The sequence below is a fragment of the Molossus molossus genome, unplaced genomic scaffold (genome assembly GCF_014108415.1).
Source record: "Molossus molossus isolate mMolMol1 unplaced genomic scaffold, mMolMol1.p scaffold_m16_p_1, whole genome shotgun sequence".
NCBI lineage: Eukaryota > Metazoa > Chordata > Mammalia > Chiroptera > Molossidae > Molossus > Molossus molossus.
In genome coordinates, this window is record NW_023425344.1 from 30,606,053 (window position 1) to 30,667,158 (window position 61,106).

Genomic DNA, 61,106 nt, shown 5'->3' on the forward strand with positions numbered 1-61,106 from the left:
CTCTTTATTCCCAAAGTGGGAATGCCATGCACATCTTTTTGTTTTTAAAGATTTCTGGGGCAATTCTATGCAGGGCAGCATTCTACATAAAAGGCAGTGGTTAACTCAGGACAGAGAAGCTTACAGATTCCAGAAGCCACACTGGAGCTGGACACCAACCAGAAAAAGGGCCCAGGCATTTGAGGTCTGGCAAGAGTCAAGAAACACATCCATGAGTTTATAGAGTGGCGTTTTCTTGTTGGGGATTTGCAAAGAGAGAAATAAATGTATTCCAACAAGAATGGAACTTGTATTTTACCCACTAGAGACAAATTTTGAGAACTTGCTACCAAATCTGGAGGAATTACATTGGGGAAGGAGGTTCTACCTCCGATGTAAGCCCTGAGGGGAGGCACTAACCCTGCCAGCATCAGTGGCCAGGATCTCTGGAAGATTTTCCTCTTAATGGCCACCATTGCCGTGCGGTTGACCTGGGCTTCCAGGGACTCTCTAGGCAGTGGTCTGACCCCACTGCCCATGAGCCACAGGCATGAGGAATAAGGAGAGGGCTTGGTGAATTGTCACTGGAAGATAATAAAAAGGGACCTCCATATTTTATGATTATCTAGAGAATCTGATCTCCACTTCTCAGGATTACGTGACATTAGGGACATGTCATTTTCTTGTAGGTGAATTTGGAGCTAAGGGGATATCCATTAACTTGACTAGTAAAATGTTTGGTTAATGGATTCTACCAGACATTCTAATTTAGATTGATTCTCTTCCATATTACACTCTTATTAAGTACAAAAAAATTGCCAAATCATTCTCAGTCTCAGAGGCCCACATCTCTGCCCAACAGTCATGATCATCGAGGAAGTGTCATCTGAGAGCTGCCTGCCAGGCCAATTCATTCCATGCTCCCGCCTGCACAGAGATAGTGTCGTCAAGTAGTGCTCTGTGGACCCGTTGTTTTCCTGTGTCTAGTCCAGGGGGGGCTTCATGCTGGTATATTTCCCCATGTCTACAAAAATGAGCCACGAGGTGCACTTGGATTCATTCTCTCCAGTTGGACTCCCCCTCAAGGAGCTTGTCTCTTAGACTCTGCATTTGCCATCAGTCCACCTCTTTGACCATCTTCCATCTTTCCTCTTTTTTTTAAGTTGGTGCCCTCACTTCGGTAGACCGTGAGGGCTTGCACGTGGCAGCAGAAAGAGCACTGCCTTTGGAGTTGCAGGAACTGGCTTTGAGTTCCAGCTTTGCACATTCTCATTGTGCACAGGGTAGAAGAGGAATACATCTCTTACAGAGCATTCTGATTTCATAAGACTGATTTGGAATCTGAGCCTCAGTACTTCTTCCAACCCACCAGAGCATTCTTCTTCTTCTTCTTCTTCTTTTAATTTATCTTTATTGTTGAAGGTATTACAGATACCCATCCCTTTCTCCCCCATTGAGCTCCTCCACCCCACACCTGCCCCTTCTTCACCACACTGTTGTCTGTGTCCATTATGTAAAGTGAAGGTTAAGAACCTCTGCTCACACCTTAAACTTACACATTATATGTTAATGATATCTCAATAAAGCTGGAGAAGAAGGAAAAAAAAAACAACCACCTCCGTACTGTTGAACAGAGATGTGTGCCTCTGAGGCTGAGAACGGTTTGGTAAATTTTTTTGAACTTAATAAGAGTACAACATGCAACAGAGAATCAATCTAAATTAGAATGCCTAGGAGAATCCATTAACTAAAACATTTTACTAGTCAAGTTCATGGATATCCCCTTAGCTCAAATGCATTGACACAGGGCTTGGGGTCCATAAATTACAAAGCCAGATGGTAGGAAAGCCAATGATGGGGCATCTGACTTGGATTCTCACTCTGTTATATTCTTTAATGGGGGGGGGGGAGACTCTATGATATTGTTCGTGTTTATTGTGAATAGTGTCTAGGAACATGCACTGAAAGAGGAGAAAACATGCATGAACTCAAGTTCAGGCTCTGTGACCTTGGACATGTCACTTATTTCTTTTGGAGCCCAGTTTTTCAAGTCTGGCCATGTGGAGATGGCAATCTCTAGCGCACAGGATTGTCAAATTATAGCAATAGCTGCCACTCATTTCCTGCTTGCTCTGATGCTCAGGTACCCCCCAAAGGCTTCTTATGAATTATCTCATTGCATTCTTGCAAAGTCCCATCTGAGGAAGGTCTTATGGGGAGACAGTGCATTGAAAAGTGCTTTGTAATTGGGAAAGCTTTATGAATATATGACATGAGCATGCCCCAGTGGTAAAAAAGCAAAAACACACAGACCTGACTTGACTATATTTCTTTTGTATGCCTTCAATGATTAACCCTTCATAGTTTTCCAAAACTCTCTTACCTATCTATGCCCAAGTCTAACGGAAACATAAAGACATTAGGATTTACATTTGGCTCTTTAACAGTGAGGTCATTGCTGTTTCTAGTATACCTGACTGGTTCCTGGTTACTTGCAAATTGCACATCTTTGAACTGAACTGTCCCTTCGTTCCTTGCTATGCGAAGTATGATCTTTGGAGTTGCAGCATTGGCTTCACCAAAATTCAGAGAAGGTTCAGAGTTTTAAATATATTTTTTCATTCTGGCATTAAGTATGGCTTCTATATTCTTGCAGTGGGGAATGTTTGTTTCAGGCCTAAATGTCAATCCTTGGCAAACAGAATATTGTCATTTATTTGTATATGAAGTCCTTCAGATTTGCCAAAATGTGTACTAGTAATCCTAAACTTAAGGATAGATTTCTTAACTGAGATGCTCATCATTGTTCTGCTTTTACAGATATTGTTTCTCTCACCACATTTTTGAGGAGGTAAGAGACATAAAACACCCCCCTGATGAACATGTATGTACTATGTACCTAAAGCCTTCATTGTACCACTAATTATCATTAGTCCTCTTGCATTTAAATCCTGTCCCATACAGTGAATTCAGCCTTGGTCCACTTCACTTTCTAGAGTACACCCTGGCCCCTCATTCATCTGCCTGGCTTTGAGACTGAGCTGTAGATCAATACTACCTCTTGCTTTCTCCTGACTCTTGATCGTCTATCTACCAGGGGATAGGAACAGAGACCAGTTCTGCTATGTGGTTGTAGCTCTAGTAGGTTTATTGAAATAGACAGTAATTTAAAATGTGATTTGAAAAAAAATTATAGATTTTATTTATTGTCATTTCTGTCCTTGGTTTTCATGAGTGGACTGCCCCCTGGTGGACAAGAACTGCCAGCTTGCATGAAAACCAGTGCTTTTGCTACTTGAGTTAATAATCTGAATTATTTTCTTTCAGTTAATATGGGTTATATTCATCTGAACAGTAAGAATTGAATCCATAATATGTCAAAGTCAATAAAATACAGAACTCTAAGATTTCTTCAGATAATCTTGGAACATCCTCAAGCACAAAAACAGGGTATTTCTTAATCTTTATAAGTAAATTTCCAGTTTTCTGGAATGGCTGGGGAGTTGTGAGTTCCAATTAGTAGGTTATCCCACAGTTACTGATATGGCTTACATAAAATCATCATTTACAAAAAAACTGGTACACAATTTGTAGTGGAATACATGGACTGCTGAATATCAATTTCAGTAGTATGTGATAATAACGAATACTTATATAACTCGCACTGTTTGAGGTACTAAGCTCCCCTTTCCTATGAGATTGGTAGGTGTGGCTGCTATCCTTATGCAAGTGAGAAAACTGAGACCTGCTACACAGCTAGGAAGTGCGTGGAACTTAAAACCCTGGTAATTGGGCTCCAGAGAGCGCCTTCTTCTTCCTTTAAAAATAATAATAATAATAATAATATCTGATATTTATTGGTGACTTATCATGTGCCAGGCATTGTGCTATTGCTTTCTGTATTGGAAGAGGGAACAGTTGCTGCCCTGTGTTACAGAGGAGGAAACTAAAGCACAGAGAGGTGAAGTTTCTTGCCAAGGTCACACAGCCATTTCAGATGGAACAGGACCTAGGCTGAGTCTGATTCCAGAGCCAGCCCTTAATCACACACTCTGATGTGTGCGTCATAGTTCCCCTGCACCCAAGAGAGAATTTCAGTGGTACCTACAGAGATCAGCCCTGTAGAAAGCGAATGTGCTAATAAAACAACGCAGAGTATTAAAAGAGACAAGGCTGATGCTGCTGGCTAGTCCTCCTGGCATTGCCATGGCCCCCGCATGTACTGGGGAAAGATTGCGCAGTCCGGGACGGAGAGTACCTCCTTAACCCTCTTTGCCCACAGCACACTGCAGGATGCCACAGGCCTCTCTTCTGAGCATTGCTGCGAATCGTGCTGTGCTATCAACGTGGACATCGCAGAAGGTTAGAGCGAACCTACGGCAGATCCATGCCCTTTGCCTTCTTGCACCTTCCACTACCCTCACCGCCGTGACGCCCACCAGAGGCACATATAAGAGGCGCAATGAATATCTGTTGTCAATGAGCTTACGTTATTCAAAGTCTTTTTTCTAGTATTTCACCTCTCAGTGTGTCATTCATTTCTGCTTCACAAACCCACAGTGGGTCCTAAAGAACCCAAATCTGGTCATTTGACTGTTTGGTTCAAGATAACAGATGAGGCCCTGGCTGGTTTGGCTCAGCGGTTAGAGTGTTGGCGGAGGACCAGAGAGTCCCAGGTTCAGTTCCCGCTAAGGGCACGTACCTCGGTTACAGTTTGTCCCCGGCCCCGGTTGGGGTCGTGTGGATGGCAACCACTCGATGTGACTCTCTCACATCGATGTTTCCCTCTCTCTTCTTCCCTTTCTCCCTCTTGCAAAAATTAAAAAATAAATAAATAAAATAATTTAAAAAAAGATAACAGATGAGGTTCTTCACACGTGCTGGAATCCCATGTAGCACACCCAGACTAAAACAGGCCACCCCATTTGGTAAGGGAGGTTTCATCCTTTCAAGGCGATTTTTCTTGTTCAAGTCAGATAAACCAGGTCCCCATTTCTACAGATAACAACTTAAAGGGGATCTTTGACACCAGACTTCATAAGGGTCATAAAAGAATTTATTGAAAATCACCGAACTCCAGAATGAGATCTGTACAACAAACTCGAACATCCTGTGACTCATTCTCCCAAGGATAGCTGGGGAGCATGCGCAGTCCTGAATGCTATTCTGGGTGGCCGTTTCTGGGTCAGCTATGTTATTTTTGTTGGAATATTTGCTTCCGGTTTCAGGTGCCTGTGGACTTGCTTACCCACCCAGCGCATGGCAGGCTGGAGCAGCTCTCTGTCTTTCCCACCTGACCGCTGCATGGTCTTTATCTTCAAGGAGATTTGATCTCCCTTTTGGTAGCAAGAGCCATGTCCTATTCAGAAAACCAGAGACATCTCCCATTACACAGAAATATGGACTGTTGGCATTTCCCAAGCCACACGGTTTAATCACTTTGTGTCTAACACTGTGGGGGTCCCTGCAGACCACTCAGCATGCAATAGCAGTCATAAGTGATGTTGGCTGTCATCCATGTCTGGGAGCACTCCACCAACCAATTTTGGTTTTATACAACCATTTTCCTAGGAATCAATGAGGTTCTTGGAAACTGCTTCAGGACTCTATACAATCATATACTTCAAAGATATTTTTGAAGACATTAAGCGGAAGATGCTCTCTCAGTGGCTTAAGAAGAATAACATGGTTTCAGAATACAATCTAGTATTTCTAGCACACGGATGTGTTACTTTGTCTTTAAATTAAATAGGAAGGGACCAGAAATCCTCCTGTTTGTCCCTGCTTCTAATAAAGCTTATTATGGTATGTTGGGTTTTAGTAAACCTAGAAAGAAATACACTTCAGTCTTGGCCGGTTTGGCTCAGTGATTAGAGCATCATCCCGCCCACCAAAGAGTTGCTGTTTGGTTCCGGGTCAAGGGCATGTACCTTGGTTGCAGGTTCAGTTCCCAGCCCAGTCATGCAGCAGGCAACCAATCAATGTGTTTCTCTTGCATCTCTCTCTCTCTCTCTCTCTCTCTCTCTCTCTCTCTCTCTCTTTCTCTCTCTGTCTCTGTCTCTCTCTCTGTCTCCTCCCCTCCCACTGTATCAAAAAATCAATGGAAAAATAACCTTGGGTGAGGATTAAAAAAACAGAAGAAAAAAAAAAACTTCAGTTGACAATACAACTTTAAGATATTACATTTTCACAAATACAAAAATGAAAGTCTAATGCTTCTCAAGCCTGAAGTATTGACATAATATGGGCTTTAATTAAGTTTTCTTTTTTCCTACTTTAAAGGAAAAAAAAATACTTACCATCTGCATTCACCCAGAAGCACATTCATGGTTCAAATCGGACAGTCTGGGTGTTTTGGACACAAAAGAAACCTTTGAAAACTCTGATTTGAGCATATGAGTGTCAAGAACCCCCACAACAGAGCCAATCCAAAATGTGCTACAGTGTTTCCATTCAGAGAGCGTCAATGTGCCTCTTTAATGCGTTTTCAGAATCCCAGGAAATTGTGATTACATGGCATTAGCTTTCATTTTCTAAAGAATGGATGGAAAGCATGAAAGTCCTCTTAACAATGTGAAGAAAAGTATTTTTGGTTCTGGTAAACTTCTGCTGTTCTCAGATAAAACTACGCAGAAAATGCCTTTACGATATCACGCAATTATACATACAATTGTAGCTCAGTATTGTGAAAGCTGGAGAGACTACAACCTTGTCTAGCCTGAAAAAGACCCCTAAATGGCTATTGTTCTCCCTCAACAGTCACTTAGTCAAGGATGGTATTCATTCTAGTGCTGTCACAAATTTAACTTTCCTTTCTCAGTTAGATGCACTTGAGTAAATCACTTGTAAGTTTTGGTGGAAATTTACTTCATCTAGTGGACTGTACATTTACTTTATAGAGTAGGAGAGTACTCAATACTCTATATGTGTACAAACTGTGAAAATAGCATTGGCTTGGCTATATTATGTATGTACCAGTATTAACTGAATATCAACAAAAAGCCCCAAGACTAGGACCAGATCATCACTGACTTTTAAAGACACTTACATGAATCCAAAGATGCCCTCAAGGTTTAGGTGAGAACCCCAGGTCTAAATCACAGAGCATTTTAGGGCAAGATAAGGATTGGGGCTACCACCAGTCACACCATTATCAATTCAATGTATTTGTGATCATCAAATGATACAAAGTCTTTTTTTTTTAATTTATTTTATTTTTTAGAGAGAGATGAAGGAAGAGGGAGAGATAGAAACATTGATGAGAACATCAAATGGCCGCCTCCTGCATGCCCCCCACTTGGGATTTGGCCCACAACTTGGGCATGTACCCTGACCAGGAATCAAACCAGCCACCTCTTGGTGCATGGGTCAATGCTCAACCACAGAGCCACACCGGCCGGGCTGATACAAAGTCTTATCAAAGACTTTAAAGTCTCTAAACTCATGCTTCTTGAATTTCAATTCACGAAATGATTACTTGGATAGCTTGGATAGGCATTTCCTTATTAAAGATGCAGATTCTTGGGCCCCCCGGTAAATGTACTGACTCATTATATCTGGGGTAGAACCCAGGAGCCAGATCTGAACAAACATACCAGGAGATTTTGACACAGTGATTGATGGCGGACTCTTAAAGAAATAAAGAAGTTACCTGAACTCTTTTTATCCACTTTTCATATTCACCTAATCTGAACCCCACCCGTCGAGGCGCTTTTAGTCATCTTGTTGAGATTAATCTGTCTCAAGGTTTGGATAGAAAATGTTTATTTCCTTTCTACAGTCATATAGTCATAGATGGCCACTCCATTGTCACCTGGAAGGGGAGGCAAAGGGTTAGATCCTTTGGGGAGAAATCCTACCACAGCCATACATACATATCTTGAAACAATTCAGTCAGAATGAGCTTTTCTAGGCCTGAAACTCTATTTTACAAAGACCTAGGAAAAAGGTGTATGCATTTTTCCCCCATGTTGTATATCCTTGCTACTCAGAGTGTGGCCCATGGACCAGCAGCAGCAGCTGGACGTTTATTAGAAATTCAGAATCTCATGAGCCATCCAGACCCACAATCGGAATCTGCATCTGACCACAACCCCAGGTGAGCCCGGTGCTCGGGAAAGACACATAGGGTGAACAACAGCCGTTTTTGAAAAAGAAGAAACGGGTGAGAATGGATTTCTTGGCAGCAAGATCAAGCATGCCCTATGTGATATGTCATCAAAATGACCAAATAAGCCCTGGCCGGTTTTGCTCAGTGGTTAGAGCATTGGCCTGCGGTCCTGAGAGACCCGGGTTCGGTTCCCGCTAAGGGCACGTACCTCGGATGCAGTTTGTCCCCAGCCGTGGTCGGTTGTGGGGGTGGCAGCCACTCGATGTGTCCCTTTCACATCGATGTTTCTCTCTCTCTCTCTCTCTCTCTCTCTCTCTCTCTCTCTCTGTCTTCCTCTCTCTCTCTCCCTCCCACTCTACCTGAACAAAAAAATGGAAAAATGTCCTCGGGTGAGGATAAAAAAACTAAAAAAAACAAATAAGTTCTATGAACTGAGGTGGGCACTTTTTTTCCTTCCATATTGCAAATGGTCAGTCTGAGCTCCAACCCCCAACTGTTTTGCCCCTGAAGCCCGAGAAGTCCTGACATGGAGGACCTCCAGTTTCCGGTGGCCAGGACAGGATTTCACCAGGCGTGCTGACCGGCCTCCCCGCCCCGGCCCAGATCCCTCCAGAAGTCAGCTGTCACTCCAGCACACTTGACCAGCCCCTCCAATGAGCAGGGCCCCGGGAGAGGGGCTGGGCAGAGTGAGTGAGGAAACAGCCAAGAAGGCCTCCGCCCCCTAAAATACCACAATAATAATATCTAACCTGGGGCTAAGGCGTGCCAGGCCCTGTTGTTAGCTCCTTACGAGTATTCACACAGTTGGTCTCCACAGCAACCTGCGGAGCCTGTGAGAAGTCACTGGCCAAAGACTGCACAACCAGGAGTGTCACAGCCCTGGGCAGGGACAGAGGGTCTGCGGCACCACGTGGGCTTCAGCCCCACACCAGAAGGCAGCAGAGCTGAAGGGGACTGCTGGAGAAAGGGGGCCCCACTGCACTCCCACAAAACCTCCCTCCTGATGACATTCTCCACACCTAGTCTCATGTGAGGTGTGAAGCACACACAGCTCCAGCCTCCGCGCTCCCACCGCTACCTGGACTCCAGCAGTAACTCCTCCTCCGGGAGGTTCTGGAATTGCACTGACCTTGGGTGAGTCTACAAAACACAGCACTGCGAGCTGGCAAGTGCCCTGGAAGATGAAAGCAGAACGCTGTGCAAGCCCTGAGGGCCAAGAGAGAGTAGTTCCCATGAGGGACCAGGCTGTCAGGACGCTCCTTCGCAAACAACGTCCAGGCTTCCTGGGGGAAGTGGCATTTGAGTCAGGCCACGTGGGTCATGCAGGTAGCTAAGAGGCAGAAGGCCTTCCAGGCAGTGGGAACAGACACGGGACTGGACATCTCTAAGTTCCATCTGATGCACCAATTTAGCTGCTCGGAGGGGCAGGTGAGGGGGCGGCAGGAAGCACAGCCGCCCTCTCCTCAGAGCCAGTTCGGTTTGTCCTGTTACATAGCAAAGAGAGCAAGTCTCAAGCCCACGTGCTTGTTCATCAAGCCCAGTGATTCAATACTCAGGTTAGCAACCGGGAGGTAGTCAGCACTGCATGGGAACTCCCTGCCTTGGTCAGAAGCACCTTCTGCCTTTTGGGAGGAAGCTCACCTTGAAATCTGAAAATGTCAAGTCCTCAGTTTCCCCAGCCTCCCCTGCAGCTCTGGCCAGGCATGCGATGGCATCACGGTCAGAAGGAAATGCTGGAGGAAGCGGAATCTGGGGAGAATCCATGCGGAAGAGGGTGGCGGTAGAGAGGGCAGTGCTCACGGGGTGCAGAGCTGTCACTGCGGTGGTTTCGGCACAGGGGTGTCTTGTTCTGTGTGGGCGGCGGAGGTGGTGCAAGTGTTGTCTGAGCCCAGGAGGGCGGCAGCGGTGGCTTCATGGAACCAATTCCAGAGCATGACCTGGGTGTTGCTGTAGCTGTACTCTTCAGGTGAGCTGTTCAGTATCCTTTAATACATGTCTTTTCTCCTTAAAACAGCCAGATGTGACTTCTCCTGATTGCAACGAACAATCCTGACACTATCGGGATGTTGGAGATCGGAGGGCATTCCTACAAGAAGTTCAGAGTTGAGCCTTTTGCTTTCTATGAAGACCAAGTGATCTTGCACAGATCATTGAAAATGCAGTCATTGTGCTGATTTCCCAAATCATTTGACAACAATGTTTGTGGAGAGCTAGGGCCGAAGTTTGGGTGCCTACCAGACAGCTGTCAGAAGAAATGTAAAGAAAATGAGGAGATCTTTGCATGAAATGACTCAAATCCAAGGTGTTCTCTCCTGTGGGCCTGTCATGGAACTGTAAGAGGTAGAAGAAGGGCTCAGACTCTTCTGTTGTCTAGTGAGAAATTGATTGCTCAACTTGTATCCATTTAGTATTTTTGTGGACTCCAAAATGTATCTACTCTGCACCAGCAGAATGGTACAGAGTGGTGTAAACAAGAGACGCACCAAGCAAACAGCAGGTGTTTATATTTGCTGTAGGTGGTGGCACTTCAGTGTGACAAAAAGAATTCTCAAGAACATCCATGGTGAGTTTTTTTTTATGTTAAACTGCCAACTGAACTGCCCTAGCAGTACATGCACCCAGTACTGCCAAAATCGGCCCAGGAGAGACAGACTTTAAAATATGGCTCCGAATTTACAAATTGGATGAAACCATCACATTCACTTTCTCATTTTTCATAATTTTCACTTTTTGCAATTCATAATTTTAGTGGCAAAGGTTAAGTCCTTAAACAACTTGATAGAACAATATACTTTTTTTTTTTTTTTTATCTCTTCTAGCACAATGCAAGCTCGGTGAAAACGGCCTTAGGTTGGTTGTTTCGATGCACACGTGTCCCCAGCACATACAAGGTGCTAGATCAAACTTGTTTAGCAAGAAGAGATCACAGATAATCCCATAGAATGTGTGAAGAAGAGAGCATATGTATCTCTTCTATATCACTTATTATCCTGACCATATCTTTGCAGCAAACTCTTATCAATGAGTATTTTTAGGGGATAAAACATGCTACTGTATCGCCTCCCTTCCCCTCCATTTCCAGGAAAAGGAGTGCTAACCACAAGTCCTGCCACAGTTAGGTCTTGCTTATTCTACACATTGCTTCTCCCTTTAGCATTTTCTGCTTTCAGCATTGAACACACAGGTTATTTATACACAAAGGAACCTGAGTTGGACATTCTTGGATTTTTCCATATATGTCAACATGTTCTGTTTTATGATGTGACAAGATGTAAAGAATTATTTTAACTTCAACAATGATTCTGGTCAAGTGTAAGGCTGTAGAAATCTCTATGAATCTCCAAAATATTCTTCCTGTATTTGAAGCAAGCAGTACTTCAAAGATACCGCTTAGACTTTTCAGCGTGAGTAGTTCCTATCTAAATTGGCAATGTATTTGTGAATCTGATATCCTCCCTCTACTTTGCATAATAAATATTGTAAATAATATTAAGGATGTTCTTTGGTATCGGGGTTGGAGATGAAGATTTCATTTTAAATGTAATCCCACAAATAATTTGATGGTTGATTCTGTAAATGTCATTTTTAATGTACTTACGACTGTTTTCCCAACAGTTGCTCTGGCAAGAAGCCACACTATGCAGCAAATGCTGTTTATTTTCTTGGATTAAGAAATACACATAGTTACCTTTATCTTGGTTTGGTTTCTACTTGCTGGAACTCATTTTGCCAGCTCTGAACACTAAAGATAAAGAGTAAATTCTGATCACCTTTTGTTTTCTCACCGTATTTGGAAAAGAGAAAAATGATATGTACAAATTCAAAATAAGAATATAAAATGCCTCAAGCCCTGGTCAGTTTTGCTCAGTGGTTAGAGCATCGGCCCGTGGACCAGAGAGTCTCGGGTTTGGTTCCCACTAAGTGCACGTACCTTGGTTGTGGTTTGTCCCTGGCTCTGGTTGGGGTCGTGTGGGTGGCAGCCACTCGATGAGTCTCTCTCACATCGATGTCTCTCTCTCTTTTCCTCCCCCTCTCCCTTCCGCTCTATCTGAAGATAAATGAAAAAAAAAAAAAGTCCTCAGGTGAGGGTAGAAAAAAAAAATTAGTTTTAAAAATAAATAAATGAAATGCCTCAAACTATTCTATTACAATCCAACTGCAGAAGACAGACGACTGAATTCATTTTGTAGGGCTTCCATAACAAAGACTGCCCACTTGGTGACTTAAAACGACAGACATGTATTGTCTCACAGTCCTGGAAGCTAGTGGTCTGACTCCAACACCAGGCCATCCTCCCTCTGAAACTGCAGGAAAACCTTCTCTGCCTCCTCCTAGCTTCTAGTGTTTGTCAGAATCTTGGGCGTTCTTTGGTTATAGATGCATCGCTCCAATCTTCTGTGTTCACAGGCTCCTCTTGGCACTGTCCCTGTGTTTCTGTGTTCATGTGGTCATCTTATAAGGACACCAGTCATATTAGATTAGCCCTTTACCCCACACAGGTTGACCTTACTTAACTAAGTACATCTGCACCAATACTACTTCCAAGTAAGGTCACATTCTGAAACACTAGGGGTTAGGAATTCACCATATCAGTGTGTGTGGGGTGGGGGGCACAATTCAACCTATAACAACTATTTTGTTATTATAAATGAACAACTATTTGTATAGTTCTGTTAACACCAAGTATATTGTTAAAAGTATTTCTGAATCAGAAGAAAATTTTGGTCTAGCAAATTGAAAGGAAACCTTGAGTATGGTTCGGCAAAATCCCAAAAAGAGGCAGTGTCATGTTAGTCAAGATCTATCGAGAAGAGCTGAGGTTTAGGGAGCAGGGGAATACACTTCTCTCTCTTCATGACCATGTCATCATCTACAACTATTTGAAAGAAAGTAAAATCTGGTACATGTGGGTTTATTGGTTGTTGTGGACTGAATTGTGTTCCCCCAAAATTCATGTAGAAACCATACCCCCCATGTGATAATATTTGGAGATGGGGCCTTTTGGGGAGGTGATTAGGTTCAGATGAGATCCTGAGACCTCTTTTTAAAAAAATATATTTTTTAATTGATATTTTTAGAGAGAAAGAATGATGTGAGAGAGGAGGATGGGTTGCCTCCAGTACGTGCTTAACAGGGATTAAACCCACAACTGGGGCGTGTGCTTCGACCTAGAACTCAACTGGCAACCTTTCAAGTTCCCGGGATTGACTCTTAACCGACTAAGCTCACCAGCCAGGACCTGAGGCCTCTTAATCACTCTGCTGTGCTGCCACATGGTAAATTTCCATATTCAAGAATCAGACTACTAATCTCTAGGCAATAATAAGAATGCTTTTCCTTAGTAATATGCTTCTTTTGGGTAATAATACAAGTACACACAATCTTTTAGCTAATACATATCAGAATATTTGTATTATTACCCAAAAGAAGCATATTACTGAGAAAAGTATTATTGCCCCCAAAGGCAAACACACACACACACACACACACACACACACCCCACCACCACCACCACCACCAGAAATCATCATAATTCAAACAAATTCTTTGAAACAGATTCAATTTATTTCTAATTAATTTCCGGAGAGTTTCCTTACATTATTGCCTGAACTTTGATGTATTGCACAGAGTAATGAATATACTCACTTTCCTTTAAAAAAAAGGGGGGGGGGGTTAGGGTTAGAAGAATAATTAAGTTAGAGCTATGTCACTAACACTTGACAGAAGATGACTACAGCAAACATTGGTGTTCTTTCACAACAGTCTTGGATTATTTACATTAAATGCACATTCCAGGTTGGATCATTTTTCATTAGTATAGTTGCCCTAAGGCTTAGTACTAAATGGTATAGAGTCTAAGAATTGACCACTAAATCTAACAGAAGCACAGAGTAGTACATTTTTAACAAATACCTTAAAATACTGATAAGCAGCCAATTTGCCTTTATTTCTTTTCCAATATATTTACCAGTGGTTATATTGTTATACATAGGTATGTTGTTAATGGTGTTTAACTATTGATGATGTTTCTTTACATATTAACTGATATATTAACATATATGCTACAACTATAAAGAGGTATATATTTATAACCATATATATGTAGGTATGTGCACAGATTTGTATACACACATATTTATAACCATTTGTGTACCTCTTAGAAGAGCTTGAGTTGTACACACAAATTTCCGAATTCTTTTGACTATGATAAAAGTAATAGAGTGTTAAATAATTGGTGAGTGAAGAATAAAAATGGATAAAGGTATTTGGTAATATTCTTGATGTTCCAGTTATGTTTTAAGAATGTGTCTCCCTCACCAGCATGGATGGACCTAGAGGGTACTATGCCAAGTGAAATAAGTCAGAGAAAGACAAATACCATATGATTTCACTTACATGTGGAATCTAAAGAACACAAACGAATAAACAAAATAGAAACAGGCTCATACAGAGAACAGACTGATTATTGCCAGACGAGAGGAGCTTTGGGGGACTGGGTGAAAAAGGTAAAGGGATTGAGAAGTCCATATTGGTAGTTAAAAAAAAAAGAAAAAAAAATGTGTCCCCCTCACAGAGTCAGGGAGCACTGTTGGCTGCAAGGACGGCTTGACAGTCAGCTGTGACTCTAGATCACATCATGAGACTGAAGCCTTGAGTCTCCTTACTTCCCTGAGCTGAAGTTGTCCCATTTGTTAGAGGAGAGGGATTGTGCTAGGTTATATTTTATCTCTAACATGCTATGAATTTTCAACATTAACTATTGATACTTTCCATGACAGCAAGTAGTTGAATCCTAACTGCATTTTCTTTTCTGGGTTAGTGTGTTTCAGCCTTCTGAGATTTTGTATTAGACAAGAATTATATTGGACTCTCTCTTTCCTGACATGAGGGAATGCGGCTGGCGAAGTAATTTGTGTCCCTTTTGGGGACTTACATAAACTATTTCACATTGTCAGGCTGTTTCTGAAGACATTAGGCATCTGGAAGGGATATATACTAAAATCACTGCTGGGTAAAAACCAGACTGAGAGAAACTACCTTTGAATCTGCAAAATAGAACACACAGTGTTTTAATATTTAAGATGTTTAAAGTCACCATATTGGCCATGAATGATTTTCTTATAATCATGTAGTATTTATTTTGAAGCTTAGGATTCCTGAGAGACCTATAAAGTCATCTCAGCATTCGGTGTGAATGTCTCCAGGATTCTTGCCACTCTGTTAGGAGTTCGCTGCCCAATCTCAACCCCTGCTTCTCCAGCACACACTCTCCCTCTGACACACACTGCAGGCTCCCAGATGGCTAGCTTTAATTCAATTCAGCAAGTATTTATGGACTGCACACTATGTGTCCAGTGTGGTGGTAGGTGGTACAGATATAAGCATGTCTAAAATAGGGGCCTACCAACATGAATTAACCACCAAGCACTCCTCTGGGTTAAAGTGAACAAACTGAATAGCTGTATGCTTCATTTAACATGAAACACTTAAAAATTAAAGAACCACTAGCTTAGATTATTTATTTATTTTATTATTATTTTTTATCCTCACCCGAGGACATTTTTGCATTTATCTTCAGATAGAGTGGAAGGGAGTGAGGGAGGAAGAGAGAGAGAGAGAAACATCAATGTTAGAGTGTTACATCGAGTGGCTGCCACCCACACCACCCCAACTGGGGCTGGGGACAAACTGCAGCCGAGGTACGTGCCCTTAGCAGGAACCGAACCCTGGTCTCTCTGGACCGCAGGCCGACACTCTAACCGCTGAGCCAAACCAGCCAGGGCAGCTTAGATTTTTTTTAAATTTTGTTTTGTTATTATTTTATTTTTTAGCTTTCTTTTTTCACAGGTAATGACAATCCCTTCATTTTGCCAATACATACTGGAACCTCCGCCTTGCAGTGTTATGGTTGATTCATGACTGGAGTTAAGTCCATCGGTGTCTACGAAGCACTCCTGTTTACTATTTCAAGAGAGAAGGTAAATGTTTCTATCCTTTCATCCAAAAGTGATAGCAAACTATTAACATACATTTAAAGGGAGTGGTGTTCAAGACACATTGTTTATAGTCACACTTAAAAGAATGTGGTCGGTCAAGAGGCCATTCCTGCGCACCCTAGTTCTGTAGATGGTATTAGAAGGCAGGTGGGCAGAAATATTAATAACCAGAAATCCAAGTAAATTCATACACTTTAGGCCCAGCTGGTTCCAGATCACCAGATCAAAGGCTGATGAAAGATGAATAAAAGTTGGAAAAAAGTTTTAAAGTTGGGAAAACATTTGCTTTGATACATTTCTTCCCGAGATGAAGGAGGATATAGTTAAGTACTCAATAGCAAAATAATTAAACCTGAAATCTACTTAGTTCTCCTGAAAAGTATTAAACCTGTATTTTACAAAAAAGAGTGTTGACCTCTAGTTTGTTTGTTTTTTATCCTCACCTGAGGACATTTTTTTATTTTTTGTTCAGATAGAGTGAGAGGGAGAGAGAAACATCAACGTAAAAGGGCCGGGGACAAACTGTAACCGAGGTACGCACCCTTAGCGGGAATCAAACCTGGGTCTCTCTGGACCGCAGGTCGACGCTCTGACTGCAGGTCGACGCTCTAACCGCTGAGCCAAACCGGCCAGGGCTTGACCTCTAGTTTTAAAGGTCTATGTAGCCACTAATCAGTCTATTTCTATGAGAATATTCAGAGGTTTCATTGTCTACACATGCACAGTCAATAGTTATGTATGCTTAGTGAGCACCTAAAATGTGAGAAGTCCAGAGTAAGAGGTGCTCTAAGTGTGCTCGAACAGACCCCAGATTTTGAAGACGTATGTGAAAAAAATTTTTTAAAATATCTGATTAGTGTTTTGTTGTATAGATTGCATGATAAAATGATAATATTTTGGATATATTGGTTAAATAAATATATTAAAATTAATTTCATGTGTTAATTTTTACTTTAGCAGAATATTTTAAATTACATACATGGCTTGCATTATATTTCTGTTGACAGTACTGATCTATAACTTACTTTTTTTTTTTTAATTTTTTTTTTATCCTCACCCGAGGACGTTTTTCCATTTTTTGTACAGATAGAGTGGGAGGGAGAGAGAGGAAGAGAGAAAGAGAGAGGGAAACATCGACGTGAAGGGACACATCGAGTGGCTGCCACCCGCACGACCCAACCAGGGCCGGGGACAAACTGCAACCGAGGTACGTGCCCTTAGCGGGAACCGAACCCGGGTCTCTCAGGACCGCAGGCCGACGCTCTAACCGCTGAGCCAAACCGGCCAGGGCTGATCTATAACCTACTTTAAAGCACTTCTGTAAAGACAGTGTTAATCCATATGTGTATGATACGTAATATGTTAGTTTAAAAATTTTTTTTCCTTATTGATTTTAGAGAGAGGAAGGTAGAGGGAAAGACACAGAAACATCAATGAGAGAGAACATTGATTGGTCACCTTCTGCATGCCCCCCACTGGGAACAGCCCACAACATGGGCATGTGCCCTGGCCAGGAATCAAACTGGCGACCTCTTGGTGCATGGGTCGATGCTCAACCGCTGAGCCACACCAGCCGGGCATAATATGTTAGTTTTAATTACACCCTACAAATGGATATTTGAAAGCCAACATTCTGAAAATGTATCTTACAAACATTTCAAGTACCTTTATCTCCAATCTTTATTTCTAATCAACCCCAGAGAGATTATGAAGTTAACTGTATTATTGTTCTAAATGTGTGGAGCTCTATTTGGAGCCTTCCTGTTGGAGAAGATAGTTCTGGCTTCAGGCTTAGTCATGTGACTTGCCTTGGCCAATGAAATGCAAGTGCAATGACATGTGCCCCCTGAGCAGATGCTCAGAGAACCCTCTTTTTCCTGGGCCACAAGGCCCAGTTCCTGCAACCTGAATGAAGATAACAGAGCAGAGCCACAGCTGACCCTTGAGGAATATGTTACCTGAATGAGAAGAAAAATTTCTGCCAGAAGATGGCCAGAAACATCTGTTTTCTCTTCTACACCAGAACCAAGTTTAAGCTCTTCCAGTTTGGTAAGTGAGGGCCAGAAGTTGCTGTGGCTTCTCAGGAGAGACTGGAGAGCTCTAGGCGGAGATTGTGGGGGGCGGTCTGTCTCTCCCTGCTCACTGTCCGTGTGCTCAGCACCAAGCAGTGCCTGGCACACAGCAGGGCTCCCCCAACATTTGTTAAATACATGAATGAAAACTAGGTTTTAAGGGGTTTGAAGTTCATACATATTTGGGGACATTCTTTAAAAAAACACAAAAGACTTCCACATTACTAATACAAAGTTTAGGTTTTGAAAATTTATTTAGACTGAGAAAAACAAACTCAAATAGTAAAAGATCTTGGGGGTAAAGTACTACAGATATTATAAACATCCAGGAAGATAGCATGGTATGTTTATCAATTACCTGCGTGACTCACCTCTCTAATACCCTTTTCCATACATGTTTTGGTTGCGAACTCTTTGATCTCTTTTTCAGGAGGCAACGTTTTTGCAAACTTATTTTCTATAGAAAGAGCAGAAAAAGCATTCTGTCTTTCCTTTAGCCCGATTGATTGAAAAAATTATTATCAGTAATTTAGAACATTTCCTTTCAGCCTCACACAACATTATTGATAATTAAACTTAGAATTATTGGCAAGTATGATAAAACCTCAACCAAGTTTCTTTCATGTATAACTATAAGAATATATAAGGGCCCTGGCCGGTTTGGCTCAGCAGTTAGAGCATCGACCTGTGGACCAGAGAGTCCTGGGTTTGGTTCCCGCTAAGGGCACGTACCTCGGTTGCAGTTTGTCCCCGCCCAGGGATGTGTCTCTTTCATGTCAATGTTTCTCTCTTTCTCTCTCTCCCTCCCTCTCTCCCTCCTGCTCTATCTGAAGATAAATGCAGAAATGTCCTCGAGTAAGGACTAAAAATATAAAATAGCCCCGGCCGGTTTGGCTCAGCGGTTAGAGCGTCGGCCTGCGGTCCAGAGAGACCCAGGTTCGGTTCCCACTAAGGGCACGTACCTCGGTTGCAGTTTGTCCCCGGCCCTGGTTGGGTCATGTGGGTGGCAGCCACTCGATGTTTCCCTTTCATGTCGATGTCTCTCTCTCTCTCTCTCTCTCTTCCTCTCTCTCCCTCCCACTATACCTGAACAAAAAATGGAAAAATGTCCTCGGGTGAGGATAAAAAAAACCCCACAAAAAAACAAAACAAAACAAAACAAAATAAAATAAAATAAAATAAAATAAAATAAAGAATATATAAAGGCCTTTCAAATAAGTAAGTGTTCTTATGTGGTGAATACATAATCTTTGAACTCATGAGACTTGTGGTAGTGGGACATTATGAGTTTTGTGTTGTTTTCATCAATGACAGTATTACATGTCAAGCAGGAAGAAATTTAAATTTAAACATTTATATGATTTATTCCTCCTCATTAATTAGTTTATCAAGCAGTCTGTGGTGGCACTTTTTTAATTGCATGCGCTCTGCATTATTGAGTGTATTGCTGACAGGAGAGAAATTCCATGTTGGCTAAGCCTTAATGAAAACCCAGTCCTTCACTTACAGTTTTACATGTGAGATGATGAGAAGAATTTCCCATAGACCACCTTCCAGTTTATACATTTTAGATGTTCTTTTACTGCCAGATGCTGTAGGTTATGTTCTAATCATTTCTGGTCCTTCACCTTCAGGTCATGAAACTGGTAAATCCACACACAGTAGATGGGAGGAATATTCTTGGAAGCTATTTCTACACCTGAATGTCTTAATATAACCAACTTAACTGTACATCAAAGTGACTAGGGACTACTTTTCTACATCCTACTAAACCTAAACAAAGTGTATTTGCAAACTGATTTCCCTTTTGCCGGATTGCCAAAATGTCCACGGTGTCCCCTTGACATGAGGGGAAAGCGTGGTGGAGAACAAGCTGGAGTAGAAAGAGAGAGCCGTCTTCACTGTGAAGACAGCCATGCAAGTAAAAGAAATTAAGCTTATGCTTCCTCAGCGTCACAGTCAGCCCACCTCTGATGAAGCTACAGCTGCTCTGCAAAGCTCAGTGACCACACGGCCCGAGGCAGGCCGTTTTCCCTAGCCCTGTTCATAACAGAGCACAGACACGTGGGTGCCGGAAGGTTTGGGAAGGACCAGAGGCTTGGATGGATCATGTCCTTTGGCATGGACATCAGTGTTTACATTAGGGACAGTGTCCAGGGTGAGCCTTACCAGAGGGGCTTCAGGCAGAAGGTTGGGATTAGGGGCGGCTGCTGCCAGGCAGGAAGTCAGCCACAAGAGCACTGAAGCTGGTACACTAGTGTAACAATAATGCTAATGAGCATAGATATTATCTGAGGGTTTTTCCTTCTTGGCAGACAAGGAAACCCCGTCCTAAAAAGATTTTTCAAGTATAAGTGAAGCCCCACTCTGGGACCCAGTCAAGGCAGGACTAGTGGACCTACTGAAAGCAGGAGTTTTAGGATACATATGAAACATGCACAGAATAAAATTCTGGAAAAATAAATGCCAGACTATAAACAGGACTTATATCTGGGTAGATTATGGTAGCTTCAGTAATTATTATTGCTTATCTATATATGCTGAAATGTTTTACAAATAACGTATACCTGCCCGGCCGGTGTGGCTCAGTGGTTGAGCATCGACTCATACACCAAGAGGTTGCTGGTTCGATTCCCGGTCAGGGCACATGCCCAGGTTGTGGGCCCAATCCCCTGTGGGGGGCATGCAGGAGGTGGTCAGTCAATGTTCTTTCTCATCGGTGTTTCTATCTCTCCCTCTCCCTTTGTCTCTCTCTAAAAAATCAATCAAGGCAAAAAATTTTTTTAAACAAACAAAACAACAAATAACTTATACCCCTTTTGTATATTTTTATTTATTTTTTTCTATATTGATTTTAGAGAGAGGAAGGGAGAGGGAAAGAGAGATAGAAACATGGATGAGAGAGAACATGGATTGGCCACCTCCTGCATGTCCCACCTGGGAATTTGGCCCAACCTGGGCATGTGCCCTGACTGGGAATTGAACTTGTGATCTCTTGGTGCATGGGTCGATGGTCAACCACTGAGCCACACCAGCCGGGCAATTTTATCTTATTTTAAAAAACATATTAATTGTTGTACATCTAAAAAGAAATGCATGGGTTTCCCCCAAAATATTAGGGAATACTATGGAAAGTTGTGAAGCCCTGTGGAAAACTGAACTGGGAGATAGCCCCGGAAATAGCAAGGCTGACCCTTATTGTGGTATATGAGAAGATCCAGACCAAAGATCTACAGTCTGTACCTCACTGTCTGTAAAAACCCATTTAGAACCCGGCCAATGTGGCTCAGTGGATTGAGTGTCATCCCATGGACTGAGAGGTCCCAGTTAGATTCCCAGTCAGGGCACATGACCAGGTTTCGGGCTCAATCCCTAGTAGGGGTCATGCAGGAAGCAGGAAATCAATGTTTCTCTCTTACATCGATGTTTCTATCTCCCTCTCCCTTCCTCTCTTTCTAAAAAGTCAATAAAAAAACATTTAACAAAAAAAAAAAACCCTTCTATGTCTTGTTAAAGTAATACTGCCAGGTTTCAGCCTCCTGGGGCAGCTCAGCCAGAATGTGAGGCATTAGACTCAAGAGGTGCTGCTAAACCAGCTTGAGGCTAGGGTATGCCCCTATGACTGACCCATCCCAAGCCTACTAGGGGTCAACGTGAGACTATGGACCACAGGAATATATCCATGGCATGATACCTAATAGCTGTACATTTTCTTTTCCTTTAAACATGTTTTACTTTGCAGAAGGAGGTGTTCTTATTAGTTCACAAGCTGTCCAAAAGGATAAATTTCCCAGTTCTCTGGCTGCTAATAGAAATGTCGACACCCCAGAAAGGTAACCAGGAACCATTGTACTAGGGATGTCTTGGGTTTAGATATTATCTGGTTGGTTCTCTCTCCCATATACGCATCAGACTTATCTTTTTTGCTTTAACTCCTGCTCTTCCTTTACATGTAACAAACATTCTAGCCGAGGAACTGCCACTAGTTCCCATGCGAGTTCACAATATGCCCTCAACCTGGAACGCCCTCCTACCCCATCTCTGTAGGTCCCAATCTAAATAATCCTCAAGTGTTTGCTCAAATACCTTCCTGATCTGTCATTCCTTTGAACTTTTCAAAAGCACTTGATTTGAAATTTTTTAAAATATATTTTTATTGATTTTCTTATAAAGAGAGGAAGGGACAGAGAGAGAGAAACATCCACGTGAGAGAGAAACATTGATCAGCTGCCTCCTGCACGCCCCCTGTTGGGGATCAAGCCAGAAACCCCGGCATGTGCCCTGGCTGGGAATGGAACCAGTGACCTCTCAGTCCAAGGGACAGCGCTCAATTCACTGAGCCACACTGGCTGGGCTTGATTTGAAATTTTTGATAACACACACTCTTTTTTTCTTTGCGTTAGTTTCTGGAAGTAGGGTGGTTGAGCTTTCTTTTTATGAAGTAGACTGTAAAACTTCTGAGATCCAGCTAGTGGTAATAAACACGTGGTTTTAAATATTTCCTTTGAATTAACTGTGATACAAACTGAGTTTCAAATGTAGGGGGTGGGGAGAGTAACCTGATCTCTGACTTTCAACCGGTAGGCATTACAGTCCCAGCCAGGTTCATCTCCTGCACATGCTGAAATATGTTAGAAGAGAGTGGGGAATGTACTCATTTTCTGAGGCTCTAGAACATTTTTCTTGTGTATCTATGTATTTTGCTATCTTGAGTAGCTAAGTCTGATAAATTTTCAAAACAAGGTAAAATTATGACATACATAATAAATATGTAATATATAAAATAAGAGATTATTTTATAATAAACACATGTCAAAGATGTTCTGTAACTCATTAAATAATGAGAGAACTGGGACATGTTTTAAAAATGGGTTCAAAGGAGAACTCAAAGAACTACAAATTCATATGGAGTAAAGGAATGTTGAAATGAATTTACAGCCCTGGCCGGTTTGGCTCAGCAGTGAGATCATCGGCCTGTGGTCCGGAAAGGCCCGGGTTCGGTTCCCGCTAGGGGCATGTACCTCGGTTGCAGTTTGTCCCCGGCCCTGGTTGGGTCGTGTGGGTGGCAGCCACTCGATGTGTCCCTTTCACATTGATGTTTCTCTCTTCCTCCCACTCTATCTCAACAAAATGTTGAAAAGTGTCCTCGGGTGAGAATTAAAAAAAAAGAAAGAAATGAATTTACAAATAAAACCAAAATTAAATTTTTCTACAGGATTAAGTGCATGATTAGAGAATTCGATTCAACCTCCACCAGGTAGAATTAACCTATGGGTCTATACATATGTAAGGCAGAATAATGCCTCTCTTCCTGCACCTCCAAGATGGCCACATCTTAATACTCAGAACCTGTGAAGATGTTAGGTTACAGGAAAGAGGGGAACTGAGGTTGCAGATGGGATTGAGATTGCTAATCAACTGACCTGATTATAGAGCAGCGGTTCTCAACCTGTGGGTCGTGACCCCTGTGGGGGTCGAATGACCCTTTCACAGGGGTCACCTAAGACCGAAGTCTCCAGAACTATAAGACAGTAAACTTGTGTTGTTTTAAGGCACCAAATTTGTAGTAATTTTTTTAAAGCAGCAGTAGAAAACTAACATAATAGACAAGAATTAGTTGCATTGCTATCAGATACCTATGATTTACAGAGTTTAAAAATAGCCTAGTCAAAGACAGAGGTACATGCATGAGTGAACACACGCATGCACACACACACACACACACATTAAGACTTCATACTCATGCTATATCAGCAGAGCTTATGGAGCTTACTTTTCAGGCTGCAAATAGAAGTTGGAATGTACTCCTAATGAGATGAATGACTCAGCACTTAGCAATTACAAAGATGCCCTATCCAACCAAAGGATCATTAATCACTGATGGAAGCAGAAATGAGCAAATTGATGACTTGATGGTTCAGTAGAATCTCCCTTGAAAACTGGGAAGAGCCAAATCATCAATAACTCTGGAATCAATTCTTGCTCCATCAGCCAATTTCTAGCCAAAAGGAGTAATGGCCTCTTGGTATCCAACTGCTTCAGCTTCAGGGTGTGTGTTACAACAAAATTTTCTTTCCTTCAATTAAAATAAGCTGGGTGACACTTAGGACTGGATTCTCATCTTATGGAAACTCTTATCAAGTAGAAATTGATTGACAGACACTGAAAAAATATATATACATATATAATGCTTCAGATTAAAGAAATGAAGATTAAAGTGGAGTTATATTGTTTTTTGCTTTCCCAGCATTTATACATCATTCTTTTCATAGCAACACTTAGTTTCAGAGGAAGCTGATCTCACACATATTCCTCTTACCACTCCATTCAGACAAGAGTGGGTGAATGACCCAAGCCTGGCCCATCTGTCTCAATGATAGATTAAAGAATTTATGGGATCAAACTTGACCCGCTAAGAATCAAGCCTGGATCATGATTTGAAAGTATCAGGCAAGATGCACTTTCTACGGGCCAGTTTTGCTAACATGGTGTAATACAGACTGGAGTTGAGGGAGAATCAGTTTGACAAGGAAGTCAACTCAGAGGGAAGCAGAAAGGAGAACACAGATTCCTTTGATATCATTTGTACTCTCAAGTTCATTCATGTCTATCATAAGATCATCTACTTCTGGTCTTTTCAAAGTAGTCGATTATCTTGCCTCATGAGCCTGTTTGGGCTTAATTTATGTTATTTGACATCTAGAGCATTCTGAATAAGCCAACCATGTATATTTGATAAGTTATCTCACTAATGTGAAATGATAACCCAAGGTATATTAACATTTTTAAGTTTATTTGAGCAAAAATAAATTCAAATTTTGCTCAGCCAGTGCCAAACCAGAAGTGGTTAGAAGTGCTTCATGGGAGCTGGAGGAAAAGACTTTTATAAAGAAAAGGCAGAAGCAAAGCAATGACATTATTTGATAGGTTCTACCTTAAACATTTGCCTTATTTGGGAAAGTCTAGTTGGCTGTTTGTGATTGGCTCTCCTTAGGTTTTGCCTTCTTAACCTTGAAGCAATTACAGGCTTCGGTTTTGGATGGCTTACATAGGCTAAGGTATTAGAACCACCTTGGTGTAATGGCTTCCATGTTTAATTAATTTAACACTGCCAAACAGACTGATCAAGGAAGAAAGTAAATAAATACACTCGGAGGGGGAAAAGACAAATTTCAATCGTTAAACAAAAATTTTAAAAGATTAACTATCATCTATACATTAAATATAATGCAAAAGAAAAAACTACTCATGATGCTTCTTGATAATCACTGCATTCAATAGTTAACACCAACCACCAAAAGCTCTTACAGAAATAAATATCTTGGCAGAGTGGCTTTGACTTCTACTACAACCACACTGTATTTGGTACTGTCCCTACACTGCCTGGAACTCTGTCTTGGAATCCATATCAGCGTCTAAAGCCTGAGGGAATAATACAGAAATGGAGCATATATAGTCTGCCTGTTAGACACTTATGCTCTAGGGAGAGACAACAAGAAGAAAATCTAGCTGTTACTAAAAAATGAGAGCCATTTGTAAGGATAACTATAGCACAATCTGATAAATTGTTATCCCTTATTTTCATCCTTTAAGACAATTTATTTCTTCTTTGAAACTTTTCTAGAACCTCCATTGTAGGCCTACATCTGTGGTTCTTTTTTCTTCTTCAATTTTTAGAGAAAGAGGAAAGGAGAAGGAGAGAGAGAACATCAATGAGCCGCCTCCTGCATGCCCCCACTGGACATGTGCTCAGACCAGTAATCAAACCCGTGCATGGGTCAATGCTCAACCACTGAGCCACACTGACTGGGCAGATCTGTGGTTCTTTTTAGTCTATCTTCGGCACATCTGAGAATGCAGAAGAAACAAAGAGAATGAAATAGAAATAACTCAATTATTAGAATAATATGATTAAAGTGATTCAGTCAGCAAAATGAAGTCAAACTATTAAAAAGAGTTTTAATGGGGAGTATCATCTTTCATAAATCAAGAGCGCAAACCATGAACCATTTGGAAAGCAACCTGGTTTGTGTGCCCTTTTCATTTATCTTAATTTAGCAGCTTCATGGAGCATCGCCTGGCAGTTTCTAGTTCAGTATGGGGTCTAAGGTTGTGGAACAGATTGTTCCTTCATCCTTCCCTCATACATTCACTCAGGAGGCATTTTTTTCATCTATGAAAGAGAAAGGACGATTTTCAACTCAGAACAAAAGACTAACATCAAAACATAATTTTAATATTTAAGTATAAGTTTTTAAAACTCCAACAAACCAATAATTATGGAGAATAATAAAAGGCAAACAACACAATTGAAAAAGAGACTACTGAAGAAAAAACCTGATTGGCCAATAATATTCTCAAAAGTTGAGACTTTACTGCTACTCAGGATAGTGCAAATTAAAAGATCAATGATATACCATTTTATACACATAAAATTGGTGAGAACAGAAAATAATACATGTTGGCAGGGATTAGGGATATTCTCATATACTAAGAAGAAACAGGGAGTAGATTTACAGTTATTTTAACATGCAAAGTTGAAGATACCTTATGGCCTACCCATTTCACTCTAAGTATTTACTCTAGATAAACTCTCCTGCAAAGCTGTTCATTGCAGAATTGATTTTAGAGATGAAAAACTAAATGTCCATTATTAAGATAACATTCATTTTGGTAATTCATCAATAGAATACTATAAGATAGCTAAAATAAATGAACTAAATCCCTGTGAACTAATGTGGATACATCTCAAACACAATGTGCAAGAGGATACATGAAATATGGTGCCATCTATTAAAAATGTAAAAGGATATAAAGCTATGCTATATATTTTTATTGTGCACAAACCTAGATATAAAAATTTGAACAGAAAGAATACAGTAACTTATAGCCAGGAATGGAGATGGGTTTTAACTGTATATGTATTATTTTGTAAAAAAGAAAAAAATAAAACTGTCCTGGCCGGTTTGGCTCAGTGGTTAGAGTGTCGGCCTGTGATCCAGAGAGACCTGGGTTCAGTTCTCGCTAAGGGCGTGTACCTCGGTTGCAGTTTGTCCCCGGCCCTGGTTGGTCGTGCGGGTGGCAGTCACTCGATGTGTCCCTTTCACATCGATGTTTCTCTCTCTCTCTCTTCCTCTCTCTCCCTCCCACTCTGTCTGAACAAAAAATGGAAAAATGTCCTCGGGTGAGAATAATAAAACAAAACTAAACTAAAGTAAATATGGCAAAAAATTAATTTCTGTGACACATACACTTCTGGGAATGCAAAAAGATATTCTAAAGGATGAAGTGGCACTGATATTTTTAGTGGAATGAACCAAGCCATGCCTTCCATGTATTTACTTTCCTAAAAGTTATCGTTTTGAGAACTTGTCACACTGGTTCTTGTCACTCTTCCTTTTTCACATTTTGAAACGCATGCTTCTCAATGTTCTAAATCTTAATAGCTGTCAAATATTCCAGGGGGCCCCAAACAATGGAAGTATTTGGAATATCAGGTTAGATGTTGAAAAAAAAGTATGTATGACTCTGATAACTGTGTAATCCAGGTGACTTTTGTCGGGGAGGATAAAACATCTTTGCCCTCTACCATTTTTGGTTCATTGTCTGAGACCCTGTAAATCAGACTGACAAAAGACAGTACCAAGAGAAAAACAAAGAGAAGTTTATTAGCATGTGCATGATGCATACACATGGGAGTACTCAAGAAGGATAATTCAAAGTGGTGGTTGAAATTTGGGCTTCTGTAGCATCTTAAGAACAACGAATTTTTGGAGAAGTGACAAGACAAAGGAAAAAGATTTTGAGTTTCTAGGATGGCAAATTTTGGGAAGGCAAATATATAGGACTAATGGAAGGTAAGGGCTAGTTAGTAAAATATATTATGTAGATGCTTTGGTGCTATCTCTGGGCTGATAAGGGTAACTTTTTCCTTCCTGGTAGAGAGAGGAGGGGGACCAAGTTTACAAATTTATGTCCTGTTTTTAAACAAATAGGCCAAGTAGAGAGCATTTATTACATTTGTTTCTTCTCAGTTGCCTTCAGCTTAAAATAATTTTTACGCCAAAGTGGCATATTTTGGGGTTCACTTTCAATTACTTGTTTTAAACAACATTGGAGGACCAAATTGAGTTGTCTGTCAATTTACTTCCTGATAAATTCCTATATGATTTTTGGCATATTAAGACTCAGAAGGCATTACATTGCTATAATAACATTCCTTTTATTCTCTTCTAAACTTTTTAATATGAAAAATTTAAACATGGAGATAAGATCATATCTCTCACTTTGATTAAACAATTATTGATATTTTGCTACATTTGCTTTTGTTCTCTCTGTCCATCCATCTACCTAGATAAATTTTTTAAACTTTTGAATGTAAGTTGCAGACATCCTGAAACTTTTTCTCTACATTACATACCCCTCAAAAAAAAAATTAACAATAACCACATATGTCATCTAATATCCATCTTATAATCAAATATCCTTAACTGTCCCTCAAATTTCTTTACTTGCTATTTCCCAATCTAGAATTTAGACAATCAAATCATGCATTTGGCTGTTATAACTTTGTACATTCTTTCCATTTGAAATAGCTCTCCCACCTGTCACGATGACACATTTTAAGAGTGCAGGCCAATTATCTTATAGTAGGTTCTGCATTTTAATTTTTACCACATGGTATTGTTTTACTTGTTACTCTGTCTCTTCACATTTTCTGTAAACTGGAAGTTAGGTCTGGAAGGGCTAGATTAGATTTGGAATAAATATTCTGCCAAGAATTTTTTATAGGGGTTGTTGTGAATATTGTATTACATCACTTCAGAAGACAGTGTCAGGATAACGCTCTATGTTTGTAACGCTAAATTTGATTGTGGTTAAGGTTTTACCTTCCATGTTGCTCCATGTACAAGATTCATCATTCCTTTGTAATTCATTTTTGAAAAATCTTTGGAGTGATACCTTGGAACTGTTTCAATATTGTACCCCATCGCTATTTCACCTAATGTTTTTAGCATCCATTGAAGAGTCTATTATTAGTATTATTTTCTGACCATTCTTAATGTATTTATTTTTTAATTGAGTAGTTTAAAAATTAAATTTAAATAGTATATATAAGACTATCAGCCAAAAGTCCTCCACCCTCTTCTACCCCCTATGGTTAACAGTTTCTCATGTTTCCTTCCTCAAACTTAAGACCTTTAATAAGAATATAAAATCAAGTTATAATGCTAGAGAGGATTAAATAAGTGCCATCATAGAACAGGAATACAGTATATTCAATAAATTTTAATAAGAAATTTCTCTGTTGAGAAAAGAAGAGATTGGTGATAGTGTCCGTGGACAATAGGACTGAGTGAGCATTGAAGTTCAAGGAGAATTCAGATCCCTAAAAGAACTGGAGGGAAGGGCTGGAGATAGCACAAACAAAGGCACATAGTGGTATGCTGGAGTAAGCTCCTATTAGCTTACAAGAGCTGACTGTTAAGTTTTTAAACATTTTGTAAGCCTGGCCAGTGTGACTCAGTGGACTGAGCATCCTCCCATGGACTGAGAGGTCCTGGTTTGATTCCTGGTGAGGGCACATGCCTGGGTTTTGGGGTCAATTCCCTGTAGGGGGTGTGCAGGAGGCAGCTGATCGATGTATCTCTGTCATTGATGTTTCTCTCTCTCTCTCCCTTCCTCTCTCTCTAAAAATCAATAAAAACATATTTGAAAAACAAAGAATTTTATGAGCTGGTTATGTGCAGCCATTATTAAAATTTGTATAAATTTATAATATATTAAAAATAAATAACAAATATTAAAAACTCATTACTTCCTAATTATTTTTACTACATCTTACCATTATCTATGTCTGTCGTATCTGCACCATGGAAGTATATAATGATATGCTATGCACATCTCTTCCCAACTCCATGTTTTGTGACATTATGTCAGTAATTGAAATAGGTCATGGTAAGAGCATTTGCACCACAGAAATATTAGCAAATACTACACACCAGGGCTTGATTTATTGTTTTGTTGATTGTTTAGACTTAAAAGTGATAGAGTGTTAATAGTACAGATTAAACTTAAAAGTGCATTATATCTGTAGCTGTTACATTGTGAATAGCATTTAAAATTGAGTAAATATTCTTCCAGTATTCAAAAACTATTATTGAGTTCAACAAAGAAGTGATCACATAGTATTGAAAAAGTGAACTTTCAATATATGTCTTAGTTGTTTCACATTCATTCTCCTATTATTTAACAAAAATATCAAGCAAAATCATGAAATTACACTGGTTCCTCAATTGCAGCCACATGTTGCTATGGATTCAAGAGTTCAGCAGAAATCAAAAGTATTGTGTGATAATCAATTGATTATTTGGAATTTACAATAGAGGACCTTTTATATTTGAATAATTTTGTAAAAATAGGATTCTTTAAATCAGTAAAACATATCTAATATATCTATATATATCTATATATTGCTATAGATTGAATTGTGTCCCTCCAAAATTTATGTTTTGAAGCCCTAACCTCTAATGTGACTGTTTGGAGATATTAGGCAGTATTTAAGGGTATGTGAGGTCATGAGGGTGGGGCCCTACTTGGATAGGAGTGGATGGCCTCATTTTTTTTTTTTTATCCTCACCCGAGGATATTTTTCCATCTTTTGTTCAGATAGAGTGGGAGGGAGGGAGGAGCAGAGAGAGAGAGAGAGAAACATCGACGTGAAAGGGACACATCGAGGGGTTGCCACCCGCACGACCAACCCAGGCCAGGGACAAACTGCAACCGAGGTATGCACCCTTAGCAGGAACCGAACCCGGGTCTCTCCGGACCACAGGCCGACGCTCTAACCGCTGAGCAAAACCAGCCAGAGCTGTGGTCTCATTTTTTTAAAAATATTTTTTCCTTTATTGATTTTAGAGAGAGAGGAAGGGAGGGGGAGGAAGAGAGAGATAGAAACATTGATGAGAGAGAACATAGATTGGCCACCTCCTGCACATCCCCCACTTGGGATCAGGCCCACAACCTGGGCATGTGCATTGACGGGGAATCGAACTGGCAACCTCTTGATGCATGGGTTGATACTCAACCAATGAGCCACATCGGCTGGGCTGGGTGGCCTTATTAAAGAAGGGAAAAAAGCCCTGGCCAGTTTGGCTCAGCGGTTAGAGCATCAGCCTGTGGTCCACAGAGACCCGGGTTCGGTTCCCGCTAAGGGCATGTACTTTGGCTGCAGTTTGTCCCTGGCCCTGGCTGGTCATGCCTGGTTGTGTCCCTTTCACATCGATGTTTCTCTCTTCTTCTCTCTCCTTCCCGCTCTATCTGAATAAAAAATGGAAAAATGTTCTCGGGTGAGGATAAAAAAAAAAAAAAAAGAAGGGAAAAACAATCTCTCTCTTTCTCTCTTCCCCCATCCCTTTCTTCACACAGGCACCCACCTGGGAAAGGCCATGTAAACACATAGTGAAAAAGCAGCCACCTACAAGAGGCTTCAGAATGAAACCTACCTGCTGGCACCTTGGACTTTCCAGCCTCCAGAACTTTGAGGATTAAAGTTTTGTTGTTTAAGCCACCCAGCCTGTGTTATGGTGTTATGGCAGCCAAGAGTACACACACACACACACACACACACACACGGTAGATATACAAATAATGGTAAGAAATGTCAGAGCGTGATAAGTGTTATAAAAATATGGAATAAATGATATGTGAGGAATGCGGAGGAGGTAGTAATTTACCTTAGCTAGTGGGCTAGGTAATCCAGGCTGAAGATTGGGCAGTGATTTTACAAAAACAGAATTTTGCACAGGTTCAAGAGGGCACCATTTGATTTGTCAGCTTTAGTTGCCTGGCACCTGGGGTGCCCATGGAAAACTATACATCTGAGAGTCAGAGTATTATTATACAGGTCCGTGGTTTTCAAGTGGGGTACCAGCTTTCCTGTGTATCTCTAGTCAGCTTCCTCTCCTGAACCCCTCAGATTTTTTTTCTCAATCCATTGCTCTTCTAACCTTCTCCACAGCTCTTCTCTAGGTCTCAGATGACCTTCCCTCTCCAGTACAACCATAACTAGTCAGTCGCTAAATCTTGGATGGCCTTTTCAAGTCATCTTTCCACTTCTCTTCCCCCACAACATTACTTCCACTTGGAATCTCATCACTTCTTTCCTATATATAATGTCCCCCCAATTAGTCTCTTGGCTTTTAGTGATCATCTTCTATCCGGTTGCCAGAATGATCTAAATCTCACAATGTCACACTTCTGCTTAAAATCGTACCGTGGTTACCTGGATTTCAGGGGTAAGTTCAGATCTTCTCCTTAGCCTGCCTCTCTAGCCCAAATCTTGCACAATCTCCCTTACCGGCACCTTCATTCTGGCCGTACTGAACTAATCACCTGACTCCTGTTGGTTGCTTCAGGCACTTTCTGCTGCTGTCTGGAGTCCCCTCCCCCACGCAGGCAACGTCGCCTTGCCCTTCAGAGCTTAGGCCAGTGTGACCTTTTCCAGAAAACCTTGCCAGACTCCTCCTGACTTAAGTCCCCTCCTATGTGCTCCCTGTGCTTAACTCGGCCTCTGCGGTATGACACAAGCACCGTGGTGATTTCCGTCTACTGGTCTGTGCCTCCTGCAGTCTACGTCACATTCGTCTTGTTACCCTCCGTGCCAAGCTCGGGGCCTGTCACATAGCTGCCTCCTTATGCGCTTGTTGAAAGAATTACTGGAAGTACAACCACAGGCTTAATGAGCCCCTGGCGGAAAAGAGCAAAGACGACGTTGCTGGGCCTTCTACAGGAGGGAGCAGAGACTTCGTGGTCCGGACGTGGCTGCGGACGGAGCTGGAGATGCGACAAAAGGTCCTTCACCGGCCTCGCTTTTCAGCCTCCTGGGCCGACAGGCGCGCAGGCGAGACGAAGCCGAGCCGAGGAAAACTACATTTCCCCGGTGCCCCTCCATCCCCGCCTCCGCCCCGCGGAAGTGAAAGGAGCACTTCCGGTTCCGGCATCACCCGGCGCCGGCGGCGTTAGAGCAGCCCCGTCGGGCCTTGTTCCGCAGTCCCACCTTCGCTCCGGTCTTTCTAGAAACCCAGCTGCGCTCTTGGCGGTGCCCCGCAGGTATTTCCCGGCCGCGACGGGTGTCCCCGGGGGAGCCCGCTGCGCCGGAGCTGGGCAGAGCCTGCCTGTGCGCAGGGTGGCAGTTCCCGCGGGCGCTCCGGGCGGGGTGCGGGCGGGGAAGCCGGTTACCGGGCCGTGGCCCCCGCGCTGACCTTTCTCGTTTCTTTTCTCTTCCCCGTTGCAGCGTCCCAGACGCGCGTGTGTGTCCCCCATGGCGGACACGACCCCGAACGGCCCCCAGGGGGCGGGCGCCGTGGTGAGTGAGTGCGTCGGGTGGTCTGACTTATTTGCGAGTTGGGAAAGAGCAGGAAGGGTTGCCAGGCGGCTGCGAGGCGCCCCAGGAGCTCACTGCTTTCCGGACAGGGGCCAGTGGTCGGTGCGGCCGGGCGCGGGGGGACAGGGGAGGTCGGGACCGAAGGTGTGGAGGCACCCGCACGTTTCTTTTCCGGAAGCGACATCGGGACAGTTGTCTGGCCGGCCTGGAATAGGTGGCCCACACCTGTATGCCGTGGAAGTTGGGCCTTCTTGCCTCTTCCACTTCTCGGTCTCCTAGGGCCCAAGGTTGAAGGTGCCACGTGAGGTTGTGCCATGACACGCCTCATTCTGCACACGCGTGCTGGCAGGAGTGTTTCTGCCCGTTTTATGCCATAATATAGGAACTATGGAAAGGGAGGAGAACGCCCCCTCCCCCTTCCTTTGGTCATTTTGACATTACATCTTCACGAAAAGAAATATTGCGCTTTTGTAAATTTTTTACCCCTAAGATGCAGATCTACAGTTTACTGCTTATTTGTACCCAAAGCATTATTGCCTCTAATTTTAAACACTTAATAATATGTGAGTTTAGTGTTACATTTTTCTTTTTAAACATTTCGCAGCATCTACGTTTATATATACACTTTTTTTTTATCCTCACCCGAGGACATTTTTTTGGTATTCATCTTCAGATAGAGTGGGAGGGAGAGAGAGAGAGAGAGAAACATCTTTGTGAAAGGGACACATCTAGTGGTTGCCACCCACACGACCCAACCAGGGCCGGGAACAAACCGCAACCGAGGTTCGTGCCCTTAGCAGGAACCGAACCCAGGTCTCTCGGGACCGCAGGCCGACTCTCTAACTGCTGAGCCAACCTGGCCAGGGCTATTTTGTAGAACCATTTAAGAGTTAGTTGCATACATCATGATGGTTAATGCATAAATACTTAAGTATTCTACATGACTACAGTGCAGTCATCCCTGCAGTTTTGCAGTTAAATTTAAATTGTACATGTTATAACCTAATATTCATCCCATATTCAGATTTCCTCAATTGTCCTTTAAAGCTGCTTCCTCTTCATTCAGGATTCAATGAAAAGGCCTGCACTGCCTCTTAGTCTTTTTGTAGTAAAGACTGTTCCCTTGTCCTCCTTTTCCCATTTTTGTCTTTCAAGAGTGCAGACCTGTTGTTCTGCAGAATACTCTTCAAATTGGAGTTGTCTGATTTTTTTCCCCCTCTGATGACCAGATTCAGGTTAAACATTTTAGCAGTAATATTGCATAAGTGATATTCCGTCCTCAGTGCATTACATATATTGAGACGTATTTTATGTTGATTTAGCCCATCGTCAGAGATACTGAATTTGATTATCTGGTTAAGGTGGTATCCACCAGATTCTCCATTGTAAAGATACCTATTTTGACTTTGTAATTAAAAAGTAGTCTATGAAATGATACTTTGAGACTGTGTAAATAGTTTTTTATCCGAAGGTCCATTGATATTTTTTGCCTAAACTATTTATAAAATGATTGGGCATTTCACTCTTAAATTTTAAACCAATTCATCTCTTTAAACCTTTTTTGTTGTGTAATAAAATACAAATACATAAAAATGTACAAAATAGAATGCGTAGCTCAATGATTTATCACAAAGTGAACACCCTAAATAAATAGGTTTTAAAGAAAATGTTCTAAAATTAAATTCCAAACAGTGGTGTAGAATCTGAATATTTGTAGAGAAACTGAGCTAGATTCATCCTTTCTCTTGGCTATTGGTGATCATTTAAATCTAAATGAGTTAACAGTATAGTTGGATAGAATGAACTAGAGGCATACTGTTGCGTACTGTTAAAATGACATGCAATAGTCCTGGCTGGTTTGGCCCAGCAGTTAGAGCGTCATCCCATGGACCAATGAGTTGTGGGTTCGATTCCGGTCAAGGGCACGTGTACTTCTGTTGTGGTTGGTCCCTGGCCTGGAAGGGGGTTGTGCCCTGGGCAGGGAGTTGTGCGGGAGGCAACCAGTTGATGTGTCTCTTCACATTGACGTCTCTCTTTCTTCCTCTCTCCCTCCCTCCCACTCTATCTGAAGATAAATAGAAAAATATCCTCAGATGATATTTTTTAAAAAAATATGCAATAAAACATCCTTGAATTTTAAAATATACTTGCATTTTCTATTGTATCTTTTTTCAAAAGATAATTACATTAGATTGCTTAGACTAGTGTTTTAGACTCCAGTTTAAGACCAATTAGTGAGTTTTGAAGTCAGTTTGGTGGAGACACTTAAGTATTTTTAAAACATTTTAAAACATTAACTAGAAAACAAAATACCAAAATCTATCACACATAGTATGGGTAAGTATTGTTTTGTGAAACTTTTGTTTATATATCCACACATGTTTGTGTTGGATCTTGATTTAAATATTATTTATGTACATCTTATCAAAAATGTAAAATCCACTTTAGAATTTGAATATAAGATGATTTTGAATGTAAAAACAGATTTTAAATTGTTGATAATGGGCACATCTCTTGGCAAAAAAAACAGAAAAGGAACAGAGAAAAGGAAAAAATGGAGAAGAAAGTGGTATATGTAAGTTTCATCTAGGGCCACTGAAACCAGGGTAAGACTTGTAGGGGAGCTTCCAAGGAATCAGGAAATTATAAAATGGGAGAGGCAGATGCTGTTTCACACTTGACAGCCATATTTTCTTTATTTTTAATCCTCACCTGAGAAGGGGAGAGAGAGAGAGAGAGAAACATTGATGTGAGAGGGACACATCGATTGGTTGCCTCCCATGACCCCGATGAGGGCTGGAGATGAACCGAAACCAAGTTACGTGTCCTTGGCCAGAATCGAACCGGAGACTCACTGGTCCATGAGCTGACGTTCTACCGCTGAGCCAAACCAGCCAAGGCACAGCCATATTTTGAGCACTTAGAGTATGTTAGGCCGTTCTGTGTTCACAGGCAAATAAATCATCCTTAGACTGAGTTCAGTAATGAGTGTCTGGTTTTTCATTTCTCCTTTGTTTTAAAAAAAAATTTTTTTTTTTCTTTCTATTGATTTTAGAGAGAGAGTAAGGGAGAGAGAGATAGAAACATCGATGAGAGAGAACTGCATGCCCGCCACTGGGGATTTGGCCCTGCCCTGAAATCAAACCAGTGATCTCTTGGTGCTTGGGTCGATGCTCAACCACTGAGCCATACTGGCTGGGCTACATTTCTCCTTTGTAAAGTTTGAACTGGCTTTGTTTTGTATGATAACTTTTTTTTTTTTTTTGAGGTTTTTATTGATTTTTTTAGAGAGGAGGGGAGAGAGAGATGGAAACATCTATGTGAGAGGGAAACATCCATCCGCTGCCTCCTACATGCCCCCCACTGGGAATCGAGCCTGAAACCCAGGCATGTACCCTGACCAGGAATCAAACCAGGACCTCTTAGTCTACTCGATGACACTTAATCCACTGAGCCACACTGGCCGGGTTGTATGATACCTTTTTATTCAGATCTGAGACATACCCATTTCAATTTGAGGTTTTTGTAAGAATAGGCATTATGGTTCTCTTGAGAGAAGTTAGTTCTTATTTAACATTTTTTAAAATATTTATATATTTAAAATATGTTTTTAATGATTTTTAAGAGAGAGAGGAAGGAAGAGAGAGAACCATCAATCAGTAGGGGGCCTCCTGCACACCCCCTACTGGGGATCAGTCTGTAGCCCTGACTAGGAATTGAACCAGACTTCTCAGTTCATAGGACTATGCTCAATTCACTGAGCCACACTGGCTGGGCTTAACATTCTTTTAAAATAGATGAAGCCAGTCTGGCTGATGTGGCTCAGTGGTTGAGCATCGACCCATGCACCAAGAGGTCACCACTTGGATTCTCAGTCAGGGCACATGGCCAGGTTGTGGGCCCAATCCCCAGTAGGGGACATACAGGAGGCGGCCAATCAGTGTTCTCTCTTATTGATGTTTCTATCTCTCCCTTCCTCTCTCTCTAAAATGAATAGAGAAAAATAAAATAAAATAGATGAAGCCAGTATTAGAAGTGTAGAAGGAACACAGACAGGTGTAGCTAAATTTCTATTCAAATTTTTCTTTCCTCGTCTTTTTATTTTTTTATTTTATTTTTTTTTATTTTTTCTATCCTCACCCGAGGATATTTTTCCATTTTTTTGTACAGATAGAGAGGGAGGGAGAGAGAGGAAGGGAGAGAGAGTGAGAAACATCGACGTGAACGGACACATCGAGTGGCTGCCACCCGCACGACCAACCAGGGCCGGGGACAAACTGCAACCGAAGTACGTGCCCTTAGCGGGAACCGAACCCGGGTCTCTCCGGACCGCAGGCCGACGCTCTAACCGCTGAGCCAAACTGGCCAGGGCGTCTTTTTATTTTTTTAAATGTCAACTAGTATTTTCCTACTTTCTGTACTTTCCACATCAAAACTAAGGCGTGCTGGGTGGGTGTGGCTCAGTGTATTGTCCCATGCACCAAGAGGTCTCTGGTTCGGTTCCTACTCAGGGCACATGGCCAGGTTTTAGGGTTCATCCCTAGGAGGAGTCATGCAAGAGGCAGCTGATGGATGTTTCTCTCTCATCAATGTTTCTGTCTCTTCCTCTCTCTAAAAAAACATTTAAAAAAAACCTGTAAGGTGTTTAGACTTATTAGGTGAAATGATTGCTTTTTGTTTGTTTGTTTATTGATTTTTCTTTTGGTACATGGCCCTATTGGGAACTGAACCCGGGACTCTCTGGTCCACAGGCCAACGCTCCAGCCACTGAGCCAAACCGGCCAGGGCTCGCTATTTATTTATTTATTTATCCAGAGAGGAAGGGGGGAGAGAGAGAGAGAAACATCCATGAGAGAGAACATCAATTGGCTGCCTCCTGCATGCCCCCCACTGGGGATCTGGCCAACAACCTGGGCATGTGCCCTGACTGGGAATTTAATGGAACTGAACCAGGGACCTCTTGGTACATGAGTTAACACTCAACCACTGAGCCACACCGGCCAGGCTGAAATGATTGCCTTTAAAGTTTCCACTTAATGATCTTAAAAAAACAATTGTATTGTTACAGAATTTTTAAAACATTTTGAATAGGAATAAAACTACATAATCTTCATCCTTAAAAACATAATTTGCAGACTTAATTTAACTACAGTGTTTTTCTTTTTAAATTCAGCAATTCATGATGACCAATAAACTGGACACCGCAATGTGGCTTTCTCGCCTGTTCACAGTGTACTGCTCTGCTTTGTTTGTTCTGCCTCTCCTTGGGTATGTATTATATCTGTTTCTGCCTTTGTTATTCAGTTGTTCAGTCAGTTTTTATGGAATTTCTTGCAGGTGCAAGACTTGTTAAACTTCAAGGGGACAAATAAAACACAAGTCTTGTCTCTAAGGCACTAATAACCTAGTATTACTAACTGGAGGAATATTTTATCTTGTGTGCTTTGTGGAAACTAACATCACATTGAAATCTGGGAGAAAATGGATGTGTGGAAATGAGTTCGTATTTTTTGCATTTTTGCCTTTTTAACTTAGGAAGAACGAGTGCTTTGTAAAATTCAGTTAGGTGTGTATATATATATGAAGTGATGCTTCTAAGAAGGTACAATAGGTTCTAGTAATTTTTTTCTATTTATAATTAATAGATTTAGGTGTTGTGTAATTATGATGCAATTCACAAAGGAGGAAGAGGCATGGTAGTTGTTTATGTCTCATGATAACCTCTCCTCTGGTAATTTGCAGGTTGCATGAAGCAGCAAGCTTTTACCAACGTGCTTTGCTGGCAAATGCTCTTACCAGTGCTCTGAGGCTGCACCAAAGATTACCGCACTTCCAGTTAAGCAGAGCATTCCTGGCCCAAGCTTTGTTAGAGGACAGCTGCCACTACCTGCTGTATTCACTCATCTTTGTCAATTCCTACCCTGTTACAAGTATCCTTTTGTACCTTTTTGAACAATGAAATTGCCCAGTGCTATGGATAGAGTAGAAAATAAGGTCATGTGGATTATCTCTGTAGCCAATGAGAATTAAATAACTCATTTGAAATTTGTGTGTTTACACATTTCAAAAGGATGGTAATAGGTATTCTTAAAAAATGAAGGGGAGGGGTGGAGGAGGGGTGTGCTTTTTAGTATTTTGGGGAAACACTAGGTAAACAGATAGGTTTCTTTACTGTAGGGCCTTTGATATGCTAATGTACATTGTGAAACTAAAAGTTACTAGTGTTTTCTAAACTTAATTGTTTTGTTATTTTCCTCCTCTGGGTCATCCCTCAGGAATGTGTTTTGTGCTTTGAGAAGTGCTGCTCTTAAGAGTTCTTGAATAGTTACCCTACAACTATATATACTGAAAGCACAATAAAATATATCTTTAAGACTATATATTACCTTTTTAGATATTTAGTCTTAAAGAAAAGAGAATAGGAGGAAAGTGACATTTTTTGAGCACCTATTTTGCCAGTATAGACCAATTTGACATATTAGTACTTGCAACACTGAAAAAAATTACTGAACTCATTTTAGCAGATGCCATTTCAGATGTGTATATTTGCAAAGTACTTGATGAATTTTAAATGTTCTCCTTAATTGTTTTCTTCAGTGAGTATATTCCCAGTCTTGTTATTCTCTTTGCTTCATGCTGCCACATACACAAAAAAGGTCCTTGATGTAAGTAAAACCATGCAGGGTTGATTTTGTTTACTCCCGGAGTACAGCTAGTTAACATGAATTTGAGCTCTAAGACATTTTGGCTTTTGTCACAGAAAGCTTCTCTAAGCCTTATAAACTTGTCCTAAATTATGTAGTGATTTGAAAGTTTTAAGTTTGCAATATTTTATTTACATTTCACAATACAGTATATTTTGTAGATAAACTATTGTATTTAAAATTACCTGCCAGTTGCCTGAGAGATTTCTGAAATTTGAAGTCGATTTCTTCATTATTTAAAGGAATCAAATCTTTTTTAAAAAAAATATCCTCAGGTGAGGATTTTTTTAAAATTAATTAATTAATTTATTTTTGGTACGTGCCCCTAGTGGGAACCGAACCTGGGACTCTCTGGTCCACAGGCTGATGCTCCAACCTCTGAGCCAAATCAGCCAGGGCAAATCTTTTAGGTTTGCTAAGATATCAGAGATCTTTTGTTCTGTCAGTATTTAATTCTAACATATCAGGTAAGTGGAGTGTACTGAATTTCTTTTACTCTAATGTTCATAACTGTTCCTTCCCTAAAATTTCTTATTCTTGGGTTGGAACATTATACCTAATGTAAATGTGCCAGGCAGATTGATTGCGTATGTACTGAAATTTGAATTAAAATATCCAAATTTGCCTTGTATTGACAATTTTCTTTGTCCTTGTAGTTCTTTGGTCACAGCAGTTATTTGACTTGGTAATTTCTATCTTTAGTTATCTAAGGAGTCACAGATTCTTTAACTATAATACTGGATAGGCAAGTTCTGTTATGGTTGGGGAGAAAAACCACCATTTTTTGTAAAATAATCTAATCTTAAGAAAAATGAAAAAGACTTGTATTAAAGTTGTTTTTAAATCTTCAAATACGCAAAATATAAAGCAGGGAAATATACTAACTTTTGTCCTTTAATAGTTTATATACTTTATATCATCATTTTCAAATAATTGTCTTGTGTGTATGGCCTGTTGAATATGCTGTTTATCTAAAGAAAATAATTGAGTGATCAGAAATGCTTTGTTATTTCTAATGTTTGCTTTTTTATGTTTTAGGCAAAGGGTTCAAATAGTTTACCTCTGCTGAGATCCATCTTGGATAAATTAAGCGCTAATCAACAGAATATTCTGAAATTCATTGCTTGTAATGAAATACTCTTGATGCCTGCCACAGTTTTTATGCTTTTTAGGTAAGACTGAAAATACATTTGTTTTGGGAGGCTGATGACTAAGTAACTGTAATATATTAACTCAAATTTTCTCCTGTTTAAATCTGTTAAGTAGATACTGATATGTAGGGCTAGATGGGTCTTAGCAATTGTCTTTTCACTTTATGGGCCCAGCACGCTTCCGCTGCGCCACTCTGCTTGTCTTTTCACTTTATAGTGGAGAACCTGAGACCTTACAATAAACCTCGGAACATGTCTTATCATTCTTTGTGATTTATCATTTAACCTTTGGAAAGGTTCTTGGGAATTCTAGTTTAGTTCATTCTGTTATTGAGATTATTTTTCTTACACTAGAGAAAAACCTGAAAAATTACGATCTGGTATCAGTTGTTGCCTATCACCACCTCCTTAGTTTGTTTGTATCTTAATTATAGAAGTAATGCCAAAAAAGAAAAAGAAATAATGCATGAATAAAGCAAGCCTTCCTTTTAAAAATTAAGAAAGGTAAAGTATCAACCACTTCACCAGTATTCTTATATTTAAGTTTTAAAACTACATTTCTGTCAGGAGTGTTGCCTTTTCAGTTTTTAGTTTCACAAATATTAAGACACTGTAGATAAAAGCTAAAATATCATTTGAGTAAGAATTCTAGTAGCAGTTCTGTCCTCCCCTTCCCAAAGGTAGGAGTTTGATAATGTGTGCATGTATGTTGTTCTTTAAAAATGCTTATGCAGATAGGTAGAAAATACATATTATTACATTGTGGGTGTGAGGTTTTGTTTGTGTAGTTTTTATTTTACATCAAAAGTATGATAATGCATCAGTTATCTGCATCTCTTGCTTTTTCCACTCATACAGTATGTTTTTGTGACCTATTTACGTTGATGTTCAGGGTTCTGTTTGTTTCATTTAGTGGCTTGGCTGTATAGTGTTCCATCATGTTACTCTGCTACATTTTTTACATATTCCCCTGTTGATAGACATTTGTTTCCAAATATTTACTTTTCCAAATACTGATGCAGTAAACATGTTTTTACTTGTCTGCTTATACTTTTCTCTCAGTGTTATCTCTAACACAGGTACCTGAATTGAATTTGCTGAGTCTAAGCTAGGTACATTTTATATTTAGTAGACCATGGTTTATGAGATATTTTAATGTTAGCCCTAGCTGGTGTGGCTCAGTTGGTTGGGGGATGTCCCACGCACCAAAAGGTTGCTGGTTTGATTCCAATCAGGGCACATACCTGGGTTTCGGGCTCGATCCCCAGTAGGGGGTGATTGATGTTTCTCATAAATATTTCTCTTTTTCTTTCCCTCTCCCTTCCTCTCTAAGAAATCAATTAAAAAATATATTTAAATAAATAAATAGAAATATTTTAATGTTCATTGCCTAAGGTTTTTATGTACCTGACAATTTCTCCTTTTTTTAGCATTATCTTTATGAAGAAATCTGTAAAACTATTACTACCTTGAAAAAAGGCATCTATTCAATTCTTTTAAGTAATTTTTCCCCTGAAAAATCTAGGATCACCACATATTGCTTAAGTTGTGGGGTCCAAACTAGATAATATAACCTAAATAAACTTCTGGAATGATATAATGGATTTAGATATAATAGATATTACTATGACTATTTGATGAATGAAGACTCATTCTCCAGTTAAATTGCCTTTAAGTTTTGAGAGTATTTATATGAATTAACGATGTGTATTTATTACCTTTGTATTTGTTTCTCTTAGTGGTCAAGGAAGTTTGCTCCAGCCTTTTATATATTATAGATTTCTTACTCTCCGATATTCCTCTCGAAGAAATCCGTATTGTCGGTAAGCTGGTGATTAGTTAAAATCTGTTTTCTTTGTTAAGAGTATTATAAAATATAGTATTTATAACTTTCAAATTATTTCACTTTTAGTTAGAATTTAGAGGCAAGCAGTAGTTTTGTACATTTAAGTTCTAGGCCTTAGAACTATCTAGGGTTGGTGAGGAGGTGGTTGTATTCTTTTCAAAAACAGCAACTGGCTTTGGCAGGTGTGGCTCATTGGTTGGGTGTTGTCCCATGCACCAAAAGGTTGCTGGTTAGATCCCTGGTAGGGGGTGTACAGGAAGCAGCTGATCAATGTTTCACTCTCACATCAATGTTTCTCTCTCTTTTTCCCTCTCCCTTCCTCTCTAAAAAAATCAATAAAAATATTTAAAATAACCAAAAAACTGAGACGAGTTATCTTGACCACTACTATAAAATAATACTAAAGTTTAAGGAATTTAAGATATGTAAGACATAACTCCCATTTTCTTTCTTTTTTATCCTCACCCGAGGACATTTTTTCTTTTCTTTTTTTTTTCAGATAGAGTGGGAGGGAGAGAAAGGAAGGGAGAGAGAGAGAGAAACATCAATGTGAAAGGGACACATAGAGTGGCTGCCATCTGCACGACCCAACTGGGGCCGGGGACAAACTGCAACCGAGGTACGCGCCTTAGCGGGAACCAAACCCGGGTCTCTCTGGACCACAGGCCGACGCTCTAACCGCTGAGCAAAACTGGCCAGGGCATAAATCCCACTCTTAAAGAACTTTCCTAGTTGAACCAATAAAACACGTGTCAAATAATAAAAGAGAGAAACAAATAATAGTTCAGGATACAATTTTTACAAATCAATTTTTTGTCATAAGTTTACTTTATCATATCAGTACTATAGTCCACAGGAGGTTGAAATCATTGAGCTAGAAGATAGAAGAGTTCAGGAAAGTTTCATAAAATTTAGATTTCAGTTTGTCCTGGAAGGAGTAAAACGTTTGAATAGACAGTGAGAATGTCTGAAAGCATTTTAGGTAGGAAGATGGGAGTTTAAGTTCAGAGGTGAACAAGGTACAAGCCATGTTTAAGGGGCATTGAGTAGACCTTTTTGACTATTAATAAACGTTCTGAATGGTGGATGGTTGGAGCGATGATTAAAATGGTATATTGGAGCCATATAAAATTTCCTGAGTTTCAGGGTAGGAAATGTAGTATTTTACCTTCTAGATATATGGGAACGATGATTTTGACATGACCTTAATCTTCAGGTAACCTTGTGCAGAATAGTTTGGAATGAAAAACTAAAGAAGAAAATTATTTTAGTGACTTACTACAGTGTTCAGGAACAGAGGTTTAAATTATTTTACAGTAAATTATGCGTGCTTATCTCAAAAGTTAGATTAAAACTAAAATGATCCCTGGGTGGTTGCCCAGTGATTAGAGCATCAGCCTGTGGAGCAAAGGGTTGGAGGTTCGATCCCTAGGGTGGGAGTCGTGCAGGAGGCAGCCAATTGATGTGTCTCTCACGTGGATGTTTCTCTCTCTCTCCCCCCCCCTTCCTTCTCTTCCACTCTAGCTAAAAATCAAAGGCAAAATACCCCCTAGTGAGGATTAACAAAACAAAAAAAACTGAATGAATAGCTGTTTTTTTTTTGTTTTGTTTTTGTTTTGTTTTTTTTTTTAGAGAGAGAAAGGGAGAGAGAGAAACATCAATGTGAGAGGGATACATGGATCAACTGTCTCCTGTAAGCCCCCTACTGGGGATCAAGCCTGCAACCTGATCATGTGCCTCGACCGGGAATTAAACTGGGACCTCTCAGTCCATAGGACAATGCTCAATCCACTAAGCCACACTGCCCGGGCAAATAGCTGTTTTTAACAGCCTCTTAAATGTGTTATTCAGATAGCAACTTTAACATAGTTTTTGTTTTCAAGTTTAAAATGAATGCATCATGTAGAATTCAGCCAGAAATCTAGTGAGTACCTTAACATGATCTTCATTGTATTTTCGTGTGCAAAGTAAAAAGAACTCAGTTTGAACCGTGGCCCATCATTTGCCCCATGTGTGACCTTAGACAAGTTATTTACATTATTTTTTTTTCTCCCTCAATCGAGCACATTTTCCATTTTTTTTGTTCAGATAGAGTGGGAGGGAGAGAGAGGAAGAGAGAGAGAGAAACATCACGTGAAAGGGACACATCAAGTGGCTGTCTCCTGCACGACCCAACCAGGGCAGGGGACAAACTGCAACCGAGGTATGTGTCCTTAGCGGGAACTGAACCCGGGTCCCTCTGGACCACAGGCCGACGCTCAAACCACTGAGCCAAACTGGCCAGGGTGTTATTTACATTTTTATTTCTTCATTGCTAGAGGAGAAAACTTTGGGTGAAATGAAGTAATGTTTTAAAAAGTGCTTACATTCTGTTAGGTTCTTTATAGTTTGTTTTCTTTATTTCTGTGATTCTGATTCTACTTTGAATGGTTTTTATGCTTCCTTATACAGTGTTTTTACAGTATATCCTAAAATAGTTTACTTACTTTAGTTATAGGTTCTTAAAGAATCCCTAGTTGTAAATAAACCTTTAATTTTACTTGATTACATGAGTTTTTTGCCTTTTTTCTTTCTGATCCATGTATTTATTTAAGATATTTTCTGGTCCCCTACCATCCATTTTTCATCAATAGATTTATTTTTTTTTTTTCTCTGCTTTTTTTTTTTTTTTTTTAATCCTCACCCGAGGACATTTATCCATTTTTTTGTTCAGACAGAGTGGGAGGGAGGGAAGGAGAGAAACATCGACGTGAAACGGACACATTGAGTGGCCGCCACCCGCACGACCAACCAGGGCCGGGGACAAACTGCAACTGAGGCACGTACCCCCAGCGGGAACCAAACCCGGGTCTCTCCGGTCCGTGGGCCGACGCTCCAACCGCTGAGCCAAATCGGCCAGGGTTTTTCTCTGCTTCTTTATACCCTCTTTTCCACCTATATTTTTTCCACATACCCTTAAATAAGATCAAGACAAATACAAATTTAGAAGTGTTTAGTGAAATAAAAAGAAAAGATAGAAGTGGATCAAGATAACACAAATATGGCTTTACAGGATAGGAGAGGGTCTCATCTCCCCCAGTTTGTGGCAGTGAGGTTCTTGAGGTACTGCTGGACTAAACATTTCCAGAGGCCCCCACAGGAGAATGAGATATGGTAGAAAGCTTTATTTTTGTGGAATTACACCCCTGGGTTTCGAAAGTCCCATTTCCCTTAGTTCAGTTATAGAAGAAGTATAGTTGGGGCTTCAGTAGAGCTAAAATCAGAGCCAGTGTCCAGAGTTTCCTTTCCACGTTGGAGCTGGGTCCAGTCCAGCATCAGGCGAGCTTAGCTTGGGTTTCCCCGTTGTGGTCCATCAGAACATTGCGTATGAGGTTGCATGGCCATGGGCGATAGGGGAGAGTGCCAGAGCGCCAAGCGTCAAGCTCAGCACTCCAAGAGCCGAAGAGAGAATTTCTTTGTTTAGGGGATTATGTGCTCCCATATGTTCTTGTGGTAGTGTTGGCCACACCCATCTCTGTCCCCAGGTTTGACTGGCAGGCACCTTCTCTAGTCACCCCAACTTTACAGGACATGTGTCTCTTTGTTGGATCCCTTCCCCCAATGTTTCGCAGGGAATAGGCCAGTGTTTCCTGAAGAGTATGAAATGACAGCTTCCTGGTGAAGCTGCCCAAATGACATGCCTATAATATCTGGCCTTCCCCTTGCTCCTTTCCTATTATTAATAACTAGGTAATTACAACGATATCTATCTTATGTCCTAATAAATGTCTTCAAAGACTCACACCAACACACATCTTAACCAAAACAGTGGAAAGGTAATGAAAAACATAAAAGCTTATAGATAGTTAATATATAGGCTACGAAACTACGTTTTCTACACTTTGTTTTGTTATGGGTTTTGAGACAGTCTGTATCACCACTTTGTACCATTTTCACCTAGTTAGTGGTGTCAGTACTTTGTAAATGTCTAGTGTAGATTGTCCAGAATTATGCTGTCTAATATGGTAGCCACTAGCCACATTTGACCATTTAAATTAAAATTCATGAAATTTAAAACTCAGTTTCTGAATCATACTAACCACATTTCAAGTGCTCAAAAGCAGTGTGTGGCTGATGGACATTGTATTGACAGCCAAGACAGACATTTGGTCGTGGCTCTCCAGGGTAACTCTGTGACTTGGTCTAGATTATGTCAAGGATAGAGCCTAGAATAAAGGAACTACCCTTGTGACTTTGGGCTAGCCTCTTTATGCCACATCTGTAACCTGAGGGGATTTGACTAGAGTATTTTCCGGGTGCCTTCTAGCTGTATTCATCACTCATTTATTCAGAAGACAGGGATTGCTGATACGTTTTGTAGTACTGAAATACCTGCTTTCCGGGGACTTAAAGCTGAGTGAATTAGACAGCTGTGTGAGGCAGCGCGATGATGAAGGTGCTGCTGTGAGAGTGCAGAGATCAAGGGGGCAGGTGAGAATCCACTGAGGCCGTGCGAATCTGAGCCACGTCCTTTGAAGTCTGAGTTCTGGCACGTGGTGCCTGAAAGGGCTTGGCATAGCAGCAGTACCTGTTGCTCGAACTGAAAGAAGTGGGTAGGAAAATAACGAAGGTCTGTGCCAAGAAAGGTGGACAGAGTAGATGGTGAACGTTTGATTCTTATTTCAAGGTAGAAAGAGCATTTGAAGTTTCATGATGTGGAGGGGTTAGGAATGTGATGAACTGATTTAGAAATATTCTAGAAGATGGATTGCAGCTCACCAAGAGGAGAAAACAGTAGATCAGTTCGGAGACTGTTAGAGTAGTCCAGAGCCTGAACTAATTCACTGGTAAAGGAAAAAGGAGATAAATGTGAAAGATATTTAGAAGGGTAGGGAACTTAGGGCCTGGGGAAGAAGAATGAGACAAAGACCTCCAAGTTTCAAGCCTGGGAACCTAAGAGAGTTGTGGGTAATGGGCTGTCACAAAGATTGGAGATGCAAGAAGAAGGCCAGGTTTTGGGATAAACGTGCATATTTCCAAATTTCCTGTCTTTGTTTGAGCGCATATTACATCCTTTTTTTATTTTTTCCCCAGAGAGAGAAGAAAAAAAAACATCCATCATTTGCCTCCCATACACACCCAGATCAGGGATTGAATTCACAACCTTTTGGTGAATGCTTTTGTTAAATGAACTTTTCTCCCCAAAAAGACAGGTGTTGATTAGAGAATTTTATTTTGTGTTTTCCAGGGAAAATTGTTAGCAGTGCATTCTAGTTATTTCTTTACTTCCTAAAATTCTTTAAAGGCTGTGTAAATTCCTTTATTGGCATTTGCTTTGCATCATGTTGCATTTTTTCTTGTGTTTCTGAAAGAAAACTATTTTATCTTGCAGGACCTTGTTTAATGAATTGAGGATTATTGTTGAACATATAATAATGAAGCCTGCTTGCCCATTGTTTGTGAGAAGACTTTGTCTCCAGAGCATTGCCTTTATAAGCAGATTGGCACCAACAGTTGCGTAGTTTAATATTCAGCTAAGTTATATATAATATAAATAAGCATCATTAGCAGCTGGTACTTCTGCTGGGGGTTGTGAATTCCAGGTGTGAAACTGACCTCAATCCAATTTACATAATTTACATAAATGCATCTGAATGGAAAAATACTTTCCTGGCATGTTAAATCAAGCCTTTATAAAAAGTTTCCAAGAAAATTCTACTGTGTTGTGTTGTTAATGGTTAAGGAAGTTTGTATTTTGTAATAAATGCATCACTTTTTTTTAGATGCTGCTGTGCCTTTATCATGTACATGTATTTCTCTTGTGAAAATAGTGCTAAAATTTATTTTAACCTAATTGGTAACCTGAATTTTTTAATATCTGGCATGAGTTTGTTATGGTAATATTTACATATGTGAATACAGTATATTTTGAGATAGTATTCTTTTGCCGTTTATGAATTTTGGTTGATGATTTTAACAGAAGCACCTCCCGGTATATTTGGTTTCAAGTTGTTATTAAGTTGGTTTTGTGCCGCTTTGTCAGGACAGATTTATTTTGGATGAGTTCTATATGTGTCTTACGCCATGGCCTTCCAAAATTTTATTTCCATAATTACTTCTGTGGATTTGAATATTGTTTAAAAAGGCTCAACTGTAAGCTTGTTAGCCAATTGGGTAAATATTTGGGGGTCACCTAACCATTTTACATCAGAAAGCAGTAGTACTTTCAGAGACCCATTGAGGAACATTTCTCAGACAGGAAATCCTTCTTTACAGTGTGGATATATAGGTTATTAGTAATATCATAGTTTGTAGAATTACCTAGATCAGATTCTTGACAACCAATTTTCTTGGTTTCTTAGGCTTGAATTTCCATGGACAATTGCAGCAGTTCAGGTACCTTTTGAAAAGAATGTAACTGAAGATTGATCATATGACTCTACTTAGTATCTGTTCTAAAATAATAATGAAGACTATCCTGTAGACTATATACCCATCAAATCTGATTTAAAGGTTAAATGGAAAGGTTTATAGGTAAGGTAATTGACTGGGAATGGTGCCTGAGGAGGCATTTTGGAGGAATAGTGTACATTTCAGTTTCATACTGGATAAATGCATTTGGGGGGAATTGGATGTATTATGCAACTGTGATTTGAATATGTTAAATCCTATTTGTTGAGCTTCTATCAGCTCTGTAAATTCATTTTGATCTTTATTGTTACATGATTAGAAATGTTTAAAATGCTGCAAAAATTTTAGTGCAGAGTAATGGTTTTTGTAACCAATTTTCTTGTCTGCATGTAAGTAACTTATTAGTAACATCAGTTCTTTTTGTTCAACTTTCAGATCTATAGAAATGTGGTATCTACTTGATAGCTCAACCATAACCAGCTCTTTTTTGTAATATTTTTCTACTAAGTTAGAGAAGCAGCCTCATAATATACAGTTGATTTTGTGTCTGTATGTGTGACTAGCCTCAGTATCACTATATATGTAATTTGATGATTTCAAGAACTAAATTTTCTAGAGCAATAAAGTGACTATAATGTTAAGTAAACAATATATTATTGATTTCTAATGATCTTTTTTTTTTTTGTGGTATGTGCCCCTAGCGGGAACTGAACCCGGGACTCTCTGGTCCGCAGGCCGACGCTCAGCCGCTGAGCCAAACCGGCCAGGGCTGATCTTTTAAAAATTATGTCTTGAATTATATCAAGAAATTTTAGCAATGAAGGCATATTTATTTTTAAGTTGCTAGTTTGCTTTCTTTTACAATTTTTTAAATCTTGAGATAATTTTAGATTTATAGAGAGTTGCAAAAATAATAAGAGTTCCTGTAGACCCTTTACTCAACTTCCCCTTATGTTAGCATCTTATATAACCATCTATACAGCATTTACTGTGAAATTAACCCTGGAATAATATTGTTAAGTAAATTATAAAACCTATTCAGAGTTAACCAGCTTTTACATTTGTTAATATTTTTTTTGTGTGCTGTTTTTACCATGATCATTGTTTACTTATTTTTAATTTTTTTAATCCTCCCCCGAGGACGTTCTTCCATTGATTTTTAGAGAGAGTGGAAGGGAGGGAGGGAGAGAGAGAGAAACATCAATATGAGAGACACGCATCAGTTGGTTGCCTCCTAAACAACCCAACCAGGGCTGGGAATGGAACCTGCAACCAGGTTCGAACCCAAGACCCTTTGGCCTGAGGGCTGACGCTCTAACCTCTGAGCAAAACTGGCTAGAGCTCATTATTTTCTTTTAATGACCTATAAGTATGCCTCTGTTTTCAATTTTTCTTGAGGTTATTACAGATGTTCCCCATTTTTCCCCTCTTTGCCCCCAAGTTTTTCTTTTGAAAATTACTGTTGGTAAGAAAGATTTTCCTAAGGAAAAGAATACCTGTTGGTTTTAACAAAAAGAATTTAGACCTTTTTGAACATTTAGACCTTTGAGGCTATCTATCAAAAACAGGGTTATATTTTTGACATGCTCATGTTTGACTGTTCTTTAAGGAAGGCTTGATTTATAAATAAAATATTTCTACATTCATGAAAAGTAAATTTTACAATTTGAACATTACTAGATGTTTAATTTGCATAAACTTGTGGTCAGAAATTCTGTGATGAAAATTTACAACCAGCTGATAAAGCATCTGAAATTATAGTGTAAGGTATACCTGTAAAATTATAATTAAGGAAATACAACAGCACTATCATTTAGAATGAATGCAGTAGGAAAAATAGTAGCATAGCTGAACTTATTTTTACTTAAGGTTTAAAAAATTTTTTTACTTAACATCCAGAATATCTAATTTTTTAGGAGAATGGTATAGTGCTGTTGTTCTTCTAGCACTTTTAGATATTACACCCTCTCGGACAGGTAGAAGTCTCATGAAAAACCTACTTCATCTAGCAACGAATCAACATTCCTTTTCTATACTTGGTTCCTCATGAATTTAGACCGTATTTAACATCATTCCAAAACAGTTTGTACTTAAATTTACTTGGGATAAAATTCACCAAGGAAGATGCTCTTAGAAGTAAGCAAGAATGCAACTAGCTTTTTAAAACAATTATTTTATTTTTTCCATCACCATTTACCCCCTGCTATGCCCTCTTTCACTTCTGTCCACCCCACCCCCACCCCCTTTTTTAAAAATGTAGATATTTAGGAACCTCCCTTTCAAGGAAAATCAAGGCATGTTAATATTAGACCAGAAGTTATGAAAGTTTTATGAGATCTTGTATAACTAAAACTTATAAAATTGTCAGAATATTTCTTTTCCTCCTAAACGTCAGGTTCACAAATTCAGATTAGGCTTGTAAGTTTAGGGCAAAAATATTATTCATCCTGAAAAAGAAAATGAGTATATATGTAATAAGGCAAGTAGAACTGATTGTTTTTTTAAATTAAATGCTAAGGAATTTGTTTTGATTAATATAGTTATTCTAAAGCTTTTTCCCTGCCCAAATCCCCTTAAGATCTGTTAGCATAAAAGCTGTTACCCAGATATAGACTAATTTTGCTACCTATTCTGTCCATTACCTCAGGGGATCAAGTAACCATGGACAGGTATGTTTATGATCAGTAGGTGGCGCTCTTTCCTCAAGTAGCCCCCCTCCCGCCCCCCAACCAGTTTCAATGTTGGAAGGTTAAAAGCCACTAAAAGAACTGAGTCAGCCATAAAACTAAGAACCTTAATTCCACGACCTTTTGAAATAGCTAATTACTCAATATTCAACAGATATTTAGCAAGTATTGATTCTGAGTACATTATAAAAATATTGAAATGTTTAAAAGCTAGGAGTATCCTGTTTTTTAGGTAAACAGTAAAATAGGCCACAATTGTGAGTGGCATTATTCAGATCACGGTCTCTCTCTTTTTAAAATTTCATTGTAAGTTCTGTGTCACCTAAACACATCAATTATAAAATTGTTCTTTCTCCTTCATTATCAAGTATGTAGAAAAATGGTAAAGTTTTTTCATGGTCATTTTGTAGGTACACAAGGTATAGGCACTTCAACCTCTAAAAATTTAAAGTTTCATAGAAATATAAACATATATTGAAATTCTGAATATTATATCAGGAATGGTACCTAGACTTGTAAATTCACTTTGAGTTTCAGAGAGAACTAGTTTCTCTTAACACCACATTGGTAATCTCTCTAGGATTAGGGGAATTCTACAGAGGCTTTATGATAGCAGAGCTCAACAGATAGTATACCAAAAGTATATGTTTATATATCCAGGGGTTATTTCCAGAGATTATTTAAATGAGCAGTCCTCTTATAATATTCTGGGTGGGAAGTTGTTATAGGATCTGAAATTAGGATAAGAAAGGAGCTGCTAAAATTTTGGGAGGTAACTTGACTTAGGGTGGCGAAGACAGTACAATATACAGATGATGTGTTGTAGACTTGTACACTTGAAACCTGTTTAATTTTATTAACCAATGTCACCCAATAAATTTAATTTTAAAAATTGGGGGATATTTCCTGTTAGTAATTATTCTACATGTTTACCTGTAAGGTGACATTCAAGTGGGTTCTTAAAAAGGAACATAATCCCGTGTGAGGGATTAACTTTAGAGTAGTCTTTCTTTTTTTGTGTAGTGTAAATGGGAAAACTGACTTGTATTGACTTTTTGTTTTTTTTTTATCCTCACCCGAGGACATTTTTTCAGTTTTTTGTTCAGATAGAGCGGGAGGGAGAGAGAGGAAGAGAGAAACATCGATGTGAAAGGGACACATCGAGTGGTCACCACCGCACCACCCAACCAGGGCTGGGGACAAACTGCAACCGAGGTACATGCCCTTAGCGGGAACCGAACCCAGGTCTCTCTGTACCTCAGGCCCACGCTCTAACCGCTGAGCCAAACCGGCCAGGGCTTGTATTGACTTTTAGTTGATGTGAGGAGAATAAAGTACAGTATTTTTAAAACTCTAAAGTAGGTTATTTTTTCTTAGAAAGTGATAGTAAAAAATTATTGATGGTTATCTGCTGGAATCGAAAAATTAGCTCCTATTCCAGGAGAAAAAGGCCCCAAAATCATTTCACTTTTTCCTTCCTAGCCTTCTGACACTACTTTTTTTGATGTGCTTGGTATTTTTAAGGTTTTTTTTTTTCTTGCTTCATGACAGTTTAATTCCAAACGTTGACTATTTTTTTTTGTAACTTTAAAACAATTGTTTTTGACATGAGTTTTTGCTTACATGTATAAGTTGAGACCAAATGGCAAAATCTTGAGCAGGTAACATTTGTGATGTGTTATATATATTGGAACAAATGTAAAAGAGTCGCAAAGATTAGAGTCATAAAAAACTGCTTGATTTATAAATGCATTACTTCTGGTGCTCTATATAATGGGATATATTGAACTAAAAAATTTGTATATATAGTATGTCAGCATTTCTTAGTAACTTCTCTTGAATCCATTTTTAATATCTAATATTGTACAGGTTGGGGAGTTATACTTTCCAGGCCAATACTATCCAGACTGTATAAATTTATAAAATAAATTGAAAAATTCATCATTCCCCTGTATTCAAGACCAAAGCACATAAATGCTAATGTAGGGCTCAGAAGGGAAATATATTTCTCCTGAATATTTGAGAAAATGTGAAGTCCTTTCAAGAAAATCTAATAAACATAATAATCATAGCCTGCTGACACTAAGGAAAAAGGACCTCATTTGCTCTTTCTTTTATGCAGCGATTTACTGGTCCCTACTGATTTCCAAATTGGATCACTGTAGTAAATTATCTATGCTGGTACCTGTGAAAGTAAGCCCTGGGATCCATATTTGTTTTGTGTTCTGCTTAAATCAGCAAGAATGATAAATTTGATGGTGAGAAATTGGAAGTGTCAAGGGCTTTCTTTGGTGATTGAGCAAAATAATGTCTCCACTTGTAATTTATTGTGCCCCTTCTTCACCGTATGTGCTTTGTATATCTAATATTTATTTCAGTGCAAATTAAATTGTTTTTCCTTCATCTGTATTGTTATATCTAAGATTTTATTGGTGTAAAAATCAAATTGTGTAATAAAAACCTCTCTGGATATAAGGAGATTTGAAAATGTTATGTTGCAGAAAACATTTAGTTAGAATTTAGCTTGCCATTATGCTTCATTGTTTTATTGTTAGAATAAGGTGAATTTGAACACTTCTGTCCTCAGTTCATCACAAATAATAGAAATGGTATGATTTTGTGGTCTACTATGAAACTGGAAAAATAATGGCCTAAGGTGAAACTGGAAAAAAAAATTATAGTGGATCTCTCAGCTGCGTGCCTGCTTCCTTCTGTATTTTTTTCATTTAATGAAATTTACAGCAAGTGTATGAGTTATTTATAACCCTAAAATGATTCACAATAAACAATGTATCCAAAGTCATAAGTAAGCACAGGCGACACAGAGGAATGTATTTCCCTTCTAATGTTTATAGTTGGCATATATTTATTTTCTATAGCTATTTTTAACAACTTGTACTAAGCAAAATACAGTATAAGGAAGTTACACAAATCCTTGTCTGTTTAGAGATTAAAATCTAAAGCATTATGGAAAGCTTATGTAAAGACCATTCTGATAGTTGAGTAAATACTGAATTAGTAAATGAATTGCCCACGTAAGAAGAAAAGCGTATTCGGAGAGTTGATTTACTAAAGATTTAATGGTGTAGAGTCTTAGGGACTTATACATTGTTGATTCATATGCTCTTTCCTTTAGCATATGGGAATATATGGAACTGTTTTATAAAATAATTCTGTACTTTGGGAAGAAAAGGGTCATCTCATTCCTCAAGGCTGGTTGAATGGAGACATCCCTCAAGAAGTGGTCACCTGAGATCCTTGAGAGTTGTCAGTCTAAGCAGGCAATTTGTCAACAAACTGCTTTTAAATATTTATTATGGTGAGTTATGAACTTACATAAAACTAGAATATATAATGATTCTTTTATTATACAGCCTTATCAATCCTCCAACCCTGCCTTATCCTCACCTGTGTTTACTTTCCCTTCTAGTTTAAGTGATTTCACATTACTCTACACCACTTACTAAAGTTTTCATTATGTGTCTTAGATAAGAATCCTTTTTAAGGTCAATATAAAAAAATAATTAACTTGCCCAGCCCGTGTGGTTCAGCAGATTGAGTGTCATCCCATGGACTAAGAGGTCCTGTCTCTATTCCCCTGGTTTCAGGCTCGATCCCCAGTAGGGGGCATGCATGAGGCAGCCAGCAGATCCATGACTGGCACATTGATGTTTCTATCTCCCTTTCTCTCTAAAAAATAAAAACATATTTTTAAAAATTAACATAGGCCTTTTAGACTGGATGACTAGAAGTGACTAAGAATAATGCCCTGATATGAAAAAGGCTTACACAATTTTATAACAAGCATAAGATGAGGGAAATTCTGCTATTTTTCAGTAAGAGGAATACTTTCCTTCCTATATTTCTGCCCTCAGAGAAAGACAGACCACTATCCTCTTGGCAAAATGATAGGGAGATTTTGCCTTCCCACACTATACCCTCAAATCCTAAAGGGGATAGTGTATCCAATGATTACTTGAAAACGAAGTGTGGGGTTTTAGTGGTCTTACCAGAAACAGTGGGGCAGGTAAGTTCTTCAAAGGAAGGGAGTACTGTTAACTAACAAAGGGGATAAGTAATTTGGGGCTATGACACTAAATTAAGAAAGGGATTTAATTAGAACCATGGATCTCGTTAAATTGCCTTGTAAATATTTCCAAATAACTGTGAGATTTAGGTCAACTTATTCCCAACTTTAAGTTTATATCCATTAAAAAATATCCAGTAGTGCCCTGGCTGGTTTGGCTCAGCAGTTAGAGCATCGGCCTGTGGTCCATAGAGACCTGGGTTTGGTTCCCACTAAGGGCACGTACCTCAGTTGCAGTTTGTCCCCAGCCCTGGCTCAGTGGTGCGGGAGGCAGCCACTCGACGTGTCCCTTTCACATCGATGTTTCTCACCCTCCCACTCTATCTGAACAAAACATTAAAATATGTCCTTGGATGAGGATAAAAAAGAAAAAAAAACCCCAGTAGTTTGTAGTGGGTTTTTTTTTATTAAATTCTTCAAATTTGGAGCTTTACAACCGTTATTACCTAGAGTTGCAAGAGTAATAGGCCATTTCCTTAAGTCACAAACAAAAAACCCTGAAGACAAAGAAATGAAACTTGTCACTATCCAGAATAAAGTGGCTATGTCTTTTTATTCAACTCATAAAAAGATACAGTTGTATAAACAGGCTTCTCCAATCTGAATTAATGGTCCTTGCTGAATTACCAGGTTCATGTTTTGTAGTTCAATTTAGTAATATCCAAAGCACATAGTTCATCTTTTAAAATGCTTAGAAATTACATTTTTGCCCCTTTAATCTAAAAGGCTAAACTTCCTTTTTGTGTGTATTGTACTATTGGGCTTATTTTGAATTAGTGCTTTTTGGTTTTTAAGTCAACTTTGGTTTTTAAAATTTGTTTATTTTTAATCCATCTGAGGATATGTTTTTATTGGTTTTCGAGAGAGAGAAACATTGATTGCCTCCCACACAACCTAGATATGTGCCCTGACCAGGAATGGATTCTGAAACCTGATGTATGGGACGATGCTCCAATCAAATGAGCCACCAGCCAGGGCTTGAGTTAGTGTTTTTTTTGTTTTGTTTTGAATTCCTCACCTGAGGATATTTTTCTACTTATTATCAGGTAGAGTGGGAGGGAAGGAGAGAGACAGAGAAATATCAATGTGATAGAGCCACATCGACTGGTTGCCTCCCACTCAGCCTGACCAGGGCCAGGGACGAACCGCAACCAAGGTATTTGCCCTTGACTGAAATCGAACCCAGGACTCATTGGTCTGAGGGCTGACACTAACCTCTGAGCCAAACTGGCCAGGGCTGCTTTTTTTTTTTTTTTTTAATTTCTCTATTGATTTTAGAGAGAAAGGGAGAGGGAAAGAGAGGTAGAAACATCTATGAGAGAGAATGTCAATTGGCCACGTCCTGCATGCCCCCCCACTGGGGATTTGGCCCACAATCTGGGTCTGTGCCCTGACTGGGAGTTGAACCAGTGACCTCTTGAAGCATGGGTTGATACTCAACCACTGAGCCACACTGGCCAGGCTGAATTAGTGTTTTTTATATGAACTTTATATTTTCCTTTCCTGAGGACAGTTCTCAATTTTGAAAGAAAAACATTTCCTACAAAAATATTGGAACCATTTTTAGAAAAATATTTTAATTTGGGCGCTTTTATATTTTTAGTTATATGAATATATTTCTGGGGATAAAGTATTTTTTCAAAGTGAGTAGTAATTAAAATCTACCAGAGGCTACCAGAGGTTTTTTGTGTGTTTTTTTCTTTGCTTTTTAATATTGTAGTAATGTCAAAGGATATGTAAGGCTTATTACAACTCTGTTTTTTGAAATTATTTTATTGATTTTTTTTTTTTTTTTTCCAGAGAGATGAAGAGGTAGAGAGAGAAACATAGATCGGCTGCCTCCTGCACACCCCCTACTGGGGATTGAGCTTGCAACCCCGGCATGTGCTCTGACCTGTAATTGAACCAGGACCTCTCAGTCCATGGGACAACTCTCAATCCACTGAGCCACACTGGCCAGGCGCAACTCTTTGGTTTCTTGTTTTTTTTTATTTTATTTTATTTTTTTCCTTTTATTGACTTTACAGAGAGAGGGAGAGAGAGGGAGAGAGAGATAGAAACATCAATGAGAGAGAACATCGATTGGCCACCTCCGGCATGCCCTTCACGGGGGATCAGGCCCACAACCTGGGCGTGTGTCCTGACCGGGAATTGAACCGGTGACCTCTTGATGCATGGGTAGACGCTCAACCACTGAGCCACACCAGCTGGACAACTCTTTGGTTTTTTATGTTCATTATACTTGCTCTAAAAGGGTTTTGTGGAAGCTATAATGAACTATACATCTTTTTTTTTTTTAAAGGCAATTTTATTTTATTTTTATTTTCACCCGAGGACATTTTTCCATTTTTTGTTCAGATAGAGTGGGAGGGAGAGAGAGAGAGAGAGAGAAACATTGATGTGAAAGGGACACATCGAGTGGTTGCCATTTGCACGACCCAACCAGGTTCAGGGACAAACTGCAACCTAGGTACATGCCCTTAGCGGGAACCAAACACAGGTCTCTCTGGACCTCAGGCTGACACTCTAACAGCTGAGCCAAACCGGCCAGGGCATGAACTATACATCTTTATGTAGTACTACTATGCTTTCAATAACTCATTATCTTTTAACCCTTTGACATTAAGATATACAAATAACTTTGAAGCAGGTTTAGAAAGTCTTTGTCTATATTCTATATACTGTTATCAGATTCTCAAATTTTAAAACATTAGAATCTTATTTTAATTACAAGCAAACTGCCCTCTGGTGGCAACTTTTCTGCAAAATAATTCTAGTGGCTCTCATTTTGCATGTAATAAGAACCATAGGGGTGGGGGAGCACAAAAACATTGCTTAGCTCTTGATTTTATTTCCAGTTTTGTTGTATTTATTTATTTACTTACTTACTTACTTATATTTTGTTTGTTTTTAAATCCTCACCCGAGGATATTTTTCTATTTATTATCAGATAGAGTGGGAGGCCGGGAGGGAGAGAAAGAGGGATAGAGAGAAACATCGATGTGAGAGAGACACACCTAGTACAACCGAGGTACGTGCCCTTGGCCAGAATCAAACCTGGGACTCATTGATCTACTCTAATCGCTGAGCCAAACTGGCCAGGGCTCCCGTTGGTTTTTATACTAAACACTTAACTAAGGTTATAAAGGACTTATTATGATTTCAACCTTCTAATGTTATAAAAGTTTTTAGACCATTATCATTGGTTAATAATTACTATTTGTTATAAGATGCCTAAGTAAGCTAATAATTTTTTTCATTACATTTATGATAGAAGTAGACAGACTTTTTGTCTCTATTTTAAGACTGAGAAATCAAAATTCTACAGATGAGTTAACGGGAATTCCTAACTGATAATTTATGAAGACTACCACCTTCATTCAGACCTTGTTCACTGAGTATGCACTTTATAGTCTAGGTGACAGTCTTAGGAAACAGCAGCCTGTGGATGTTCTTTGGGATACCATCATAATGCGTATTCACATAATCAGCTCATTCTTTTTTATAATTTGTAGAATAAATGATTCAATACTTAGTAGATACCTCCATATATTTGCTGTTTGCCCAACCTTACAAGGTCATCTTAGACATTTACATGTCTTCCAAGTTTTGAGCAAGGATAAGAGGAAATACTCTTCTGTAAATGAACATTTTTTGCTTATCAATAATGGTTCTCTTATAAATGGATCTAACTACCATACCAAGAAAAATAAGCATTGCATAACCATTTACACCAAATATTCAAATTCTGTCCTTGAATTAATACATGATCACTCACAGATATCAGTAGAACTTAACACTGGTTATTTTAGTTTTATTTCTGTATAATCTTTGCTTGGATTTTGTTTTGATTGGAGTTTTTCATGCCCCTTCTCCCCTCCCCCCCCCCCCACCGTTTTGGAATTTATACACACTTGTCACTGTATTGTTGTTTTTTCATTAACCATCAGAAGTTTGAACATGCATGCTTAATGAAATTTGAGGTTAAGAGGATTTCTTTCTGCCAGGTGCCTTGAGGCACTACCAACCTGGGCCACTTTAAACTAAATTTTTAGCTCTAGATATTTTTTCCCAGTATAGGAAGTATAAATTTGGAGCACAGCATTATGAATACTGGCTTGTGGTTAAGACTTCTTACGGGAGATTTTTCTTCTCTCTACTTGGCACCAAGGTGGAAAAAGGCAGTTTTCCTAGTTGTCTCATTAGTCTTCAAGTGCTATGGTTATGCAAACATCTTCTATTGGATTCCCTCCTTCTTTTATTCAGTGTCCCACCCCTTACCTCAGGTTTACTAGGAGCTAGAATAGATTACCTGTGTGTGTTCACTCATTCTGAAAATTCTTTACATTTTGCCTTAGAATTGCTTTTAAGGTGTGTGTGTGTGTGTCCTATTTAACATATGTTAGGTTGATTTTAGCTGAAAGATTATTTGGGATGTGTCTAGTTCACCATACTACCAGAAACAAATCAGTCCAAAGTTATGCTTTGAGATTTGAGAACCAGTCAGCCTTCAGAGAAAGGTTTGTCTGATAGAGTTTAATTCTGAAGAATCTGAAGGACCCAAGGTTTTCTCCATAGATAGATGGGACCTGAATGATCCTTTATTGCCCATCAAGATAGAGATGGGAACCTAGTGGGAGGGCGAGGGCAGGAAATGATTTGGAGAAGGGATGGATAGAGGGAAGAAGATGGTGGAGA

At 39.7% G+C, this 61,106-nt stretch overlaps 1 protein-coding gene across 2 annotated transcripts; it reads left to right on the forward strand.

Annotated features, from left to right (window-relative positions):
* Positions 1–33,173: 33,173 nt before the first annotated feature.
* On the forward strand, positions 33,174–50,660 carry TMEM33 (transmembrane protein 33). Of its 2 annotated transcripts, XM_036271375.1 has the most exons (9): positions 33,174–33,269; positions 33,454–33,525; positions 38,717–38,811; positions 39,286–39,473; positions 40,141–40,208; positions 41,286–41,419; positions 43,138–43,221; positions 48,616–48,736; positions 49,586–50,660. In XM_036271375.1, the coding sequence occupies exons 2-9, from the start codon at positions 33,481–33,483 to the stop codon at positions 49,589–49,591; spliced, it is 741 nt and encodes a 246-aa protein (XP_036127268.1). In that variant the 5' UTR covers positions 33,174–33,269; positions 33,454–33,480; the 3' UTR covers positions 49,592–50,660. The 2 variants fall into 2 exon arrangements, with proteins under 2 accessions (XP_036127268.1, XP_036127263.1); XM_036271370.1 differs by lacking the exon at positions 49,586–50,660 and having other exon boundaries at positions 48,616–49,335.
* Positions 50,661–61,106: the final 10,446 nt, after the last annotated feature.

Excerpts from the sequence above, each read along its gene's own strand:
- TMEM33 (XM_036271370.1), top strand. The coding sequence starts at position 33,481 with ATGGCGGACACGACCCCGAACGGCCCCCAGGGGGCGGGCGCCGTG. Across the intron at positions 33,526-38,716 it reads CCCAGGGGGCGGGCGCCGTG|CAATTCATGATGACCAATAA; the intron begins GTGAGTGAGTGC and ends TTTTAAATTCAG. Across the intron at positions 39,474-40,140 it reads CAATTCCTACCCTGTTACAA|TGAGTATATTCCCAGTCTTG; the intron begins GTATCCTTTTGT and ends TGTTTTCTTCAG.